Source organism: Macrosteles quadrilineatus, unplaced genomic scaffold, assembly GCF_028750875.1.
Source record: "Macrosteles quadrilineatus isolate MER2022 unplaced genomic scaffold, UCM_ALF_1.0 Scaffold_7__1_contigs__length_78375512, whole genome shotgun sequence".
Taxonomy (NCBI): Eukaryota; Metazoa; Arthropoda; class Insecta; order Hemiptera; family Cicadellidae; genus Macrosteles; species Macrosteles quadrilineatus.
In genome coordinates this window covers 12,558,182-12,630,270 of record NW_026542600.1, presented here as the reverse complement: position 1 = coordinate 12,630,270, position 72,089 = coordinate 12,558,182, and the positions used below count along the sequence as shown (strand labels likewise).

The window sequence follows — 72,089 nt, the reverse complement described above, 5'->3', positions numbered from 1 at the left end:
CACTGGCCTGTGGTTTATCATCAGGGGGACACGACCCCCTCCCCCACCAGTTGAACCAGCGATTGTCCAAGAGGGCGATATTGACCAACGTAAGTACTACGGTGTAAAAAGTATGTTTGGTAAACCTTATCTACAAGGTTTACTTATTTACTTTATTTAGATATTATCTAAATTTAAACCGTTGATGATTTATATAAAATGAGAGTTTAAAATTTTGCTCAAGTAGTAGTCAAGGGTACCTTAGTTACTTAACTTATATTTCAAATGGTTTTGATTAAAGATTAAGAAAGTTAGAAAAGTTTAGCAAGTCAACAAAGCTGATGGCAGATTGTTGTTGGTTGGTGGTCAACTAAACATTCTAAACATTCCCAATAATTGATCATCCTAAGTAAAGCAAGGAACATCCCTTAACGTAATGGTTTTCAATCCGAAACGTATCTTGGTCAAAATGCTTGACCCTTCATACTTCATGCATGTTGTGTAGTTATTAAGGTGATTTTAAAAGATTTTAATCTAATTTTTTAATAAAAGTATTAGACGGAATTGTGGTTTGTGTTACAGATGCAACAAACAACAAATTTACCTTATTGGTATGAAAGTGACTAATGTAACAAATTGAAGGATAGTTAAGAACAACGAACACTCAAATATATTGTTAATCCGAAAAAATTACACAAATTTATACACACGATTACTCAAGTTACAAACACAAAGAAATTAAAATTTTAAAATTATCGTAAATAAAGAATTGCATTTATTTAACTATTTCTTTTAACGATATATTTCTTTTTTTCAGAGGCAGAACTTCGATTTAGAATTCCCCCCATAAGAAGAATCGGCAATAATATTTGAACAAAAATTTCTCGTATTTGTGAGAAAATATTTTGATTATTTATGTTCTACAAACATTTGTGTTTAATAAAGGTTTCTTTAAAACATGCTCTTTAATTACAAATCACTATGAAAGAGTTTCACCAGTTGTTGATATTTTCTCTCTCTGCTTTGTCAAATCAAAGGTTTTGTTGTCTGATGTTTTTGCTTTAAAATACCCCCACCACAGCAAACCTGCAGACTAAGCAAATTTAATTTTTTTTGTTAATTCATAGTCTACACCCAGGGCTACAGATATACAAGGGCTGGCTCACTCCTTTGATGTTAGCGGTCGCCGCCTGATCCTACTTCCCCTCCCCCGCCCCTCCTCAGTGACGTAGCGGAGATACATCGGCGCGAGGCGCGACGGTAGCCTAGCACGGCAGTGCATATGTCGCCCGGCATCTACGCGCATATTAATAATTATTGTGTTTATAATAATGTAGTTTTATAGTGTGATTTTTAAAGCGGGTTTCGTTAACCCTCCAACTTGCAATGGGCGAACTCTGTAGTGGCAAGGCATTTTGACGACTTTGCAGTCATATTTTCGAAAATTCATATAAACTAAACCAACAGATCAATCCTATGAACCGTATTTATTATTTCCATCTTGAAGTGTTCGTAATAAAATGAAGAACTTGAAAATGGCAACAAAATAAATATTGAAAATACTATAGAAAATATTGTCAGTAGGTAGAAAAATTGCTGCATGAACCAAAAATGTTTCATAAGATATACAAATTGTTTGGAATTTATTTCCCTACATGGAAATTTAAAAAGATTCCAATTACCATTTATACAAAGTTATGGCCCAAAAACAATAAAATGACAAGTTTCACGATTTTGCACAACAAATTTCAAATAAAAACCAAATAAATGTATTATCAAGAGATAAAGTAAAAATAAACATTTTTAGGCAATAATATTGGAGATCAAATGAAGTAAGAATTGTTTATGTATACTGATAATTTCAATAGATGTTTATGACTTTTAATAAATGTTTATATTTGTCTAGAAAAACATTTTGTTATTCACACGTATATATTATTTTTATAACCCCACAAACCAACTACTGTATATAAAATGAAAGTAAACTTATTCCCCTACATGAATATACATAGTTATAAAGGCAAATATACAAAAATAAATATTTTATAGTTTTTTCTATAAAATGCTGCTGTGCCTTTTTCATTTGGCGATTAAATCGTTTGTTAATTATGACAAAATGTTTCAAAAACGGGCTAAATGTAATGTCCCAGACCTCAAATTAAGGAAGTATATCCACCACATAAAACAGTTTATAAACTAAATGAGTACAATTTTTACAACTAATAAACACGATTAAAGTGATAAAGTCAAACCCTCAATATTCGTTGTTGGTAAACAGTCAAAGAAGTTCACAAAACTGGCTAAAAAATAGTGTCTCAAGTTTCTAAAAGTAATGTCACATTACAGTCGAGGCACAATTAATAATATCGCAACGAAACATTTACAACTTATAATCACGATGTAAACTGATAAAGTAAAATCACACTAAAACTCGACTTGATAGTTATTGGTCAACAGAGATTGAGATTAGTTAGTCAGGCAACTTAATGTATTTTTGCAACTATATGTTATTTTAATGTATTGAAATATGTAGGGCCTATAATAAAATGTAATTGATTAATTGAAATTTTTTTCCTTCCTGTAAAAGTTTCAAAATACTAAGTATAGGTAATGTATTTTTATACAACCTCAATGTATTTTATATAACCTCAATGAATCCTAAAAAGGTATGAATAAGTAATAAATAAATACAATTAATAATCCATACATTAAGATACATTCGAGCAATACGAACACAGATATTACACAGTAACTTAATACATTGCATCAATAACTACAGTATTCTTAGCCATCGCTTTACATTCCACTCCCATCCTTAAATATCTACTAAAGTTAATTTTTTACTTATTAAAATTGATGTTATACGTAATCCTATTTGAAAATCAATTACTTTTATAAAATACATTAATACCTAATAAAAAATGTCCAACATAGAGCTTAATAAACGCAAAATGTGCGGTAATACCAGAGCTCACACAGGCAAAGATATACGGTGCCGGGAGCCCGAGGTATCGCTGTGACGTCACAGCGGCGGAGTGGTGGGGAGCCACCTGGCATCACTTTCTGAGCTCGCGTGGCCTAGCCCTTGTATATCTCTAGCCCTGGCAGAAACATACAACAATTCAAACATATAGTGGTCCATGTTTTCTTTGCGTTTAGTAAATAATGTTATGAAACTGAATTGTATGTCTTTTCAGTTATAGTATTTAAAATGCCTTTTCAAGTTCAGAATATAATTTACTTGTTTCATTACTGTAATGGTAATCTGTTTGCTCTATTGCTACCATCTTGTCTGAAAACAGTGTTAACACGTTCGCTACTGCAATAGTACAAAATTTTTCATTCACATGGACCAGAGACGCACATATGCAACTGCCGGTTTCTACCCAGAGACTGCCGTCGCATATAACGGTATAACCTCAAAGAACGTGAGCGTGCTTTTGTTTAGTGAATCTCCGTGATGTTTACTTTTAGTTGTCCAAGTGAGTTTCTTTGATAACAAAAACAAAAATGAACTGTCGCATATATGCGGCGTTTGGGCTATTTCAAGAAAATTATAAAAATTTTTACTATTGTCATCGCTACAGACCGGGAGTCGCAAATATGCAACATTGCAAAATCTTATAAAAAATACAAAAAAAAGAATAAATTATTTTCAAACACGATTGTAGCGTATTACAATGTAAATGATCACTGTTTTACAGGTTTTTGCCCGTGGTCTGTGTGTACTGTTAACCAAGTGACAGGCGGTCTATGTGTAAGATTCAAATGTATACCTCGGTCTGAGGAGCGAGCGTGTTTATCATATACTCTAATATGAGCAATGTTTGCTTGTATGTATGTATGTTTGCACAAAGATCTCAAAACGCCTTTGCCGATTTTCTTTAAATGTTGTAAGTAGTTTATTTCTGATCTTAAAACGAGTTTACTACAGTTAGAACTGCCAACAAAAATCTAATTACCTAGAAAAATGAAACTGAAAGTCATATTTTTTTAACATTAGTCTTATGGGTTGCTAAGTAACCATGTTGGTTGAATTAAATAACAAGGAAAAAGCAAACAAAAGACTTGTAAGTTGTCTCTTCAAAATAGTTTAAAAAGAAAATTAGGATACCTATTTTAAATTTTGAGGGTCAAAAATGGGAAAAAAACAATTTTTACCCAATAAATTAACCCTTTGTCCGATCATGCTTTTTTGCGAACTCATTCAAGTTTATTCTGCCCAACACCTTCAAGCCAAGTTTCATAAAAAAATGCACAAAAATTATTTAAGTTATTGCGTATATGGACATAATAATACATAATTATAACAATTTAAATGAATAGTATTTTTGGTCTCTGGAGAAATAAAATAAAAAAGTAAATCGGTCCTGGGTCCAGCTACTTCCCTTAAGAAAAATTAACAAAAACAATAAATTTACTGCTGACATATCTTGTTAACAAATAGAGAACTACACATGAACTCAGACAACAAGACAAAAATTAAAACAAGCATGGGACTTCATCGCAGGACAGCACCCTGAGCCCTCTTCTATCTCCATACTGTATATGAAACAGATATTGATAAGTACTAAGCAGATACTAAAACTCTTCAATATCCTGAGGACATTCTGATGAGAATAAGAATGATTTATTTCCTGAAAGTATACAAAATGAACAAGGAAAAGTCAATACAAAATACTTAACAGCCTAAGCCTGCAACACTCGCCATGCAGGGAAGAAAACAAAAATTAATAACCATCACACTGGGCCCACATTGACTAAAATAACTTACTTTACTTAGCCAGTTGAACATTCAAAAAACTCTTGGAATGATAAAATCCTAAAATCGGGTTAGTCAAAAATAAGGGGCTCAATCCCCTTTTTGAATTTAGATTCCGGCAGGTTCAGAGCTGTACAAGGAAGTTTGTTAAAAAACCTTATATCGCTGTATATAATAGCTAAGATTGGACCATCCTTATTCTTTATTTAACATAGGGAACATTATCAAGTTGCCCTTCCCCCTAGTATTGTGAGGGTGAATATCCACTTCAGATTTTGAGAGAGCCTGACTCTTATGCTCAGTATACAGAAGAGATTGAAAATATATAAACTGGCACTGACATAATGGATTCAGAAATAAAGATAGATTTGTAGTGGTCTAGAAAGTTGGCACCCGCCAAAGATTCATAAGTCAGATTGGACAGTCTTCTTTTGGAGTGACAAACCCTCTCTACTCCCAGAGCGCCACCCCAAAGTCTCAAACTATAATGAGTAATGCTCTGATAAAAGACAAGCTAGGCTGTTGTTAGCCATTCTGTGGCTACAGAGTTTTTCAAGTTCCTGCACAGGTGGATCACCCTGGAAAGTCTAGTATACATACAAAGTTATGTGACTATTCCAACCCAGCCTAGGATCCAACATTTATAACCTAATAATTTAACACTAGAGACATCTTGCTTAACCTGGCTAGGACTAAAAATTATGAACTGAGTCTTACTCTCATTCAGGAAGAAAAGGTTAGCTTTGCAATTACTCCAAGGCCCCTTGGACTTGGAGAGTCTGGTACCTGGTACATAGAGCACTGTAGGACATTTACGTTATCATTTACCCCAATATAAGTTTAGTGTCATCTGCATAGCAAACAACCCTATCTCCCAAATGCAAAGAAAGGTCATTAATCATTATGTTAAAAAGCAAGGGCCCAAGGACAGACCTTTGTAGGACGACATGAGTTAAAGATTGGTTTGACAAGATGAGAGGACTGACCATGCGAAGATTTGTCCAGCAAAATGTTGTGGTCCACACAGTGTCAAAATCCTTGCTGAGGTCACACTTTATGACCCCAGCAAAGCCTCCACTCTCAAACGATTTTGAAACAACCCCAGTCAAAACTTAAACTGCATCGATTGTGATTGTGGAATGGCCCAACCTGAAACCACTGGGCTGACACAAGCAGTACATTACTTTCAAAATAAGGTATCATTATTTGATCCTAAATTATACATTCAAAATTCTTACCAAACACTGGGCCGGAGAATAGATACAGGTCTAAAATTTTTCAGGTACATTATAATTCCCCTTTTTACGGACAGGGACTAATCTGGCTGTTTTAAGACGGATGGAAAACACCCTCCTGATGGATACAGGTGAGAGGAACAACAATATACAATATAAATTATACTAAAACATCCTTAAAATTTCATAGAGGTCAAAATTGTGATTATGATTCCACTTTTTATGGACAAGGACTACTCTTGCAGTTTATTAAGGAGTAAAAATTTAAAAACGTACGTTTTCAGGAAAAGCACTTTGCAAATTTTTTTTCCCTTTTTTCAAAACTTTTATTATTATTTTTATTTCATTAACATTTTAAGTTTCATAAAATGTCCATGGTAACGCAATAGCTTTGGTAGTTTTCTTTTTAAAGAGCATCTTTAGTAGAAAAACACAAAATCCTGTCACGACCATAACGGACGTTTAAATGAATATTAAAAATAGTTAATATTATTTTTATAACTATGTTTTGCTATAAACTAATTTACTTTTATGACCATTATACAATAAAAAGGTCACTGAGCTTTTGGTATATTTGGTCTTTCTAGAAACAAATTTAAAAAACTCAAAAAATAGAAAAAAGCCAATAAAATCTTTTTAAGTTTGTATAACTCCGAAAAAAACTTACCTGAGACCCGAAAAATCGTTATGTATGTATAGAGGTGTGCTTCTTTTGTGTATAAAACATTGAAATATGACGATATTTTAAATTTTGAAATTTTTATGATAGAAATCATAAACGTGATGGTCAGGGACAAGCGGTACGGTTGTGAATTGTCTGGAGAAATCTAAATCTTTCCAAACAATCCTTCAATTATACTGTTAGTTATAATAAAACTATGTGTTTCAATTGAACTAAACTGTTCAATTTACAATTATATTAAAGTTATTGTCACGGCCAAACACACTATAGAGTGAAAATTTAAAAACGTACGTTTTCATGTCCCTGGCCTTTTACTTCGTAGATACTGGATTTGTAGTTTATTATTATGTGTTTTAATATTTTTTGGGACGGGGGCAACATGTTACACACATTTATTTGGTTTTAAATAGGTTCTAGGTATTTTTTTCGTATTTTTAAAGTCTCGAAATTCACGACCATGACGTGTCCCTAGGGTACATTTTCCAACTTTCACGCTGTTTTTAGACTAATTATTCATGCCGAAATATATAAAGCCATATTTTTATGTCATCAATGGTTATTAAACTTACAAAAAAGGATCATATTATAATTTTATTGTCATTACAAACTGACTACCATGACAAAATAAGTCTGTCCCTCGATTTGGAGTCACGACCATTCGGGAAAAATTTTCAACTTTAGAGCACGACAGTCGCAAGCCTGGCGTCGATGGAGTCAGTTGGTTTTAGAGACTAGTTCGGGGTGTACGTCAGGATTGTAGTGCTGGTGGTTTCGAGTTGAAAGAAGGAATTACAAGATTAATAAAGGAAAGATTGTGTTTTTTGTAATTTTGGTGTGTCCCATGACCGTACGTAGTCATTCGATGAAGTAGACATGGTGTTAAATTTTTGTTTATAAGATATTTCAATCGCTAGATTAACCTAGAAGTCCACTTTGTATCCTCGAACATGAGGTGCAGGGCTACCGCCAGAACAGAGCCAAATAACTCGTAATTTCACGACCAAAGTTTCACGACCATACGCGGGTTTTTTTCACGACCAATCCAGCCTTATGGATTATAGTGTGTTTGGTCGTGACAATAACTTTAATATAATTGTAAATTGAACAGTTTAGTGCAATTGAAACACATATTTTTATTATAACTAACAGGATAATTGAAGGATTGTTTAGAAAGATTTAGATTTCTCCAGACAATTCACGACCGTACCGCTTGTCCCTGACCATCACGTTTATGATTTCTATCATAAAAATTTCAAAAATTAAAATATCGTCATATTTCATTGTTTTTATACACAAAAGAAGCACACCTCTATACAAACATAACGATTTTTTCGGGTCTCAGGTAAGTTTTTTCGGAGTTATACAAACTTAAAAAGATTTTATTGGCTTTTTTCAATTTTTTTGAGTTTTTTTATTTTTTTCTAGAAAGACCAAATATACCAAAAGCTCAGTGACCTTTTTATTGTATAATGGTCATAAAAGTAAATTAGTTTATAGCAAAGCATAGTTATAAAAATAATATTATCTATTTTTAATATGCATTTAAACGTCCGTTATGGTCGTGACAGGATTTTGTGTTTTTCCACTAAAGATGCTCTTTTTAAAAAGAAACTACCAAACATATTGCGTTACCATGGACATTTTATGAAACTTCAAATGTTAATGAAATAAAAAAAAAATAATAAAAGTTTTGAAAAAAGGGGAAAAAAATTGCAAAGTGCTTTTCCTGAAAACGTACGTTTTTAAATTTTCACTCTATAATCCATAAGGCTGGCTTGTATAATCCATTCGTGCTCCAAAGTTGAAAATTTTTCCCAAATGGTCGTGATGCCAAATCGAGGGACAGACCTATTTTGTCATGGTAGTCAGTCTGCAATGACAAATAAAAATTATAATATGCTCCTTTTTTGTAAGTTTAATAACCATTGATGACATAAAAATATGGCTTTATATATTTCGGCATGAATAATTAGTCTAAAAACAGCGTGAAAGTGGAAAATGTACCCTAGGGACACGTCATGGTCGTGAATTTCGAGACTTTTAAAAATACGAAAAAAATACCTAGAACCTATTTAAAACTAAATAAATGTGTGTAACATGTTGCCCCCGTCCCAAAAAAATATTAAAAACACATAATAATAAACTACAAATCCAGTATCTACGAAGTAAAAGGCCAGGGACATGAAAACGTACGTTTTTAAATTTTCACTCTAAGACAGATAGACAGATTGAAAACACCCTCCTTTTGATACAAACACGGGTGAGTGGGACTACAATATGATAAATAACATTCTTAAAATTGCAGAGGAATCGAAAATATCATTACTACTAGAGTCATATTCATCTTATGCACAACAGATGACACCCTCTCAAGATACAGGTTCAATAGTAAAAGAACATGTCGTCTAATGTTGGACCAGGAGACCCACAGCAGGAGTAGGTAGGTGGAGTATCAAGGGCATCCCGATTCTGTTGGGCAGAATTAATAAAAAATCATTCAGCTCCTTGGCAGAAAGTCTTGTAGTTGGATTTGCTTTTTGATGACAGACCAAAGCAACACAAGAATTTGAGCGGACTCAATGAAGTAATTGAAAGTTTACATTGTATTCTTGTTTTGACCTTATTTTACTTACTTGGTAATCCTTCTTTATCACTTTAATAACTTCTCTTGGCTTTAAGGGTTTTTTTCTTGCCTATAAATATCGTAAGGAAGAAGCAACCATCTTTTCAGTATTATTACAATAGTATCTGGATTTCCACTCTGGAGCCGGTGGATACTTGTTTTTTTTCGGTCTAAACACTTATTAAGAAAAGATCCGTAAAATAAAGGTTCTTAAAAAATTTTAAAAATAAAATTAGTACTAAACACAAGCAGGAATATTGCAATCAACTGAGCTGAGAGCCAATATAAAATTGCATGTTTTTATATATGGTTTAATCAAAAGTAATCGGTAGATAATACCTAGCAATATAAGAATCTTTGTTCTAGGACAGAGGAATACCGAGATTAAACTGATGCCATCATGGTCGCCTATGGTGTGTGACCACCTCTACTTTGAAATCTTCACAAGGAAGGTCTGTGGAAACATTGTCAAGACAAGAGTTATCACGAGTTGACTTCCAGACAGAATAATAAAGATTCAGTTATTTTAACAATATTATAAAATCGTCAGTCAAACGTGTTTGTTTCAACACATTTAATGTTCATGACAATTCGATAACCGTTATAAAGAACTATGGTACAAAGCTATATATACAACCGGTTGTACAAAAAAACCTTGGTTTTGCAATTACCGACTTAGTCTTTTTCAAAACAATTCTAATATGCAAATTAAGATTTGATCAATGATCAGATTTATAATACCACAAGGCTGTATCAAATGGAATCGGGAAACAATAGAGCACATCATATATAACAGAGTGCCCAGCCTAAAATAAGATAAGACAAAGCTTCTACGCTAAATTAAAGAAAGATAATTGTAAATCTCCAACAACAGTCCAAATCTTCCTCAAGGAAAAAAGCAAATTATTACCACTAATATTTAAACTTTTAAAATAAATAGAAATCTAATTATAAGATATGAAATTTTAACTTTAAAGCCCTGGCAAATTATTACTACATTCGTGATATATGTTGAAATAATGTGGCTGCATGGCAGGCAAGTCAGCATTTTTATAAAGAAACAAGAAAAAAATCACTCTTTCAGTTCCAATGTCCATAAGGACATTTTTTTGCAAACTTAACCTATAAAATTAAAGAAAATCACCTGCCGACCTGCATGCCGATTGCCGCCTAGGCGCCTGGGCGGCGGGCGCCTGCGCCTGCCCTGCCCTGCCGCCCTGCCCCTGCACGTGATGTACTTTGGTGGATGTGGTGATTAGGTAAGATTGATATTTATCAATGTATTTTTTGAACCGTAATTAAATTACAATAAAATGTAAACATTTTATTTTTCTGGTATACTTCATATTGGCCTACCAATTAAAACTCTTGAGTGTGGTGAAGTAGGCCTACTGAACGTAGGAAATCAAATGCTTTTAGGTTATGGTATCAAGAATAGTAAGTTAAGTATTTCGTATTAATGTTTGGGTGATACAACAGCTCTAGGCCTACAATAATCTCCCTGTCAGAATCAAACAACTTGAGGGTAACAAGTTTGCCTTGATTCTTAAGAGCCTCGTGAGAGAAGAGCCCCAGGCCTACAAGGCTAAAGCCTGGTTTACAGGGGTAGAGTTGTGGGTAGAGTAGAGTTTCTAGTAGGCCTAGAGTAACTCTACCCGTGTAAACACCCACTAGCGCCTAGTAGCTAGTATAGTAGATAGTAGGTGGTAGAGTAGGGTATAGTTACTAGCAATATGTGGCATAGTAGCTCTACTCTACTTCCCCCACTACTGCCCAAATTGTCACTCTCCTGCACACTATACTTGTGTAAATGTGATCCGCGGCAGTAGAGTAGAGTTTCTAGTAGAGTGACACTGGTTTAGAACACTCATTTTGGTAATGGTGACGGGGCACACAGTTCACAAACTATCATCAACACTGTACTATGTGTGAACAGTCGCTTGCTTAAAATTGGTAGAGTGGACAAGAAAGTAGCTCTACCATAAACTCTACACTACCAACAATTCTACTCAGGGGCGGACTGGGTACTCTATTAGGGCGTAAACCTTGACCAGCCCGAAGGCGCCAACCGGGGGGTCTGGGGGGTATGGAATTTAAGAAATTGGCCATTGTTTAAAAATTATACCTGTAAACTCGCATTTTTAGGCAATCTAGAGGCATTAACAGTGGAAAATCAGAAATCTGATAACTGACACTATTGGTTAATGTTTGGTTTACAAAATTTAGACTATTTACCCACACGACTTGGTGCTATTCTGACAGTAAATATCCTAACAAAAATAAAAATACAAATGATTTTCTTAGGTTCTTTCGTATTATATTTGTGTATTTTCTGTTTTCCCTTGCATGGCTTGGCTGCATGCATACAATATAAATCATTTGCTTCCTGTTTACAGCATGAACTTGCAACTGTTGTATTTTTTGGCACTGTAAATAACAGAAGTTATATATTTTAGATTTCTATGAAATTATTTTAACACAAACAATATGCTTTCACTGTGAACAAAACCAATTTATTGACTTAAACTTTTTAGCATTACATTAAGTCAAAACTGTAACCCTAAAGTAGGCCTACCTAACCTATTTCTACAAACGAAATAGCCTAGAGAGAACTAAGAAGGTATTTTAGGCTGGCTATCTGTAAGTAAAATAGGAAGGTTGACAAAATTAGTGCCATAGTGCATATTGAAATAGTTAATTAATAGGCTGTAGCCACATATTAAAATACTGTTTACTGTTTAACCTTTACTGTGTAATGGTTAAGTTAACAAATAAATACACTGTCACTAAATATATTTAAATTTTGTAAAAGTAGTGATTCTACAATACTGATTTCGACACAGAGACACAAATCAGACACCCACTAAAGAGAGACACATTTTAATTGGCACTGGCAGCTCACACTCTTTATTTATTTATTACATGCACGGCAAACGCCATTTTACAAGAGAGTTGAGTTGATATTGATAAAATTAAATGTGACTTAAAGTGAAATAGTTATAGTGTGAGCAATAATTAAATATTGTAACAAATATGAATAATATTAAATTATCTTCACTAGTTGTTTACCACAGACGACATCGTGACACCGACCGATGTCGGATGTAGTCGCAGTCACGAATACTAGAAAAATACCGATATGGATCACAAACATAAACAAATGACGTTGTTGGCCCGAATCCTATACTGAGCATTGAAGATTTGGCAGTTCCATTTAAGCGATGTTAAATAATGTTTATTTTCGGGCCAAAAACGTAATTTGTTTATGTTTATGATCCATACCGGCATTTTTCTAGTACTCGTGGTCGCAGTGCAGTTTTTTTCGGGATCGGCGTAAAATGACGCGGGAAGAGGACAGCTGTTTGCTCAGACCACAGAGTAAAGTAAGAGCCTTCCACTCGGAGTAGGCCTACACGTACGAGAGAGAAGAGCTGCTTTGCTCTCGCTTGTCGACAGTGTCTATTCCAAGTCTCACACCCGACTTTATGTTTTGCTATTCACTGCTGAAACTTTAACTCTAAGTTTTTCCTCTTGCTTTCAAAAAAATACATCTCGTCTCATTTAAAAAATTTTTTTTATGAATTTTTCCTTTAACGAGGGCGCAAATATTGGAATGTTGAGAAGGCGCATCGGCCCTCCGGCCGGTGGGCCGGCGGGCCAGTCCGCCCCTGATTCTACTCGTGTAAACCATCTCAACTGGGCTTTGCTAATATCGCTTGAAACCATGAAATTGAATATAGCCTAGATTGATCAATATTCTTAAATACCCTATAGGGTATCTCATAACTTAAGTTATGAAATAAAACTGTCATAAACCTAATCTAGCCTAACTAACCAAACTTGCTGATGATGAAAATATCGCCTGAAGGTTTTGCTAATTGAATTGATAGTTTCAATCGATATTAGCCTAGCCCAGTTAAGAAACTGTAGCCTGTCCGGCTAAATTTCGAAAGCACAAGATCATTGTCCTTGTCCGCGCCATATGTGAGATAGGTCTAACTTATTGTTAACTATCTTAGGAGTTAAGTGTAAATATGTATTCATAAATTATTTGATTGCAACTTATGCAGTAGCCTACAAACTGGTCTCAGGCAAAGTAGGATGTATTCAGGTAGGCCTACCTAACTTAATCAGTACCCAATTTAGAGACATTGGTACTTTGGTATTATCCGGAAGCTACTCTTATACAGGGCGCTGCGGCGGTTATTTTAAGTTGAATTATCATAAATATGTTTGTAGGACTTTACTCGTTTCATTATGAATCAAACGATACCAGATGAGTCATACTTTCGCAAGCCAAATCTCCTCTAAGTAGGCCAAGGTCAGTGGGGTGTTTGGCGGGCGAAAGTATGACTCTCTGGTATTGTTCGATTCATAACAAAACAAGGAAAGTCCTACAATTATATTTATGATAATATAACTTAACATAATTGCCGCAGCGCGCTGTATACGTACTTGGCGGAGTATAACTTAGCGGCGGCAACACTAGAATATAGTGGATAGCATTATACAAAGTGACTAGAGTGCATTCTAGTGGATATGGATACAACCAACCTGAAAATCAAGGCTGTTCCAATTATTAAATTACCTCGCCATTTTTAGCTAACATATCAAGTTTCTAATGTAGGCTAGCCTGTATTATTATTAAAAAACTATATTATGTATATTATACATTTAATTATATATCTTATTTATCTATTAGAACAAAATATTACTTAGGCCTACGTATTACTAGAAGGCTCGTGTTAAAGTACCTCCCAGATAGGGGAATAATGACAAAATAACGGCTCAGTGCCCTGACGACATTCATCTTGCCCATTAAGTGCTCATCAAGAACAACGCCAGATAGGTGACTGGGCCGCGAAATATGTGTAAAGTCTAATATTTATTTATTTATTTATTTATTCATTACATGTCATTACATCATTCGACAGGACATAAAGTCGTATACAGGATAATACTAAAACGAAGAAATAACAAAAAAAGTCTTACTAAATTATTAATCTAACTTAATGTCCCTATTTAAATAACATTCGATAGAAGAAAGGTTTTTTTTTTAACCTGGTCTTCAGGGTGGATCGGAACTGTGTATTACAATCAATATTTTTTATGCGGAGTGGTAACTTATTGTAAACTTGTGTGCCTATATATTGGGGAGATAAATGAAATTTCTCTAATCTATGGGTTTCAGGCTTAATATAACTCTTAAATCTAGTCTTTAAGTTAACAGCTTGTCTGATTGCCCGAAGAGAGAAAATACAGCGGTTTAATCGTTTGATCAAATTAACAACTTGTGATTTCCAGTTAAAATTTTCATTGACAGTTATACTTAAAAAATTCACATTTTGCTGCAGTGGCATTTTAGATTTTGATGTTGTAATTTGATCTGTTTTATATTGATTATTATTAGAACTAAACTGTATAAGCTGAGTTTTATCATCATTCATGACCAACCCATTCACCTGGAACCAGTCTCTGAGCGCTTGTTCCTCCCTGTCGAGTGTGTGCCGCAGGGAGTGTGAAAAATGTGGTTGGGAAATTTGTTCAATTGTAAAACGTTATTTTTCTGGTGCAACCGTGTGAGCATTCATCTGAAGAGACAGAGGCATACTAGCCTACGCGGTATTTATTGGATAGCCTAAGTGCCTTCAACACGTCAATTTTTTATCTTAATATTTTTAAGTATCGGTATCTAGGTTGTAAGTTTTATTTACCTCCTGAATCCTAGTAGCCTATACCATAATTTTTTACACAGATGAATATTCCTACTGATCAAATATTACATCTTTTACACTACATTATCTGTAACTCAGTGTGGCATCATTTCACTCACTGCTAACATTTGACTTAAAGGTGAAGTGAAGCAAGTCGAGAAATGATGGGAAGATTTAGGAATAACCTATCATTGATTATAGAAACACTTCTAAAGTGATTCATTAGTCAATAATGTTTCCTTTAAAGAACATTTCGTCTCATTACGGGGATATATTTAAATGGGCTGACTGACCACTTAAACCTAGTTCTTATAACACATATTTTCCGTGTTTTCCCAGTGTTTTAATTTGACAAAAAAATCAGGATAACATAAACTAACAACTTGGTTCATTGTAACCTAAATTTTACCTTACCGGTACCTTATCTATCCTACCTGCAAAGGACTTAATGAAGTCAGGAATTAACATAAAGAACAACCCTACCATCCTAGCATGCCTTTTCTGACTTAAAAGGGATTTTCTAATGGTTAGAAGTTTGATTAGGTTAGATTAAGTTTAAAAAAATTAGTACAGGTTTTTAGGGGAGTGCATTAGGCCTACCGGTACGCGTTTTAGGCCTTTTTAACCTTAACATAATTTCCCTCAGATAGTGTTTGCCCCCAACCAAAAACCCTGATTCCCATTGGTTCCCTAGATCGTAAGGGGTTAGGAGAGGTTAATTATGATTTCTCCCATCTATTTTTTAGCACTATGCATTTTAGGTCTTATTTTAAGTAGGCCTATTTTAGTTAAACTTACTTTAAAATCTCATTTGGCTGTAATCTAGAAATTTACCGCAAATTGATTTGCTTTAACAAACTCTCTTGTCAACAAAATTCCTTAAATGTTAATGCGATTTACCTTCTTTCCCAAAAGTTTTTAGTTTTAGTTCACATCTTTGACTCACTAGGCCCTCAATATAAAAATTTGCGTAACAAGGAGGGGACCCATAGATTGCATCGAACATTTTTACATAGGCCCTACTGGTAGATAAAATTTTAAAACCCATAATGCAATACCATCCCATTTTAGCCTTAAAATATTATGAACAGTTTTATATATTTGGAGGCCTTATCTAACTTACTGGTATTTTATGTTATCACTGTTAGCTACAAGTAACATTGCTTGTAACTTTTGCAATGTATGTATTGGCTATTTGCCATTGGGAATAAAAACTTAAATAGGCCTAGTATTCCTTGTTTCAATGATTTATTAGGCTACGTTCGTTAAACTTATGACTGCCAGGTTCTTGAAAAATGTAGATCATTGAATCCCGGTGTACATTTCGCCACATATGTAGGCCTAAAATCCTCAGTAGCGGAATCTGAGGGTGAGCGCGGTAGTAATGTAGATCCTGAGGAGCTACATAAGTATTATTGCGCTTCATATGTGACACATTTACTTCAATGTTTGTTTTTATTGACCTGGATGTAACCTCCAGGTGCGCCCTCTGAAAGGTTAAGTATATACTGTGGCATATTTATTGGCACTTATGTAATGACTTTGTTAACATGTTCCAGGCCAATGTACAATAACAAAAAATGCTGCTTATCAAAGTGTACTGAGAGACACCACATGTACAAAGAACAACAAACCAGGGTCCAACCTCTCAGCGCAGAGTCCAACCTCTCATGCTGGTATGTAAAATTTCTTTTCTATGTAACATCTAAACCCGTATGAACTCATTGACAGTACATTAAGGGAATATGTCACTCATACTCTCGATATAGTGTCACTCATATTCCCATATGGATCTGGGAAATAATTCCTTATGCTTTACTCTGCAGTAGAACATTGATTATCCGGGGTAACTGAGGGGAAAGATACCACGGATAACTTTAACCTCGGTGTACCTGAAATGGTATAAAAATATAGTTAGTAAGTTAGTAGTTTTGTTTATTGTTTGCGTAAAAATCTGTGTTTGCAGCTCATGGTTATACTGAAGAAATCCATTTTCTTTCTTAAATTCAGTATTAATTAAATGTAGCCTACTTTTGGAATTTTTTATAAAACATAAATCATATAATTCTTCAAATCATAGGAATTATTAGACAAGTATTGGACACTATTTAAGAAACAAAATTTATTAATAAAAGGGCAAGCAAAACCACAAGTTGTAAGGATACCAATACTAATGTCAAAAGATGTAATGTTCATGGCAGCCATCTTCTAGTCTCAAGTAAGGTATCAAATGCTTTGATTTTCCTTAACAGAATTAAGAAACATACAGTTTTTATGTTGAATAACACAATGTAGTTAAAAACAAATAAAAGATCAGTTCCAATTTGTTAATCTGAATGTTACTCACATCTTTTTGAAAAATTCCACAACTAAATTATATTTCTCTCAATTATTGAATTTTAAACAATGTTCTAAGACATTGACTTTGGTATCTGGACAAATATTTTAGAATTATATACATAACCTTTTAGTGGCTGTTTGAAATTAATCCAAGATGGCTGCTAGCCTCCAAGGAATCTTAAGAAAGGAAAAGACTTTTGAGAGTGAATCGTTGAGCTAGAAAAAAGTAGATAATAGCTGCATATTCTCGTTGTTAAATAACTCATTCAAGATTAAAAGTGGACGAGTAAAATCATTATCAGTGTAATCGGTATTGGAGATGGAATAAGTTGAGGGTATTTTGGACTTTGGGGCGGCGGAGGGTATTGGAGGTTGTGGTAATCGTAGGAGTTGTATATGGCTATTTATGGTCGTAAAAATACTTTGTTTAAAACTTGTTATTAAATTTTACTATATGTCTGCCTACTTTGAATAATTTGAATAGTTTGTCCCAATTACTTCCGAATTTCAATTATTGGACTAAGGCTTCATCTAGCATGGAAGATCTAACTCTTAAGTCAGCTTAGGATAACCTTAACTAACTACCAGGATAACATCAGATTGTTAATACCTGGATTTGATCCTGTAGGACAATATTTTTTCTTAAAATACTGTTAAAATTTATTGGCAAATGGCTGGTTTTGAACCTGAGAGAGATATTTTTGCTTAAACCTCTTACCCACTGCACAACATTTCAATAACATAACAATGTGTTTAGGTTTACATCAAGAACACAGTGGAGTTGGTTGAGGCAGCTATAAGTCTACGCTTCGGAGTCTGGAAGACCAAATTATTCTCTGTTCCGAATGGTTCACACAAGGTTCATCTCGGATCTCTCAAAGTCCCGGCCGGACTAAAAATGTGGCCAAGGAGCACAACAGACTATCTGTGTCTTCAGATGGAAGAGTCTGAGGCTCTATACATTGAAAAACTGGTACCGTACACAATATTTGACATAAGTTAAAGTTACTGTGTTTTTAACATATAACTTTCAGTATATGTGTTACAGTATATCACCATGTCTATTGCATGATTGTTGTTGTATGGAAATTATTTTTGTGTCTGCCATAGCGGCAAAATGTTGACCATCTTCTGCTGCAACAAAAACATCATCATCCTCTTCCGCAATTGCGGCAAGATTCTAATCATCTCCCGGGGTCCTGTGGACAGTGTCATCGTCTCTTGTGGTCAAGGCAAATCTAAGTTCCTTGGCTGTTAATGCGCCAGACTGCTTCTCCAAAGGGGATCGGCAATTATTAAAAAATCTTAAGCAGTTTGCTGTGGTTCTTTGAAGTCTTTGAAGAGTGGATAATTGTTTAGGATCTGATGTGCTGTTGTTTTTTGTTTGGCAAAGCAATGTTGAAGTAACTGGCTTGTTTGATTGGGGTTTACGCTGTTCTGGAAAGTCTTCAATAACCTTCTCTTGGTAGGTTGGTCATGTGTATTTTGGATGTTCTAACCATTTCTGTCCGTACCACCAAAGATCGTTGTTGATGATTTGCGATGGTAATACTCCTCTTAAGATTAGGTTAGCTGGATTTTTCTTGTCACCTCACATGTTTCCATGTACAGTTATTAGTCAATCTGTTGATTTCCTGTACACGGTTTGACACAAATACTTCCCACATTGAGGGTTCTGTTCTTATCCAAGTTAAAACTATGCTAGAATCACACCACAAAGTACAATCTGAAATGTTTATTTTTACTTTATTGACTTTGGCAACTTATTTGGACAAAAGAAGTGCTCCACTTTCTAATCTAGATATAGTTTGCTGTTTCAAAGGAGCGACTCTTGATTTTGAGCACAGAAGCGTGACATTTGCGTCACCATTGTCATTGACCTTTCTTATACAAACATGCTCCATATGCTGATTCTGATGCGTCACAAAACCCATGAAGTGTTATCTGACCTGAATGGCCGGGTGCAACATTTCTAGGAATTCTCAATTCTTTGAATTTCATGTAAGTCACTTCTGAATTGTTTCCATGATGCGTGTATGTTTTGTGGGACTGACTTGCCCCAATCTAATATTAGAGCCCATAATTTCAGTAAAAATATCTTAGCTGTCACAATGACTGGATCAAGAAGGCCTAATGGATCAAACAGACCAGCAACATCTGATAAAATTGCCCATTTGGTTATGGAGTTAATGGAATTGTCTTTCACAGTAAAATGGAAAATATCAAATTTAGAGTTCCATTGCATGCCGAGATCACCGATAACCGAGATAACCGAGTGGTCGTCATCTGTGATGGTATTCGATGAGTTCTCCATGTCGATGGTGGGGATGGTTTCAAGTAGCTTAGGGTGGCTAGCACTCCACTTTATAAGGTCAAAGCCCCCTGCTTTGAGTAGCCTAACAGTATTATTTCATGCTGGAGCTGCTTAGCCTCTTCAATACTACTCGCTCCTGTCATCAAGTCATCTACGTAGAAATCTTCCTTTAATACCTTCTAAGAAAGGAAGCGTTTTCCTAGTGGCTGGTTCAATGTTCACTAATGCACTAACATGTTTGTTAACAATGATTCACTTATTGTCAAATCTTTCTTTCAACTACCCCCATGCTGTGGCATAGTTTTGAGAGGAGGCCTGAAGTGATGATAAAATAGGTTTGACTTTTTCATCGAAAGAAGTTTGGAGGTAGTTAAACTTTTCGACATCTGACAGGGAGGTGTTGTTGTGGACGAGCGAATCTGTAGCAATATAATTGGTACTTATACTTTCTGGGGTTGGACTGGTAACGTTACTATTAGGACTATTGGGATTGAGAAGGCTGTCAGCCCTTGAAACCAAATCGTAATATTGGTTTTTGAAAGATTCCCGCTCAATCTCCTGTTCACTTGGATTGGTGCTAAGAGTATCGATTTGAGACTGAATGTCCTCAAAATTGTTTAGTGCTGTTTCAAAGTTTTTGAATCTATATTTTATTTGAGATGTGTTGGCTGTATGCAGAAGAGAACCCATATAGGTGCTGAAACAAGTCAACCGTTTAGTCGACAATGCCTTTAAAGTATCTTCGTCTGTCATTTTTATTCAATAAGCTCTACGGTAATAAACAAATGGTCGAAGCAGGGAGTTAAAAATGGATTGATTAGAGAATTAAGGCCCTGGATGAAGTCGTGACAAGTTGTATAACTGTTGGTACACATAAAAAGGGTTTGATGTAATAGTATGAATGGGTCTGAGGAGGCACCAACCTTGACTTCTCCAGAACTGATTGGAGTTTCTTTTCTATACATCTAGTGCCCAATTAATAGCATTGAATCAAAACCACCATTTTGATTCTATCAGTCTCCATTTGGGCCTCATACTTGGCCAGTGCAACTAGTAAAATTCAATTAGACTGTAGCATCTTTTATACTATTTGTATGGTTCTATTCGAGAAGCTTATTAATAATAGTTTACAATGGAAAAAGCATTAGTTGCTGATTTAGTGTTATTTTATGTTACAGAAGCTGCAGAAACAAGAATGGGGAGGGGACGGAGAAGGTGGTGAGACAAGTCCAAATCCACTATAACTGCCTGCATGGCTTGCTGCATGGACAGGAGGAGAAGCTGCTGCAGAGACAGGAGGAGGAGCAGCATCGACAGGAGGAGGAGCTGCTGCAAAGACAGGAGGAGGAGCTGCTGCAGAGACACGAGGAGGAGCTGCTGCATCGACAGGAGGAGGAGCTGCTCTACAAGATCTGTGGTGTGAGCGACCAAGAGTTGGACAACATTCAAGTAAGTACACCTGGACATTATATTCCTGTGTTCAAGTTGTTCAAGGTTATGGAAACAATCAATAATAGAAAGTTAAGTTTTGTCATTGATTTTTCTGTTAAAATTTGTATGAGCGCTTTCTATGTATATCTATTATTAGATAATCCTTTATCTCGGTGGTTTTGACCAAATGGCTTATGTTTATAAAAGTGTAAGTCTGTCAAGCAAAGAGCCCTTTACATGTGTTAGGTAGCTGCCTTTAACCCATTCACTTATGATTTTTTTTTTACCCGCCTAGGCCAAAACAAACGAATTTGTTGTGGCTAGTTTCATTCATTTCTGATTTAATTTTTTTTCAGGCAACATTTACTATTTATATGCAAGATATTATTATTTTCTTATTCAAAATTAAATGTAGATTCAAAATATATAAATATTTCCCAAAAAAATATAACTATAATTTTTTATTATACCATATAAAAATAAAATAAAAAAATAAAAAAATTAAAAAAAACTTTTTTATTGGTAATTTTTAGCTACATAGGGCTCATATATGTTTTGGAACTAGTCTATAATACTGTATGACACTTATAAAAACTCACCAAATGTCAAGCAAAGTTCATTTTGGTGTGGTATGCCTTGAAACACTCTGGCATGTGAAGTGCGACAAGGCAGAGCTCACACTCCCATCGGCTGTCACTGCGCTTTCCCTGGGCACTGCACACCTTACATCTTCTTGAAGGTGTTTGTTTGACTTCATTTGGAGGAATAGGCCTAGGAAAATGTCCCCAAGTTGCTGCCTGGAGCCTCAGAGGTGTTTCTGAGTTGGATGATCGTCCTCTTCGATTGTACGGTGGCAGTTGTCGCGACTCAAACATTTGCTTGACAAACCTCTCCTTGAACTCACTGAACCCCAATTTTTTTCTGGTTAATTTTTTGAACACTACATAAGAGTTAAAAAGGCCAATGTCCATTATGTAAAAGAAGATCTTCTTGTATCCCTTAGCATACCTCCTCATACTAGGAAACGACGCTAATTGCTGATCCTCGCGGTCAATTCCACCCATTGAACGATTATAGTAGATCACTGGTTCTGGCTTTGTTATAATTTCTTGGGTAACTCTGTCTTTCTTGCCAGTTGATCTTTTGTCAGCTTTTTGATGAAAGGTAGACAAAATGCAAACTTGCTTCTTGTCCTGCCACCTTACTGCTAACATATCGTGGCTATAGGCTGTCTCGTAGTCGCCCAACTTAAGTTTACCCTCTTTGAAGCTCTCTGGCATGTTTGATCTCCACCAGTTAGCTGTTCCAATTACATTGAAACCTATTTGCTTAAGTCTATAGAAGAGAAGAGGTGAGGAGTACCAATTATCAATTGTCAGAGTATGTCCTTTTCCTGCCAAATCTTTTGTCATTTCAACGACTATCGCCTCACTCGTTAACAGCTTTTCCTCCTGTGTAGAATCCCCACTTCCTTCTTCAACTGGTACATTTTCTTTGACTTCAGCTCCAGTATAGATCTTAAATTTAGAACAATAAGCACTTCCAGATTCACAACACTTGTAAAACTTTATGCCAAATCTGGCTCTCTTCTTGGGATTAAATTGGACATAGCCCAACCTCCCTCGGAACTTCATAAGACTCTCATCGACAGCTATGTTTTCATCAGGTATGTACAGATGGGAAAACTTCCTGTTCATGTACTCAATAACGTACCTTAACTTCCACAGTTTATCATTCACAGGTTTCCTATTATTGTCTGTAAGGTGGAAAAATGTGGACAGTAGCAAAAAACGGCGGAATGGCATCACTTTACGAAAAAAAGGGGTCTCAGTTACAGCATTAGGCGACCAGTATGATTGTATGGTTCTTTTTTTTACAAGCGACATAAGGACACACAGTGTATAAAAACAAGCCATCTCATCTGCAGTTGTGTCAAACCATTCTGAGTATATAGTTTTTCCTACCCCGCCTGCTTCGTTCTTTTTCTTAATTGTTTCTTTGGCATAATTATTAGTCTCTGTTGCAACATGTTGCCAAAAGTCATTATCAAGAAACGCATTGAAAACATCTAATTCAGAGGGAGCTGAGCCTAAACTTCTAGCCAAACTTGCTCTAACACCAGGACAACCAGTAAAAGGGATTTTATTTATTATATTACTTTCTATGGTACTGGTCCACTGCCAACCCTCCTTTTTCTTCTTTTTTGGTGGAGCTGTATCGTTACTAGTTTGAGTTTTGGACCTTTTAGTAGGCTTAGATGGTTGTGAAATAGCTTTTTTTCCTATAGGCCTACCTCTTCCTCTAGACCTGCCCCTAACAGGTTTACTTTTAGGCCTAGGGTCAGGAAAGCTAGGGTCGTCAGCTTCCTCACTCGGTGTAGGTGAGAGGGCAGGCACGATTGAAGATGCAAGCTGGTCAAATATTTCAGGCCTACTAGACAAATCTGAATTATATTGGACAGTAAGGGCATCTGGAGGGGTCATAGGCCTAGCATAGCTGCAAGAAGGCTGTTCAAGCAACAACTGGTCACTTTCTAATGGCCTAGGCCTAACACAATTAGTATTATGTTCTGGGGAAACTGTGGTCTCATAATCAATAGGCGTATTAGACTTATTACTCACTTGAATTCTGCTCCCTTCCAAATCATCATCATCACTCCAACCACTCTCCTCAAACAAGTCACAATCACTGTCACTGTCACAATCCCCTATAAGTTTTATGATGTCACTTTCATCTAACTCTTTTCCACATTCATCCACGAATACCAAGTTATTTTGAAGACTCATCGTATTATACAAAAGCTTTTCAATTGAATAATATAGTAAAACAAGATACTGTAGCTCAATCTTTATCACGACGAAGTGAAACACGACATGATAGGCCTAATAACTCAGTCATTATAACGACGAAAAAGTAAAATACTGATAAAAACTTACACTAAGTAAATTCTATAACTTATTTTATAAGATAACTACACTTTTCAATAAAATAATAAAGTAAAACAAGGCTCTAACACAATGTTTACATCGTCGAAGTAAACACAACAACGTATCAGCTGTGAAACCAGAGTAGACGTCGTCAGCTGCTAAGTTGCACCATTTCAACTTCAGTTTTTTTGCCGATTGGACTGGACTGAGATGACGAAAATATAACCAAAAGAAAGCCTGGAAATCATAGAACAAGAAGCATATGCGATCTATTGGATTTCTGGGGAACTAACTCGGCACAAACAGGTTTTAATAGCGGACGGCGATTCGCCGTCGCTTCACACAATGGCTAACGGGAGCGCGACGGCGGATCGCCGTCGTTGTAAGCGAAGGGGTTAAGCAGGTTTTTATGCTGTTTTTGGAATATTTATGACTCTCTGTAAGGTTTTTCAATGGGTGTAAATGCCAGAATGGAATACGTTTAAGTTCCTATAAAATTTTTTCGGCTTAATCCAATCCAGTTTGAAAGCAATTCTCACAATTTGCTATAGTTAACCCCAATCTATCTAACTGACAACGACGATCTTTCTTACTGACAAGAGTTAGTTTAAAATCAGAAAACTCACTTTTATTAACTTAACAAAAATTTATTGAATTTGTTTATCCGCTAAGAATGTCATCTTCAATATATCTCCAGCTCCATTCAATTGCGTATGTTTAAATGTGGTGTGTAGGTGTTTTCTAGGATATTAGCACGGTACAAAATTAGTCCAAGCTAAAATATTTGTTTATATTTCAAAGTATATGATTATCATGTTTCGAATAAACATTGTATTAATTATTCTTTTAGCAAACCCAACATAAAACTTGTGGCAAACAATTCTAGGGGGGGGGGATAAACTAATGTTCACCAAAGTCAGGCTAGGCCTACCCCTAGAACCAGCTACACTCAAATTTATTCCCCAGAGTGCTCAGAAGGAGCTGAGAAATAATCCAGGGGTTGATACGAAGTTGTCACAGCTTTGACTGACCAATTTATTAAAATTTAATCTAAGGCTCCTAGAGCTCTATTTCATCCTCACCTTGGTTAAAGTGTTTTGTAAATTTTGCCTAACTTTTATACTGACTTTGTAAGACCGACAAGTATTCTATCTTAACCAATTTGATAGAACTACTCGTGTGAACTTTGAAACAAATGGTTAAGTTCACACTACACCTTTTATATACTATAGTGTTTTGTGATCAGTTACTATTTGCATGTTGTATCATGACTTAACTGTAATACAAATGTATATTTTTTCACTGCTACCTTCTGTAGTGTATTCCAACTTAGGTTGGGCGTTTGTGTATTGTTAGTTGTAATGTGTTAGTTAAGTTTTTTCACCTGAAGACGGGGATAAGCGAACGGAACAAATGTAATTTCGTAGCTAATTGATAATTGATTTAAAACAAACTGAAAAATAGCCACCGGTAGTCACTGGCTGGCAGGAACTGGCGGGTATTACACAAGTCGGCGATATTTAAGTTATTAAAATTTAGACAATAATAATCCAACTTGAACGGATAAAATAAGTGTCAGACGAGTATGTGTAAGTTATAACAAAAAATAAATGAACATAGGAAAGTCTAAAAATAAAACGTAGCTAACCTGAATGGATAAAGTAGTATTATGGTGTGATCGTATATTCGTGTAAGAAGAGGCTTCTCGTGAGCGGGTCAACAGTCGAACAGTGAATGAAATTTTATCCGGCTCAAATCAAGATTTCCTCGGCCGAGGCTTAAGCGCTCTGGTGGTGAGTTCTAGAACCAGCCAACAGCTGATCGGAAATTCAGCTGTTGAGCCGGTCTAGTTTTCGTCTGTTGTCGGTCAACAAAGAAACACCAGTTTGCGGTTATGTCGTCGACGGCATTAAATACTTGTAAAATTGGTTGGTTTAACTGTATTTGGTGAAATGGAGGGCTATTATTAATAAATATGTCGAGTGAGTGTGTGTATGTACTTCACTGTGATTAAAAATAGGCTTACGTTCTTTGGCCCATAGCCTAAGCCAAAAACACATAGGCCTAGGAGGAGGCTATTGTGGATAAAAATCGGGTAAGTTCTGGTGTTAAGTTATTCGCAGTACGTTTTACCCCTCTTAAAATTTGGTACCTTACAATCTTTGTGCCGTAATATAAAATCTATCCTACCTGGTCAAAACTGGAACAGAATTTGGAGTAAGAGTTTATTATGGTACAAGAAAACTAAAAATCATTTTCTAAATTTCCAAATTGTTTAACATTACCTTTTATAAACACATAGACTCCCAATTCACATCAAAATTAAACACCAACCAATAATTATTCACATGTGAATTCGTAGTTCACCTTTTCATTGGGCGGTCATTAATTGTGCCGTGTTTTTTAGAACAAAGTCCTGATGTACAGTTCACATTTGAATGACCTGGCTGCAAGCAATTTGTACAAAGTTTGTGTTATTTGACTGTGGCGATTCTTTCCAATGGAGATTTTGACAGAAATTTAGGGCAAATAAATAGCTTATGATGAGCATTAGCACAGGGCTGGCATTGATTGTTAGTAGCTACATGACTAAAACTAAACCCTTGGCCTTTTGGTAGATTTACATTATGGTTAATCCTACCTTGTACCTAAAAACTGGAGAAAACTTTCCATGGAGAGGACTTTTTTAGTTGTGTTTTGGTTTTCCCAATGACGTAACGTGAAGGAGTCAAGTTTCTTTGTTAATAAATAAATTAAAATTGCGTCCCATTTGTTGACAGGCTGCTCTAAACTATTCAGACACCTGATATGTTTGTTGATAGTATCTAGGATGCTTCTAAGAAAGGAAGCGTTTTCCCTAGTGGCTGGTTCGATGTTCACTAATGCACTAATATGTTTGTTAACAATGATTTGCTTATTATCAAATCTTTCTTTCAACAACCCCCATGCTATGGCATAGTTTTGAGAGGAGGCCTGAAGTGATGATAAAATAGGTTTGACTTTTTCATCGAGAGAAGTTTGGAGGTAGTGAAACTTTTCGACATCTGACAGAGATGGGTTGTTGTGGACGAGCGAATTAAATAGGTCGTGGAACGGCATCCAATAATCATATTGTTCACCAAATTTAGGGAGGTTTATTGCAGGTAGCTTTACACTAGAGTGTGAGCTGTAGCAGTAGAATTGGTACTTACACTTTCTGGGGTTGGACTGGTAACGTTACTACTAGGACTATTGTGATTGAGACGGCTGTCAGCTCTTTAAACCAAATCATAATATTTGTTTTTGAAAGATTCCCGCTCAATCTCCTGTTCACTTGGATTGGTGCTAAGAATATCGATTTGGGACTGAATGTCCTCAAAATCGTTTGATGCTTTTTCGAAGTTTTTGAATCTATATTTTATTTGAGATGTGTCGGCTGTATGCCAAAGAGATTCCATATAGGTGCTGATACGAGTCAACCATTTAGTCGACAATGCCTTTAAAGTATCTTCGTCTGTCATTTTTATTCAATAAGCTCTACGGTAATAAACAAATGGTAGAAGCAGGGAGTTAAAAATGGATTGATTAGAGAATTAAGGCACTGGATGAAGTCGTGACAAGTTGTATAACTGTTGGTACACATTGAAAGGGTCTGATGTAATAGTATGAATGGGTCTGAGGAGGCACCAACCTTGACTTCTCCAGAACTGATTGGAGTTTCTTTTCTATACATCTAGTGCCCAATTAATAGCATTGAATCAAAACCGCCATTTTGATTCTATCAGTCTCCATTTGGGCCTCATACTTGGCCAGTGCAACTAGTAAAATTCAATTAGACTGTAGCATCTTTTATACTATTTGTATGGTTCTATTCGAGAAGCTTATTAATAATAGTTTACAATGGAAAAAGCATTAGTTGCTGATTTAGTGTTATGTTATGTTACAGAAGCTGCAGAAACAAGAATGGGGAGGGGACGGAGAAGGTGGTGAGACAAGTCCAAATCCACTATAACTGCCTGTATGGCTTGCTGCAGGAACAGGAGGAGGAGCTGCTGCAGAGACAGGAGGAGGAGCTGTTCAACAAGATCTGTGGTGTGAGCGACCAAGAGTTGATAACAACATTCAAGTAAGTACAACTGGACATTATATTCCTGTGTTCAAGTTGTTCAAGGTTATGGAAACAATCAATAATAGAAAGTTAAGTTTTGTCATTGATTTTTCTGTTAAAATTTGTATCAGCACATTCTATGTCTTGTTAAATTAAGTTCCTCCATTTTACTCTTTTTTGCTTGTTACAGTTTAGGTTTACAGTTTCTCCATACATTTTCAAAAATCTTTTGAATCCTTTATTTTTAACATTTTTTCATCAACAAAAATGGTACGACCCCTAATGTTGTAAAAATTAAGTTGTTGCAACTTATGTGATCTTACCCATGAAACACCATAGTTGATAAGTTGGTGTATCATAACGTAAGTATCATAAGTTGAAAGTTGGTATATTGTTAAAAAAATTTTAGAGGTGTGCGGATAGTGAAATTTCATTTCGGATCGGATTCGGATCGGATAGTTGAGGCTCGGTTCGGATCGGATCGGATATTGGGAGGTTCGGATTCGGATATTTTCGGATTCGGATAGTTCGGCGCGGTTAATAATAAGCTGCATATGCATTTTTTACATATAAAACACTGTAAAGCTGTGTAAATAAACATAAATGGCAATTTTGAATCATAAAATTTCAAATTAGCCACGTCCACAGTTTTTCTCTCTTGAAAATCACAATTCACAACATCTATTTTCAAAAGTTGGTTGCTTGAATTAAGTACACTAGCAGCCGAAATCTTCACACAACACTTAAGCTCAGCAGGACTGATGTCAAAACGTTTGGGTTTGTTTACTTGAGGTTATGTTTTATGTTGTTTCCTGGTTCTCACAAGACAAGGATTTCTATCTCAATTTTATTTTCACATTGTATTTCCTTACGTTTTTGGAACAGATTATTGGCCTTAAGTGGCATTCTTGGGGTTTGCCAAGTTTAGAAACCATCACTAATACACTAAACTGGGCTCTAGATTTGATGTTGTGGCAAGTTAATTAGAGCAATTAGGCTTTATAACTCTGTAAAAGGTGTGTATCCCTGAATTTATAAATTTCATTCTACACTTATTCACTGCCAAACATAATTCAGTAGAACCTTGATGAACCAAGAATTACACTAGCCTACATAACTTCATTACCCCAAGTAAAATACCAAGATAAGTTTTAAAAGTTAAAAAGTTATAAGTTTGTTAAAAATGGATTTTAAATTCAATAATTATTGCAGTCCATTATTGTTATGCAGTATGGTCCCAAGTTATTGTTTTTGATTTTGAAACATCACAGTTCATTTGAAAAAATTAAAGTTGAAGCAGCCCAAGGTCAACAAGTCACGCGCGTGTGCAACAATAGTTTTTTTACAAGCTTTCTCCAGACCACTGGGGAGGGTCGGGTCTGATAAGCCGTCTATTGTTCACTTCAACCCTCATTAGTGCCGCTCGGCTGCACTCAGTGGGGAACCCAATACCACAAATCAATCTTTTAAATGAATAAACATATTTGGTAATAATTGTTTTATTGATATTCACCTTGAAATTCCAATAAATTTGGTGTAAAATTTGACAAAAACCGGCCAATTTATTAATACATTACCAATCAAGTACATTGGTAATTAAATAATAGGTAAAAATTAACCGATTTTCGTCAAGTTTTACTCCCTGCTGTGCTATGTCACAAAAGCTGATAACGATATGGGCAACTAGGCAACTTGTTGAATGCGTGATGAAGGGAAACCCAAGAAATAGAAGAACAAAGAGAAAGTATAATGACGTTGTTATCTTTATACCCTTTTTACAATTAATTGCTGTTATTGTTATTATCTTTATGTAAGATTTTATGATTTTGTTTTATAGGTTTATAAAATAATTCTTTTTAACCACGGGAATATCAATTTATAATTTATCAACGTGTTTCTCCTGAAACAGCAATACCGGATGTATAATAAAGGTCAATGACCTAAAATATCTTGATTGTGCAATATTGTATTTGGATGTTGAAATTCAAATCATGACAAAAGTTTGTATATTTCCCCTGGTCCCTATCATTTAATCATTTAGGGGCGGTTCACGAGCTCGGGACTATCGTAGTCCGAGCCCAGAATCCGGAAATAACCGGTATTTGGGCCGCGACTTAAAAAATCGGGTTAACGAGCTCGAGACTATATAAGCCGCGGACCAAACTGATAGGCGGCACTCAATTAGTGCAGGGATAAAACCCGGTTTTAAAAGTTGGGTTCACGAGTCCAATTACAGATAGGCCCGGCTTCTGATCATTAGTCCCGGTGGGTTCACGAGTCAAGTCCGAGCCCAAATGAGATGGTTCGGGCCCTAAAGAACAATGGTGTTTGGTCTCCAACTCAGACCTGGTAGGAGGCAGGTTTAAGGTGACATCATGCCGGTTTTATCTAATTGGCTCCTTTATTTTCATTATTTTTTAAAAACTAATGTTTAAATATGGTTCCTCAATAAATTCCGAACAATTCCATTACCCACAAAACCATATTTAAAAAATATGTAAAAATGGGAAAAAGGCTCATAAAACATGAAAAAGACAACTCAAAAAACAACTTAAAACGACAGATAAGTTATGCACCGAACAAAGTAGTATCATAACAAAGATATTTTTACTGATAAGCCCCATGTTATTACAATTTTAACGACAAAATTATGCATAGAATATAAATATAACTAATCAGCCTCAGTTAAACCATCGTTATATAACATAATTATCATAAATAGTTTTTTTTGCCGTGGGAAACATCAAGCAAACCGTCAGTCGTTGAGTACGGTTCGCGGTGATATCACCGTCTTGTGTTGTACACACTGGTCGCCGTGTGTATTGAATATGACTATGAAATATCTATAGGCCTACTGTATTATGTTAACAATTATGTACCATCACTCCACTACCTCGCATAGGACCAGCTCGTTATCATGACTAAAACCTAAGGGAGTATGTTTTATCTATGCTAAACCCCTTTTATGACTTGATGAATTTAAAGATAGATTTAAATGTTTCCAAAGATGCCGTCAATGAGTCATTTGATGCGTTCACTCCAAGGCACGGATTTCCCGACAGTAAAATCCATTACAGTATTCTAAATTGAAAAAAATGTTAGTTGCACTAATATTTTTGGCTGATGGCACTTTTCATTGAGAAACTAGTGATTTATTGGATGTTGAAAAGCTTGGGATGGTAGCTATTTGTTTGGCAATGGAAGCAGAACAAATCAAATTTTCAGTTTGAAACTATGCCCAAAGAAAAAAAAAGGATTTCCTAAATATAAACGCATTGTAATACCAATGAAACAGATTTTAAAAATTGCAACAACACAAAAAATGTTAAATAAAAACCATAGCTGTTAACATAAATAATATTACGAGCTAACTGCAGAATATTTTTTTTAACATTTTCCAGTTAGATTGTTAAACAGTGTAAGAATAACGGAAAGAATATTCCTATATTACAACCACGATTAAAACCAGCACATACCTACGATTTTCATATCAATAATCAGTACCTGTAAATACATTTTAGCTTCAATAATTGTACCATTGAAATAAGTTTAGTTAAAATTATCCTATCCAAAATACCATCCTAAATTATCGGGCAATCATGCAAAATAGGCATTCATCTGGTTATAAATACCCAGTTACTTTATGTCATGCATCTTAATTGAATTATAAGAATGCACACAGAAAATATATTTCACTACAGACTTCCATTATCTGATTTCATACAAACGTGGTTTGTTTTGTTTATAAATCAATAAAATTAGATAGATTATTATAGGTGAGCATTGGGACAATGAAATACGCGAAAAATAATCGTTTTGGACGTTTTGGTTCAGCCTTTTTCACGATCATCCTATTGTATGGAAGTGCGTATGTCAGCAGCAGCGGCTTCACATGTGTTTCCAGACTGTTGTTGGTTGTTACCAACGTCTCAACAGAAATTCCCTGCGAATCCCTGTCATTAGGCTCCGCTATGGATTTGGTCTCGACCTACACTGGGCCCGGCTTTCACATCATTAGGCTCTGACTCGTGAACCCATTTTTTGGTCGTCGCTTATATAGTCCGGGACCAACGTCTGGTCGCGGACTATGAAGTCCCGAGCTCGTGAACCGCCCCTTAATATACACAATCAATACTAAATAATCGTGGTTAGTTCTAATTTTATTTTTGATTATTCAAAGTTTCTACACAATAAGACAATCCAAAGTCAAACCGGGCAATGAATACTCGAAAAACAACGTATCTTGTCCTGTGATTGGAATCCAACTCGCCAGTCCTTTAGATTTAGGGAAGTAGTGCAAGTCTATATATAGCTTCAAGGTCGTTGGAAACGTATTGCTGTAATTTTGTCCAGGGAAACTAATGATGGTTATGAAGATTTAGTTTTCTGTCCAAAACGTCAAAATATGTTGTCTATCCGAAAAAGTCGGATATATAACGGATAGTATCGGATATCAAATTTAGGCTCGGTTCGGATACGGATATCCGAACCGAACCGAATCCTACCCGATTTTTCGGATAACTGCACACCTCTAAAAATTTTAAATGTCATATGTTTATCTAGTTCCTCCTAGAAGATTGAAAAATTACACTAAGTATTTGTTTATTTTAAAAAAACTACAGTTTTTTTGGTACTTACGTATTAAACGGAGGCCACATTTTGTCAGCGCGCTGCGGCGGTTATGTTAGGTTGGGTTATCGTAAATATTATGTGTGTAGGACTTTCCTTGCTTCGTTATGAATCGATACCAGACAAGTTATACTTTCTATTATGATAACCCAACCTAACATAACCGCCGCAGCGCGCTGACAAAATGTGGCCTCCGTTTAATATGCAAGTACCGTTTTTTTTTTTAATAGAAAATTAGTACAAAATATTTGTTATAAAGACTCATGTGTTGAGTAATCAAAATCCTTCTGGGAGGAACTAGTATGTCAGTATAAAATATGTGGTAAAAAATTTTTTACTTCTGAGCACAATTTTTAGGGACAAATTTCTCTGGAATCGTCGCTGCACGCTACGATTTCACGAAATTTAAAACCTTCATTGGCATACCTAACCCTAATTAAAAATCATTTAATTAAATCATCAACTTTTTGTATACGTACTGAAATTCCCAAGCAATAAAAATCAAAGCTAATAACAAACACCATCCTCAAATTTGACCCTTAACGAATCATCTCATTAAACTTATAGGAATCGATATTGTACGCTTTCCAACACGCTTTGATAGTATTTGACATAGATTTCCGCTGATAGTCAAACTCTAAATTATTTAAGCTTGTTTAGAATCTTGTAGGCTAAATATAGTTAGACACCTCTTTATCACTTTAAAGCTTGTATACTCGTTTAAAGTTAAGTCCCAATTAGGTACATAAATAGTACATGATCATTAAACTCTCCTGCCATTGTCCTTATTTATTTCAATCGGTGTGTGTGTAATAACTTGTAAATGTTAAATAGTGAAATATAAGCTAGAGGTTTCGTCATAGCACTTCTGTATGAGCCGAGTTAAGCTTGTTGACATTTATCAATGAAATATTGGTGAGCGCCGATGTTTTTCAAAGTTCTATTTAAGATGTACCTTTCTATTTTAAATAATCTCTGAAGCAAAGAGATGTGTTAAAGAAATCTCTCCATGTAAAGCCATATGATAATTTCTTTTGTTTGGAACTTAAAAACAATATATATGTTGCATGACATTATATATTTACAAATTTATTGGCACTAAGATTTTATATAGTATTCTATTTTAAACTCGTAAAACAGCTAAGACTAAATTATGACAACAATTATTTGGTGCCGCGTGCCGTGTGTAACTGACGTCGAGTGGGGGTGCTACCCTCACTCTGGCATCTCATAAAACATCCCTCCACTACTCACGGAATTTGGGGACACTCGTCAGAGAGGACAAAGCTAACACCGATTGTTCACCTTCCTGTGCGATGCATATTGTTGATATTATAGCTTTTGTACATAAGACAAAGCTAACAACCATTTATCATTGTTTCAAGAGATGCAGATATTATAGCCTCTATATCACATTCGTTGATAAGACAAAGCGAATGTTGATGGTTCATGATCCCTTAATGCAGATGTTTTTGATAGTATAGCTTTAACATCATATAAGACAAGTCTTTCTTTTTGATCATAACTTTGAAATCCCATTCATTGATAACAATATGATGTAATCGATTGCTTAATCTCTATTGAGATGCAAATGCTGTTGTCGCCATTGTCAGTTCTATACAACTTTTTTAGATGAGACAAAAATCACACCAATTGTCCAGTACCGCTTGTTAAGTAGATTGTTCTTGCGATATTAGCCTCGATTTCTGTTTCATGAATAAAACCGTAGTAAGATCGATTGTTCAGTCTCCCCTGATATGCAGCCTGTTGTTATTAAAGCTAAAAAACAACAAAAAATCATCTTGGATAAGTAAACACATACCAAATTTCGTCAAAATCAACCACCTGTGTAGATTATAGCTTTGTACACATCAAAGTCAAAGTCAAATCATCTTTATTCACAAAATGCACACATGAGGATAGTGTCAAATCAGAAAAAATGGCGATTCCGCGCCAAAACGAAATAATTAATTTCAATAAGCACTTGTACTACAAAATGTTCAGAGTTTATGTACAATCAAATTAGTGTTTACCACACAGAAAATTGTGAGAGAGAGTTTGAGACTTGAGTTCAGTGAAATAATAACGAAAAATAAACATGTGGCTTTTCAAAGGACGCCGAGTCAAAGTTTAAAGTTGCAAAGTGGCAAGTTTCCAAAGCGTGATTCAAAGCACATCCGGCTCGAAGGACCAAAATGTTCAATATGAGAGTTAATAGAGATTAGAAAAACAGTGTCATATACCTTTTAATGTGAAAATCCAACTCTGGAAGGTTGCAGGAGGAATGGGGATTGGGTGAGCTCACCACGCTGAGGGACACACAAGAAGATCTGGAAGTTCAGATGCACTACACACTTCGAAATGGGGAATTTAGTACTAGTAGTTTTTGGTAGATATTGAACAATGACATTATTACTTGATACGTCCGTTGTAAATTCCTTTTCAATTTGTATTTCTGAGACATTGTCATTTTCAATAAACAAGCAATACTTTGTAATGGACCTAAAATATTCGTCAGCTTTCCGGAATTTCTCGATTAGTTTTGCACAATTTTTAAGATCAATTGTACATTGTTGGCACACTCTGTGGGGTAGACCATCACAAATTGATACCTTTTTTAGTAGAACTATATCACTAATTTTTCTGATTTCCTTTGCATCAGCAGTGTTAGAGAAAAGTTCAACATAGGAATGAGGTGCCTCATTCATACAGAATCTGCATAAAATTAGCAGATCATGTTGTCCGCTGTATGGATTTTCTGATATTTTCAATGTTAGACTCCTCAACTCTTTAGGTTCCAAAAGTGGCTTGGTGTAATACGTTAGAGGAAACTGCGGCTTCTCAACAGAAAATTCTCCAAAGTCAAAAATACACTTATCCATAACGTCTCCTTCAAGCAATTCAATGCTTAGGAAATCATCAGGAGTAGAGGTACAGTGGTCTTTATACTGTGATAACTGTGATTCAGACCTCGATGGGACCAAACTGCAAATATTATTGACTAGCGATTCAGACCTTGATGGAACCAAACTGCAAATATTATTGACTAAAACAGTTGGTATAGGGTTGAGTCTTCTTTTCAAAACTTGTTTAGTGCCATCAGTAAACCACTTATCCTCAAAGTGGTCTTCACAGAGTCTCCAATATCTATTTTTGCTAACTTGTTTGGTTTGTAAATCAGTTCTTCCGGTATTCTCCAACCATACTTTACATAAAGATGTGTCAGTGGGAAAACCAAAGAAACTTTTATTTGGGTGTGTCACTAATGAACTATAGCAGTTTTTAGCAGCACAAATAATTGTATTGCTCTTACTCATTGTCCAAAAAAGATTATCTCCTCTCCAAGTAAGTTTGCCGCTTCTTTCAATAAGAAAATCCAACATTGGAAGGTAACAGAGGGAATGGGGATTGGGTGAGCTCACCACGCTGAGGGACACACAAGAAGTTCTTGAGGTTCTGATGCACTGCACACACTCGAATGGGAGAATTTAGTGTTATTAATCACTGATTTAAGAGAAAGATGTTTTAAGTGGGGACACTTCCACCACGAGGTGGTCAAAAGACCGAGATTGCCATAAAAACGGCGCAGCACGGCACATACGTCCGATCGAGGAAGGTTTTAGACGCTAACTGAATAAAATCATGGTGGGGAAATTTGAATTTTCCATGAGAGGGAAAGAGACAGAGATAGATCACGCCATATGACATAGGCATCGTATGATTTTAAGGAGAATGTGGGGGAGGGGAATTGCCGTGGTGTGTGTGTGTGTGTGTGTGAGTAGAGTAGAGTACATTTTACAGACTTAAAATAAGTAACTAATATACAAATAAATATTAAACCCTATGCACACTGTTAATTAAATGTTAATAAAATTAATGATTGATGATGAGACTACTAATTACGCTATTTACAGAACTGTACTGAACAATTGGTTTAGGGAAGAAAAGAGGAAAACATTAAGTTTTTCAAGCGTTTTATATTTTTTCTACCTTGTGGAAATACATGCAAGGATATAATGTGTTTCAGTGAGAGGTTATGTTCAACCATAAATTAATGGGTAGAACTACTCCTTTAATCTATGGTTCAACCAACAACTCTATTTGTATTTATTTTTATTAGTTTTACACTGCCTCTGCAAACAATAAAAACAAATGATCCACAAACAAGTAAAAACAAAGACAACAAAATTTAATGCACTTAGCAATCCAAATAGAATATTGTTGATTAAAAAGCAATTTCTTCAATTATATTTAGAGTTTTGTAATTTCCTTCCAAATGCTCCGTTTCAAAATAAGTGCCTGCAAAAAACTCTCCTTAGAACCAATAGATTCAGATAATTTTTGTACATAAAAAAGGAAAAGAAAACTGTATAAATTGTTGTAACTTTTGTGTATCAATTGGACCTCACCAACAAGTTTTGTAAACTTAGCGAGGCCAAGCAGTTGTAATATTTTGAATAAATATATTTGAATTTTTAATTTGATAATTTGTGTATTTCAGGTTTAACTTCAGGGCTGATTTGTACAAGGGTGACATGACTGAACAATACAAACTTAGTCCCAACACAGCTGGGCTGAAATATACAGGTGAGTGTATAAAAGTGTATACAATTGAAAACACGGTATTTAGATGTTATAAGGTTACTTTATTGATATATACATCTTATATGTTTGATACTTTTGGGGGGCACGGCTGGATAATTGTTTAGAGTGTGGGATTTCTGCCCTGAGGGTGTGGGTTCAAATCCCACCAATCGTCAATGGCTTTTATCTTCCCTTATCTCGGTGGTTTTGGATAAACATAGTGTTAATTATTCTTTAAGCAAACCCAACATAAAACTTTGTGCCGTAATATAAAATCCACCCTACCTGGTCAAAACTGGAACAGAATTTGGAGTAAGAGTTTATTACAAGAAAACTAAAAATTATTTTCTAAATTTCTAAACTGTTTAACATTACATTTTAAACACATACTGTAGACTCCCAATTAACATCAAAATAAAACACCAACCAATAATTATTCACATATGAATTCGTAGTTCACCTTTTCATTGGGCGGTCATTAATTGTCCCGTGTTTTTTAGAACAAAGTCCTGATGTACAGTTCGCATTTGAATGACCTGGCTGCAAGCAATTTTTACAAAGTTTGTGTTGTTTGACAGTGGCGATTCTTTCCAATGGAAATTTTGACAGAAATTTAGGGCAAATAAATAGCTTATGATGAGCATTAGCACAGAGCTGGCATTGATTGTTAGTAGCTACATGACTAAAACTAAACCCTTGGCCTTTTGGTAGATTTACATAATGGTTAATCCTACCTTATACCTTTAAAGGAACAGCAACAGGCTTGTTGTCAGATTTGTTGTCATCTAGAGCTTCTAATACCTGGCATCTAATCTGTAAAAACTGAAAAAAACTTTCCATGGAGGGGACTTCTTTAGATGTTTTTTGGTTTTCCCAATGACGTAACGTGAAGGAGTCAAGTTTCTTTGTTAATAAATAGATTAAAATTGTGTCCCATTTGTCGACAGGCTGCTCTAAACTATTCAGACACCTGATATGTTTGTTGATAGTATCTAGGATGCTTCTAAGAAAGGAAGCGTTTTCCCTAGTGGCTGGTTCAATGTTCACTAATGCACTATTATGTTTGTTAACAATGATTTGCTTATTGCCAAATATTTCTTTCAACAACCCCCCTACTGTGGCATAGTTTTGAGAGGGAGGCCTGAAGTGATGATAAAATAGGTTTGACTTTTTCATCCAGAGAAGTTTGGAGGTAGTGAAAATTTTCAACATCTGACAGAGATGGGTTGTTGTGGATGAGCGAATTAAATAGGTCGTGGAACGGCATCCAATCATCATATTGTTCACCAAATTTAGGGAGGTTTATTGCAGGTAGCTTAACACTTGGGGTGGGAGCTGTAGCAGTAGAATTGGTACTTATACTTTCTGGGGTTGGACTGGTAACGTTACTACTAGGACTATTGGGATTGAGAAGGCTGTCAGCCCTTGAAACCAAATCGTAATATTTGTTTGAAAGATTCCCGCTCAATCTCCTGTTCACTTGGATTGGTGCTAAGAATATCGATTTGGGACTGAATGTCCTCAAAATCGTTTGATACTGTTTCGAAGTTTTTGAATCTATATTTTATTTGAGATTTGTCAGCTGTATGCCGAAGAGATTCCATATAGGTGCTGAAACGAGTCAACCGTTTAGTCGACAATGCCTTTAAAGTATCTTCGTCTGTCATTTTTATTCAATAATAAGCTCTCAGTAATAAACAAATGGTAGAAGCAGGGAGTTAAAAATGGATTGATTAGAGAATTAAGGCACTGGATGAAGTCATGACAAGTTGTATAATTGTTGGTACACATTGAAAGGGTCTGATGTAATAGTATGAATGGGTCTGAGGAGGCACCAACCTTGACTTCTCCAGAACTGATCGGAGTTTATTTGCTAAACATCTAGTGCCCAATTAATAGCATTTAATCAAAACCGCCATTTTGATTCTACCAGTCTCCATTTGGGCCTCATACTTGGCCAGTGCAACTAGTAAAATTCAATTACACTGTAGCATCTTTTATGCTATTTGTATAATTCTATTCGAGGAGCTTATTAATAATAGTTTACAATGGAAAAAGCATTAGTTTCTGATTTAGTGTTATGTTATGTTACAGAAGCTGCAGAAGCAAGAACGTGGAGGAGACGGAGAGGGTGGTTAGACAAGTCCAAGTCCACTATAACTACCTGCACGGCTTGCTGCATGGACAGGAGGAGGAGCTGCTGCATCGACAGGAGGAGGAGCTGCTGCTACGACAGGAGGAGGAGCTGCTGCATCGACAGGAGGAGGAGCTGCTGCAAAGACAGGAGGAGGAGCTGCTGCATGGACAGGAGGAGGAGCTGCTGCATCGACAGGAGGAGGAGCTGCTGCATCGACAGGAAGAGGAGCTGCATCGACAGGAAGAGGAGCTGCTGCAGAGACAGGAGGAGGAGCTTCTACAGAGACTGGAGGAGGAGCTGCTGCAGAGACAGGAGGAGGAGCTGCTGCAGAGACAGGAGGAGGAGCTGCTCTACAAGATCGGTGGTGTGAGCGACCAAGAGTTGGACAACAACGTTCAGGTTAGTACAACTGGACATTATATTCCTGTGTTCAAGTTGTTCAAGGTTATAGAAGACAATTAATAATAGAAAGTAAAGTTTTGTCATTGATTTGTCTGCTTAAAATTTGTATGAGCGCTTTCTACGTATATCTAATTAATTTAAGTTCCTCCATTTTATTCTTTGTTCCTTATTACATTTTCTCCGTACAATATGTTCAAAACTCTTTTGAATCCTTTATTTTCAACCTTTTTTTCATCATCAAAAAACCCGCATCTTTTCACTTAACTGCTTTAACAATTTTGATTGATAAAATTTAGTATGCCGTGGTTCTATTAACTCCAAACACAATGGTACGACCCTTAATGTTTTATAAACTAAGGCTCAAAAGTTATTGCAACTTATGTGATTTTCCCCATTAAACACCACAGTTGATAAGTTGTTGTGGTTAGAGTATCATAAGTTGAATGTTGGTATGATTTTTTTATATTTTAAATGTCATATGTTTATATAGTTCCTCCTAGAAGATTGAACAAAAATTACTCGTAGTATTTTTTTTTCCAAAAAACTAAAATTTTTTTTAGAAAATTGTACAAAATATTTTTTATAAAGACTGGTGGGTTGAATAAATCAAAATCCTTTTGGGAGGAACTAGTATGCTATGTCTAAAATATGTGGTAAACATTTGGTTACTCTAGTCCTACAGATAGCTGAGAAAAGTGACATCAAAGTTATAAAAAGCGAACTTACAGGAATCACAGAAAACGTAGGCCCATGTGCAAGAGTCTGAGCAGTTAGTAGTTGCATTGAGTCATAGTCATAGTCAAACTCATCTTTATTGTAACACAAAGTGTTTTTAAATGCTCTGGCACAGCCAGACAAAACAGATGACATTGTCAAACTATACTAAAATAAACTAGCTTATTGGTAAAAATAAATACATAGTAACAAAACAAACAATTTACATTTATTTGTCTTCGAGAAACTGATCTGTACTATAATAATTCTTTTCCAACAAAATTCTAAAAAATTTTCTTTAAAAGATACAAATTAATCCTACTATTGATTTGTAGTACCCAGGCAAATTGTTAAAAATCTTTTACCCATATAAGAAGGTGTCCTTTCCACAAGATTTAATCTGTGTAGGATTACTGTGGAGTTTTTTAAAATTTTATTTCACATACAATAAACATTTAAGAATATACAAATTAGGGACGGTTAGAATCATTATTTCTTTAAAAAGATGTTTGCAAGAATGTTTTACGGGTTTAAAAGTCAAAATTCTAAGTATTCTTTTTTTATGTTTAAAAAGTTTATACGAATCAGAGGTGACGCCACAAAACTATTCCATACTGTAAAATTGATAAAAATAAAGCGTGATAAATCATTAGTCTAGTGTTTAAATCAACAACATTTCTTAAGACCATCATTTGAAAACATACTGAATTTAACTTTTTAGAGGGGTTATGAACGTGATTCTTCCAATTCAATCCAACAATTGGGACCTGGTAGGTAATTTTTTTTAATAATTTTCTTTTACTAACTTCCAGTCAAGCTGGAGAAAAAAATAATTATACTGTAATCAGAAGATTTTAATTAATAATAAAAGACCAAAAAAGGAAAATTTGAATTTTTGGTAATTTTTATGGTCACAGTCCCCTTAAGCTAAGTGTCGAAAATTCAATTTCGTACCTTATTATAGGTAATACCCCTTACAGGGAAATATGAGGTAATTTCCTATATAACAAGGATTAGCTTGGTGGCCCAGTGGTTATAGTGCTTGCCTGGTAATCATGAGGTCACCACTTCAATCCTGAGAAAAATGTGGAGCTTTTTGATGGTTTGAAACTGGACCCATCTGTCTTTGATCGTTGGGCTTTTAATAAATGGGCCTGACTAATAAAACAGCTGGTCTAGGTCAGTAACAAAGCCACATAAGGCGTATCACCCCATTCTACACTCATATTTGGTTTTCCGCACCTATGTGATGTCCCCATCCCAATTGATAATGAATGATAATGATAATAAACTTTTATCATAAGTCTCATAGGAAGACCTAGATCCAGGACTGATTTATTTTTTTTGTTTCGATGTCTTCTGAGCCCAAAACTTTCAAATTTATATAAATGTGTGTGTCCGTTAGCGTGATGACTTGAGTAAATATAATCCAATTTTCATTAAATTTTGTACAAACGTCAAAACGTACGTAGGGATGTAGCATGATCGTACCATGGAAACAGGGTTCTATTGGATCCATGGTGATGGTTTTCGGCGTCAACCGCGTCCTCAGTTATGTTTCACAACCAGACGTTTCACCCTTACTATGAAGTGGCATCCTCAGTGGCTAGGCTGAAAACCATCACCATGGATTTCAATGACAACGGCCGCGAAAGCCTACGCATGAAGGGTTCTATGGGAGGTTATATGGAGTAAAAATGTATTTTTCCATTTTTGACCCCCAATCTAATCAAATCTCTTTATTGTCGAATGACATCTTATCATTAAAGCATTAAACATAGTCATGGAATAAATAACAGGAACCTTGATCTTAAATTATTTAAAAACTTATATCTAAAACCTCCAAGAACAAGAACTTATCTACAGGGTAAAAACTTGTTAATTTTAACAATGAATCAAGGATTTTTTTGAAATTTTTTATAGGAATTGTTACTGCAGAAGGAGGCAATTTATGAAAAAAATTGTATACCAAGATATTTGTAGCTATTGTGTGTAAGTGTAAGTCTTGTTGAGATGATGGCTATTTCTTGTGTAATGTGCATGTATTTCAGATCGGATGCTATACTGGTATGTAAATGTTAACCTAATCAGACACCTAATTTCTTTGTTAATAACATTATTCTTTTAACTTAATATGAGTAATATTTCAAATAAACATATTGAGCAATTTACTAGTATAAAGGTATCACTGTGGGTGTTACAAGAGGGGGCGTGCGGAGTTTTGTTCCGCAATAATGCAATCATACCTATACATTGAAACAAAATACTACTTGCTAATAATTATAAATGAAACAATACAGTACATTTAATCATGTTTATATTTTCGTATGTATAAAATATACACACAGTTTGACAAGAGGCATGAGAAATAAAATCTACGCTACGCGATAGGGCGCACGCGGGGAAAACCTCCCCAAACTGACACCGTGGCACTGAATTGCAACTGACAACAAAATAAGGAGAAATTTGGGGGTAAACATAGCTTAGGGGCATTCCCGGGATAAGGCGCATGAAGTATGGAGCCAGACACGACTGCCGACACCCATTGTGCATAATTTATATTAACAAAAACTACAAGTGCGGAGGAAAACTCCGCAAGCGCCCGCTCGAGGGTTAAAAAAATACCTTCTCTGTACAATCAAACCTAAGTAGCCTACTCATTACAATTGATGATATTTACATCTATAGTTAATATGCCAACACGAAAATTTGTCCGTTGAACTCCTCCCTCATTTCATAACCGATTTTGACCATTCAAGTCTCTCATTGGAAAGAGAGTGTCGTGTTGCATAAATTTGGAAATTTACCTTATATTTTTTAGGCTCTGCCCCAGTGGCTTTTTAAGTTCCCATGTTATCCTTATCAAAAAAGTATTTCTTTACTTAGTCCTTATGATCAGCTGGATAATTTAATTGCTGTTAATATTTAAGTAGCAATTCAAGGAAACAAGTGCTACAAACATTAAATTTTTCTGATTTTGTTGAAAGTAATTAAAAATACCCCCCCCTGCAGCAAACCTGCTTACTAAGCGAATTTTCATTTGTCTGATTCGATATTCACTTTAATATATTTTAAATAACATTAGGTTTAACAAGTACCTAGGTTTACTGCTACAGGGAGAGTATTAAAGTGTGTGTTTTTAATAAAATATTAATAGCTTAGTATAAAATGAATAAATTTGCCATGTTTTATCAATATATATATATATATATATATATATATATATATATATATATATATATATATATATATAAACAAGCAAGTTATAATAATATCCAGTATTCTCCATAAGAATAAGATAAAAATTCTAAATTTACAATTTTTTAAATCTTGTTTGTAAGCAATAATTGTTAAAAATCACTTATAATATACCAATTTTTAAAGTTTTTTTAAGCTCTTCAAAATGGTTTTGAGAGAAATTCGAAAATTGTATCTTAAAATAAGAAATAAAATAATAATATCCAAACGACTGCAAGAGATGTTCATGATTTTGCCTTGACCACGAGAGACAATGATACTGTCCACAGGTCCCCGGGAGATGATTTGAATCTTGCCACGATTGCGGAAGAGGATGATGATGTTTCTGTTACAGCAGGAGATATTCAAGATTTTGCCGCTATCGCAGAAGAAAAAAATAATTTCCAACAACTATCATGCAATATACATGGTCAATATAGTGTAACAAATATACTATATATGTTAAAAACTTCAACTTATGTCAAATATTGTGTTCCAGTTCTTCAATGCACAAGGCTTCAGACTCTTCCCTCTGAAGACGTGCTGCTTGGCCACATTTTTAGTCCAGCCGGGACTTTGAGGGATCCTAGATGAACCTTGTGTGAACCATGCGGAACAGAGAATAACTTTAGGTTTGAAACCATCCATTTAACAATACATTTTAACTGTAGATTAATATGGTTTAAGAAAAAATATTGTCCTACAGGATCAAATCCAGTCATTAACAATCTGATAATGTTATCCTGGTAGTTAAGGGGTTATCCTAAGCTGACTTAAGAGTTAGGTCTTCCAGGCTAGATGAAGCTTTAGTCCAATAATTGAAATTCCGAAGTAATTGGGACCAAACTATTCAAATTGTTCAGTAGGCAGACATATAGTAAAATTTAATAACAAGTTTAAAGCAAAGTATTTTTACGACTGTAAATGGCCATATACTACTCCTACGATCACGACAACACTGAGTTAACCACCGAAATTTGTAACCATTTTTAACCTGTTTAAAAAAAAGGGGGATTCTTCAGTTTTGGACAATTATCGGCCTATCTCCATCCTCCCTACTTTCGCTAAAGTATTTGAGAAGGTAGCTTTAAACCGATTATCTTATTTTTTTGAGAGCAATCACATATTTTGTGAAAACCAGTTTGGTTTCAGGAAGGGTAGAAATACAACTAAGGCAATTTATGAGTTTGTTTCGGGCATTTCGGAGGCTGTTGACAGATCGCAGTACACAGTCGGAGTGTTCTGTGATCTGTCAAAGGCCTTCGACTGTGTTGACCATGACTTGCTCATGAAAAAATTGAATCACTATGGGGTGAGTGGTAATGCACTTCTCTGGGTTCAGTCCTATCTTGATAATAGGAAACAATCAGTCAAAATAAATAATATTGTTCAAAGTAATTATTCCATTGTTAAAGCTGGTGTCCCTCAAGGATCAATTCTGGGGCCATTCCTTTACTTAGTCTTTGCTAATGATCTACCAAATGCAGTTCATAACTCGAAATTAATAACATATGCAGATAATACTACTCTTTTATGTAAACACCCCATCTGGGTTAATTTATTTAAAATGCTAGAAAATGACTTATCTGCTATGAATTCTTGGTTTAAAGCTAATGGCCTTCTTTTAAATAAAAATAATACTTTGCTATTAATTTTCATTCCAACTACTCCAATACAAAATACTCTGATGCCTCTTATGTCAATGTCAAACCCTTATTGCAGACAGCAGATAGTTATAAATTCTTAGGGTTACACGTTGATCCTTCCTTGAAGTGGAATGAGCATGTAAATATTTTATCAAAAATTCTCCATAAAGGTCATTTTCTAATTCTAAACTTATAAAAAATCCTGGAGATAAACATTTTGAAAATGGTTTACTATGCATATGTCTATTCAAACTTAACATATGGAGTGATATTTTGGGGCAACTCACAGTCTTCTTCGGCAATATTTAAGATTCAGAAAAGCATTGTCCGTTCTATGACAAATTCCCCCCATACTGCATCAGCCAAACCAATTTTCAGGAAATTAGATATTCTGCCTGTACCTTGCATTTTCATTCTACATCCCCTTCTATTTGTTAAAGAAAATTTTCACAAATTCACTCTTTTAAAATCTACACATAACTATCCTACACGTAATTGTAATCTTTCTTTGCCGATACATCGAACAGCAGCTTTTGAAAAGACACCATTCTATACAGGCAGCCGATTATTTAATAAACTACCTTCTCATATTCGCAATGAATCTTCTGCCAAAGCATTAAAAAGAAAACTTGTTAACTATCCAAAGAGCCATATGTTTTATTCAGTAGAGGATTTTATTTTATATAGTAATAGTGGTTTGTAAAATGGTTCATGTGGAGAGTTTGTTTTCTCATTATGTTTAAGTTACATTTTAATTTAGTTTTTAACATTTTTGTATCATATTTTTGACATGTCATCTACCATTGAGGAAACTCCTCTGTATATGGTGTAATTTGTGAAAATTTACATGAATAAATGAATGAATGAATAAATGAATAAATTTCCCTGCAGACTAAGCGAATTTCCTAGGTTTACTGCTACAGGGAGAGTATTAAAGTGTGTTTTTAATAAAATTGCAACGCTCTCTTTCTCGCACTGGAAAAATATTACAAGTAAGTGCAGTCGCAAACGTTTGCCGGGGATAGCTCAGCCTACAATGGCTGGGTAAAGTTCTAGGGTCTGCGATAAGGTCAGGGAAACCACTAGGCCAATAGCTGGGTCTAACCGGTATAGGACTGGCTCATACACGGGCACTGTGAACAAGTCAAAACAAGTCACCAAAACAAACGTGCAATAATCACTACCAGGCCTACGCTGATTCCCCACACTCCTAGGGGGTCGTTGCTGACTACGCAACTCGGGCTTCATCCTAACTATCCAATAGTTAAGCCCAAAGTGCCTAAAACACAGTGAGTTACACGACGACTTGCCAATAAAAACCACAACGCGAGTTATCACCAGGCGGGGTCTACTAGGCCACTAAACTACAATACACAACCATACCATATAATAGTACAAGTGTATACTATAGGCAGAGTGACACTAAACCTCTAGTAGCTGGTCTCAATAAATACCAAGCTAAACAAGCAAAACTAGATGTCAATTGCACTACTATTAAATTAGCAACTTAGTTGCAGATAAATAAATATTAAATACGTTCCAAACACTAGATAAATATGTTATCTGATAGCCGGTACTCCGCTATCCAAGTTACCAAGGTAACATGTTGGATTACTAAACAAGCTGTTCAGGTCAAATTGAAATAATCAAATGATTAATCAATAACAACCCTACTGCTACTAGTACTACTGCTACTATATCAACGTTATATTACTTAGCTGGGCTTCTGTTAATAGGCTAATAAAATTAGCTACTAGCCTACTGGCCGCGTGCTTCCAACTACGCACGCCAAATCGTGCAGCCTAGGTTTGTCGGGCCTCAGAGTTATTAGTAATGTAACGAACTCTTGGTACAACGCAAAATAATATCTACCACAGTCAATAAATTATATTATTTGCGCTCTAGCGCCTGCCCAGAACCGTCAGGAAAATACTTTAATATTATTCCTGACACCTGTAAATACTAACTACCATCAGGCTTTGACCAGCACGGTTAGAACTCTAACTCTCGCAATCAAATCAGAGATGAATGTTTTTAATGTCAACTATCAACTCATAAACCAAAATATAGTAAAACGTCGTCCACTCACCACAAGTGGGTCACTACCCAACTTGAACGCCGACACTCACTGTCACACCGCACAACACCAACGTACTCCAGTACACCAAACGTCGTCTCAGCCAGACACCAACACTACCTTCCTCACTGTACGGGATCCACCACTAGAATGTCCGTCCTAGGCTATCCTGAGAAACTCGGATATCCCAGGCTTATCGGTACTGATAAGCTGGGTCAAAGGGCGCTCGCTAGCTTCGCCGTCGCCGCTTGCTTACTTCAACAATCGGTGCGGGGCCAAATAACAAATATTTACCCCCCTAGGAAAAAGGCTCGTTATAAAATATTAATAGCTTAGTATAAAATGAATAAATTTGCCAAGTTTTATGAAAATATATATGTATAAACAAGCAAGTTATAATAATATCCAGTAATCTCCATAAGAATAACATAAAAATTTTAAATTTACAATTTTTTAAATTTTGTTTGTAAGCAATAATTGTTAAAAATCATTTCAATATATACCAATTTTTAAAGTTTTTTAAAGCTCTTCAAAATGGCTTTGAGAGAAATTAGAAAATTGTATCTTAAAATAAGAAAAAAAAAATAATATCCAAACGACTGCAAGAGATGTTCATGATTTTGCCTTGACCACGAGAGACAATGATACTGTCCACAGGACCCCGGGAGATGATTAGAATCTTGCCGCGATTGTGGAAGAGGATGATGATGTTTCTGTTACAGCAGGAGATATTCAAGATTTTGCCGCTATCGCAGAAGACAAAAATAATTTCCAACAACCATCATGCAATATACATGTCAATATAGTGTAACAAATATACTATATATGATAAAAACTTCAACTTATGTCAAATATTGTGTTCCAGTTCTTCAATGCACAAGGCTTCAGACTCTTCCCTCTGAAGACGTGCTGCTTGGCCACATTTTTAGTCCAGCCGGGACTTTGAGGGATCCTAGATGAACCTTGTGTGAACCATTCGGAACAGAGAATAACTTTAGGTTTGAAACCATCCATTTAACAATACATTTTAACTGTAGATTAATATGGTTTAAGAAATAATATTGTCCTACAGGATCAAATCCAGTCATTAACAATCTGATAATGTTATCCTGGTAGTTAAGGGGTTATCCTAAGCTGACTTAAGAGTTAGGTCTTCCAGGCTAGATGAAGCCTTAGTCCAATAATTGAAATTCCGAAGTAATTGGGACCAAACTATTCAAATTATTCAGTAGGCAGACATATAGTAAAATTTAATAACAAGTTTAAAACAAAGTATTTTTACTATAAATGGCCATATACTACTCCTACGATCACGACAACACTGAGTTAACCACCAAAATTTGTAACCATTTCCCGCAGTTGCATCTTCTTACTTTAAGATAACCTTCAAATAGTTTAATTTCAACTGTAAATTGTATTGTTCAAAGGGTGTAAATATTATTAGTATTTTGGAAGCAATATGAAATTATATTGTAGATTTTAACCCCCGATAGTAAAAATACTTTCTTGGCTTAAATATCTAGGTACACTAGTTAAGCTTCATGTAATAATGCACAATAGCCAATTGATTGTCACTTGGTGGAGAAAAAGAAACACTTGAATACTGTGTGTTGAGCTGATATCAACTGAAGTTCAGTATCTCATAATCATCTCAGAGATTGGACGTGTAACGATGTGTTGTAATTCAAATTGATCTTTCAACTAATTAAAGTAGTTTTGACTACAAAAGATAATTAATTTTGTAAATTTAAGAAATATCAAATAAATTTTAATATTTACCTAAATGGAGTCATAACCCTAAGTAGGCCTGATTATTATAATTATACAAAATTCTTTTCACTTCTGCTCATCACCTAAGAGCTCTCAACAACACCACAGAAAATTGTTTATATGTATTAGGATCTGCAAAACATTAGCAATTCGCTACTGCTCAGTGTTGTCAAATGTTAGGTAATTCTAGGCTTACAACTTGTTTGAGAAAAGTTTAGAAATCCGGCATTACTGCAGGCAGCTAACAAGTTAATCTCAAAAATTATATTTTATGCTTAGATTGGACATACAGTATGACATTGAATGGATTTTACAAGAGGGTAGGGTGTCACTTGGGCTTGCAAGGTTGGTGTAACTTACTACTATAGTCTTAGCAATTTGGGAATGTCCCTGGACACCAGGTCAGTTCCCCTCACACACACGCACACTCACCCTCACGAGCAGAGAGGATTAGGACCGACCCTAGACTGGCCGTACTTTCGCTTCATTAGTTCTTTTAGATACCACTTGTAATCAAAATGTGGCTTTTTATTTAATGTTGTAATTTCAAATGGAAACGGTTAATACATTTAAATTCCCCTGAAAATTACAATTAAAACGATACGAAACAACCCATGATTTACTTAAATATTCCTTCACATAACATAACTGCAATATATTCCAGGTTTTATAAAAGCTACATTGTGTTTGGTATCAATTTTCTCGTGTTGAGGAGCAGAATCGATCACTGCTAACTATTTTAAGTTATTTAAGTTAACAAGTTTTACATTTGATAAATGAAATGCCACTTGTGACTAATTAACGGAGCGCAGGACAGAATGTGGCCGGTCCTAATCCCCTGTCCTTGTGTGTGTGTGTGTGTGCGCGTGAGCCTACGTGGCCTTCAGGGACACTCACACAGGTATACAGAATTACTATTGTTTTGTTACTGTGTAGTTTTACATTTGACCTTGCAATGAGAAGTGAAAACATATACATCTCCCTATTTATTCAAAATAAAGTAGTCACCCTATAATATCAAAATTTGAAGAGAAGAACTATTTCTAACTCCCCGCATTTGATTAAGATGTAAAAAAGGACCATAGAAGTTAAGTAATTAATTTTTGGATCTGAGAATTTGTGTGTTTTTATGATAAGAGCAGGGTGTCTAGTTGTCGGGAAAAACGGGAAAGTCGGAAATTAGTGTTGAATTTCAGAATGGTCTTGAAAAGTCGGAATTAAGTCTTTATTTTGATATCAAATTTGGGATTTTTCATGATTTTGCCGCAATCGCGGATGACGGCGATGGCGTTTCTGTGACAACGAGACACGACGAATGATGTCCACACAGCCACAAAATATGTTCACGATTTTGCAGCGCGGACCACGACGATGACGTTTCTGTGACCGCGGCATGTAATGATGATGTCTACATGGCCGCAGGAAATGTTCATAATATTTTAGCGATCATAATAGACGACGATGATGTTTCCGTGACCGAGGGAGACGACGATGATGTCTATGTGGCCACGGGAGATGTTATGATTTTGCAACGATTGCGGACAACAACGTTGACGTTTCCGTGTCTGTGGCAATCAATGATGATGTGTAAACGGTCACAGAAGATTGTCATTATCGAATAAAACCCAATTTTGCTAGTTAGAGTTTTTCATTGTTGTATTTTTTTCTTTACTGAAAAAACACTCCATTATCTTAATAATACAGGGTGCGGCAAAAAAACCGATCCATTTTCTGCAGTGCACTGTTCAGTGACAGGTCGTCTGAGGGTGTTGGGAGTAGACTCGTTGGAAAGCCCATACAATGCAATTTTTTGTAGTCATAGAGCAGTGGTCGTATGAGCTATGTACGGTTGTTATCGAGTTGTTTTTAAAAAGAAATGATTTAGTCATTGCAACTCAGCGGCAGTTCCGTGCGACGTAGAGAGGTTCTGTCGTGATTATCTGTATGGATGGTTACCAAATTATACAGATCATTATTCCAATCCATAGGGATGAAAATTAACCTCAACATTTGTGAAACTGAGCGGTCAGACATGTCCAAGGCAGCCGCTTGTTTTTGGGCCTACGAGGACTGTTTTCCACAGCAGCACGAACTCTATCGAATGTTTGTTGTCTGGCGTCCGATCTGACTTTGGAAGGCCTGTCAGCTTCTTTTTCAACGCAGAAGCCGTTGTCCTAAAGTAAGTAAACCACCGCATTATTGAGCTACGCAACGGGACTTCTCCATGTCGCCTTAATTGAAAAAATGTATGAAACTGCCGCTGTGTAGCAATGAATGAATTCACTATTTTATAAAAACGACTCCATAACAACTGCACTAGCTCAGGTGACCACTGCTCTATGACTACAAAATATGTCATTGTGTAGGATTTCCAACGAGCCTACTGCCACCCCTCGCGGACAACCTGTCGCTGAACAGAGCTCTGCAGAAAATAGATCGGTTTTTTTGCCGCACCCTGTACTTTATGGTATAAAGACAGGGTTTGGTGTAGTATAACCAAATTATTTAGAACATTTGGTTAAACTATAAAATATGGTATCAGTATCAAGAATTGAGAATTTATATATTTTGGTATCAACACATCACTAATTGTTGAAAAACTAGTCGTGAAAATCTGGAATTAGTCTTGAATTTTAAATTGGACATAAACTAGACACCCAATAAAATAGAACCAAAAAATTGAATAACTATTTATACAGTTTACTTTTTTTCATTTGGTTCGTGATATAGGTTTCTACAAAACAAAGTCAAGTCCCCTAAGCTTCTAGAAAACTTAAGCAATGACCTTGTTGATATCAACATGTATATCTCTGTGAACGTGAATCAATAAAAGTCCTTTCAATCTCTCCTTCCGTCATGCGAGTATGATGCCAGGTCTTGCCACGCTTGACAAAAAACTGTGTTCTGCTGATCATTAGCACGCGTATAGTGGCTAGTATTATATAAAGGTCGATTGTCGATTCACACATTACCATTACGGCACGTCTCAGTTCAGTCATATCAGTCACGGCACAGTCAACCACAATATTCTTTAATGGATTTTCTATTTCCTTATCTACACTCATCCGGCGCAGGTCCGTCAGTCAATTTCAGATTTCTTTACAGTTTACAACGATATTCTTAGATTGTTCAGACGCCTGACGGACATGTTTCAGGTTAGAAAATAGTGCTTTTTTTATTTGATTGATTGTGTTTATATTTTGAGCAATGTTTGTAACAATCAACAAGATTGATATACCATCTTAGTATTGTAGTACGATAATTTGATAGAATTTTGGGTTTTAATTTTAAAATTTTTACTAACATCATAGTAAATTAGAGACTGATTGAAACCAACTGACGGAAAGTTGGCCGAGGAATTGTGGATGCACCTGAGACTGAACTGTGGCTGAACTGTGACAGAACTGATATGAAGATATTATATGATATGAAGATCATATAAAGATGTAATAGAAAATTACATACTGTGAAAGTGATGCATATTTTTAGTGTTCCAGACATGCATGAAGACTCTGAGACTGTGGTTGATATTTGAGACGAGGCAACAGAAGCAGTGTGTGTCGCAGTGTCATGAGAGGGCCACATAGTCAGGGATTGAGGAGCTCAACAGCAGATAGGAGCCGCTCACCACAAACAAACACCAACAACCTAACAATGTACATGTTCTCTTTGGATTTGAGAAAGCAAAGTGGCAAATATTGCTCTTAAATTGTATATATTTTTTACTTTCTAAGCTTATAGTATGTATTTTTATGTAGTCATGTAGTTAGTATTAAGCCTAGTGTAGTTTATGTATATATGTTTTGACTTTGATAGTGTGTATTTGTATATAGTTATTTAGTATGTATATAGTGTGTTTTATGTATATATGGTTTGTTTGTTTCACTGAATAAGTGTGTACCAAATATTTAAGCTCTATCTGTATTATTTTTTTAAATATTTCCAATATTAAAAGTATATTATGTAACAGATAATTTCATTGTCTGATTTCCTGTCTACCTTCAGCGCACAAGGTTTACTATAGTTTGTATCAAGGAACCTGTCCTCTGGCTTCCTGGGGACGATTCAATGGTTTAAAACCTAGGTCTGGTCAACCTGTCTTCTGACTCTCTGTCTACCTGGGGACAAGTCAAAGGTTTAAAACCTAGGTCAGCTCTTGGTAGACAGAACGTTAGGCGTCAGGTTCCTTATGACAGATTATAGGTAATTTTGCGATCAGAAACATGGATTGGTTTTGATTTTGTCATTTTCTTTCATTATCAGTTTGTATGAAGATCTATCACTATTACATAAAAATATTAATTTGTTCAAATATCCAAAAAATCTTAAACTTAACTTTTTTGTTCAAAATGTTCACAAATTGTAAAATAAAAAAAAACATCTAGTTTACAAATAAATAGAAATGAAGTGTTTAATATTTGTACTTAATACTTTATACTGAATATTTGTTAACTTTAGGAACTATGGAAATATGGGAGATGTAACCAAATTTTGAAAATGTTTTTCCATATTTTATGTGAACATTATTTAAACATTCCTCTTTGCGACATTATTTAAATTTAGAAGATAGAACAAACAAAATATATTGCATACACTGATGTATTTTTCAGTACCGGTAAGGAAAAAGTACAAATAACAAACACAGCAGGTATTTGAAAATAATTTGCCAACATTGGCAACATTTTATGAAAGTACACAATATCAGAAGTGTTAAGCTGTGCCTAGCTATGATACCAACCAGGTCACCCGCACTGCTAGCGAGCGACATCTATCTGAGGTACCATATGTGATTAAGTATCATGTTAAAACTGTAGTACTGTTTGATTTAACCTCCTGCCTAGTATTGTTCCCAGTTTTATGTGGTTATCACTCTAAATAACTGTTATTAACAAATACAAAATTTTACGTTACATTTGCAAATTGTGTGTAAAATCTCAAGGAATGTGACTGTTTGCCCAATGGTTTCCTGGATGTCAAGTGAAATTGCGAGGATTTTTAGTTCTTTGAAGGATTCCCGGCTGTTTTCATGTTAATGTAGTCCTGTTAGGCATCTGATTGCTCTTTTTTGTAGGGTAGGATCTTTCCCATGTTGGATGCTGATGTTCCTACCCATGACACTATTCCGAATCTTAAGTGGGTTTCAAAAATAGCAGAGTAGGCAACTTTAGCTACCCCCAGGCCACATATTTGTTTGATTCTACGAATTACATGGGTACTTGACGAGAGTTTCTTGCCAAGTTGGTTGATGTGTGGCTTCCATGACAATGTTGAGTCAATTGTGATACCTAGGTATTTGGTTGTGTTACTTACTTCCAGGTCAGGGAAAGGTGCTCAAGTTTGTCGTTCAATTTTTGTGTTAAAAACTATTTGTACTGTTTTATTTTCATTTAAGACTAGGTCATTGTTTATACAGTAGTGTTGAGGCATGCGATCATATTTGTTTAAAGCATTTTTTAGTAGTTTTAATAGAGATGGTAAGCACGGTATGGTCTGCGTACAGTATAGTAGAGCAGGCATCATCCATGCAGTTTGGCATATCATTTGTGAGGAGGAGGAAGAGCACTGGCCACAGTACAGATCAGTCACCCCTCTTTTTACATCAGTTGTTGGAGATTGAATTTTATAGTTTGTGTAATTTTTGATTGATTTATTTCTACCAGTTGCTTTCTTCTCTTGAGGTAGCATTTAAACCATTCTGCTTCTTTACCTCCTACTCCTAGAGCTCTTAGTTTCTGTTGTAGTAGCTGGTCGTGATTGAGCCAATCAAACAAAGGTTTTGCTAAAGTCAAGAAACAGGCTGGTCACTGAACATCCTTCCTCTAATTGGTCTATGATTTTATCTGCCAGCTGTATCAGGGCTGTTGTTATCGACCTAACCCTGAGGGAACCGTGCTGTTTATTTCAGAGTAGGTTATGCTGTTTGTGAGGGTTTAGGAGTCTAGCAAAGTACAATTTTCTCGATTATTTTTTAAAATGTTGGGATAAGGGATATTGGTCTATAGCTGCCAGGATCACTTTGTGCCTTGTGGTCTTTTTTTATATTTCGGGTATATTATTTTGGCGGTCTTGGGAAAATTCCTTGCTGTAGGGATTTATTTATTATAATAGTGGGTGGTATTGTCAGTTCTTTACATCTTTTTTAACCAGATTTGCAGATAATTCATCGATGCCGGAAGAGGTTTTTGGTTAAGGAGTCTATATAGTTTTTTTTACTTCTTCAAAAGTTGCTAAATGGAATTGATACTGCTCATTTGTGGCTGGCGCTAGGTCAGGGTATGTGAGATTAGTGTTGCTAATGTTTGTTTGGTGTGTGTTTTCTGCTATTGTTGCAAAATATACGTTAAGGGAGTTTGCTATTTCATGTGGGTCCAAGGTACTTATTCCATTTAGCTGAAGGCTGAGCTGGTAATTTGTATTGCATTTCTTTCATTATGTATTGCCTGCCATATTGCTTTTGATTTATTTTCTGCTTCATTAATGTATGCTGAGTTTTGTTCTCGCCTCAGTTGTTTCAATCTCAGGTCGTATTCTCTCTCTCTTTCCGGTGTTTGTGCTTTGTGTCTTGTCAGGCCAGTACGTTGTTCTATTTCTAGAGCACTGATGTACACATTTTGCAGTCGGTTGCATTCATCATCCCAGACCTGTTTTTTTTTATTTTGTCTTCCTTTGAGTAGTTTCAGAGGGCAGGTTTCGGTCAGTATAAGCTGTAGTATACTGTGGAAGGAGTTGTAGGCAAGGTTGATGTCCTCTTCCGTCAGGATCTGATCCCATTTTTGTGTTTTAAGGTTTTCCTTAAATAGTGTTAATTCTCTATTGGTAAATAGTCTTTTTCTTTCCTTATAGTGTTGGGGATTGGTCAGATAAGCCTGTCAGGATGATAGAAGTTTGTATGTTAGTACAGATCCAGTTTGTCGATTTTTCTGTGTCACTTGTGATTCGTGTAGGAGGGAGGTTCATTTCCTCAAATACTCGATAGTACTAATTTGTGTAGACACCAATGCTCAGATGTTGATCAGCTAATTGGTAATGAAGAATTGGAAACAGGGATTCCAGCTTAGGAGCTTTTTGTCTGTTTGGATTGCATTACAAAAATACCCTAAATAACTTCTTGATCAGCATTGTACGTGTTATTAAATTTACGGAAAGTAAATCAAACAAACGTCTCATAACACTTATACTGTTACACACAAGACGGTAAATATACAAAAAAGGTGGTAAGTGGTTAACTTACCACCTTTTTTGTATATTTACCGTCTTGTGAGTAACAGTATAAGCGTAAATATATGTTTTAAGTGTTATGAGACGTTTCTTTTATTTACTTTCCGTAAAAATACCCTGTACTAAATAATGTTTTATACATGAAGTGGATATATCAATAAAATACGGATTACTACTATATCAGATTAACGTTAGTTTTACTACTTCTGCACTTTCTTGTAATATTCGTATCTGAGGATATACAGGTACTGTGAGATAAGTATAAACTATTTCAACGCCCACTTATAGCCAGAAAAACTTTAAATAACCTATGTCAGAGCCTATACTGTAAATGCTACCATTTGGGACCTGTAGGTAAATCGACCAATGGCAGGCTACAAAAGCGATAAATAGATTTAATTTATCATAGCAGCTTTCTATGTAGGTCTATTGCTGAAACATAGCTTAACACAATGTGTACCAATGATATTGATATTTGTTGTTACTTGTATCTAATTTCGTTCTGAGTATATTTGATTTTGATTCATATTTTACAAGATAAGAGAACTGGTGCCTTTGAACTGTGCTTTGAGAAATTCTCGCCTGGTCCAGATTGAATCAGGCAGCTTTGGTCTCAACCACTGTATGCAAAAGAGACCTCTTAGACAACCCTGAAACAGTTGACAAGAAAAGATCGCAGTAACAATGAAAACAGTGCTGCTTACAAAGTAGAGTAAGTTTTCAAAATAATTTCTCCATCAGTATGATACTTGTGTTATCCATACAGATTGCAAATGAAAAATTTAATAACTTCTTTCTAGGTTATATATTTACACTGAAGCATTTGTTTAAAAGAAATAGAGTAAAGACCCAGAGAAGATACAGAAGAAACATTCAATGATACGTACACTTAAGTGGTTTGTAGCACGAGTCGCTGGTGTTTAGAGCAAATTCTATTCTTCATCCCATTCTGCTCTCCTTTCCTCCCTCGCTATCATGTACTAAAGCGCTCACGCGGTAGGAAGATCCCGTTGCTACTACAACAGCTAAACAAATATCCTATGTGGCCATCACCGTTTGGGCTCTTCCTACCTCGATAATAGTAAATTTCCACACCAACATACCATGGTTACAGGCGCACAGTTATCCCATGAACATGTATCCTCTGTGTCTTACATCTCTGTGAGCTAGCTTGCCTTAGAAAATTAAGAGTCCAGGGCTAACAGAATTGCAAAAAATAACACAGATATCATATTTTGTCCTGATGTAGGTTTTTTTCAGAAAGTAGATTGAAGAGAAATTATTTCTCCTTAACCTGAACGTGTATTTCTTTTTGTTTTCAACTTACTTTCTGAAAAAGTCCTACATCAGTACGAAATACCAGTGTTATGTTTTTTGTTCATTTATTGTGTTTCTATTAGCCCCTGGACTCTAAATTTTCTACTCTAAGCAAGCATTGAAGAGTGAGAGTGAAGTTATTCCCCAGAAGTGTAGTGTTGACCGCGCTGCCAGTGTGTCATTTGCTCCCGTGGATCCAAATAGGCCTAAGAATAATGTTTAGCTTTAATAAGACTGCCAAGCAAGAACCACAAAAAGAACCATCAATTTTAAATGTAAATCCTTCACTCTTGTTTCTAAATATCCAAGGCTTAAAAAATAAAACATCGATTTTAGAGTCATTTGTACTTAGGAATAATATCTCCGCTATTGGTCTAACTGAACATTGGTTAAAAACAGAAGAGGTTGCTTTAGCTTATCCTGATGGTTTTTGTTGTGGTAGTGCTTACTGCAGAACTGATCATATAAGGGGGGGCTCTTTAGTTTTCACTAAAAATTCTTTGCAGGTTAAAATGTGTGATTTGGATCAGTTTTGTTTTGAAATGAGTTTAGAAGCAGCAGCGGTCTTTATCGAGGATTTTAAATTAATTTTCGTCTCTGTCTACCACTCACCTTCGGGCAACCCTGTGGTTTTTCTTGAAAATTTTGATAAATTATTAACTCATCTCTCTCGTTGGACTAATTATGTTTCAATCATCGGAGGAGACTTTAATAAAAGTTTTGACTTGACTCAGAACAACTACCTCTCTAAACAATTTCTTAATATACTACGCCAGCACAATTTTCACTTCTTAAATCACTCCCCCACTCGAGGCAACAATTGCCTGGACAATGTATTAACAAATTGTAGTAAAAACGCAAATATAAGCTGTAAAGTATTTGATTTCCCCTTCTCTGACCATAATGGTCTTCTAATTAATTTGACTTTGAATTTGGATAAGGATTGTGTTAATCAATATGCTGCTTTAAACTCTTTTTCTAAAGTAATTTTGCCAAAAGATTCGGTTGGTTTATTAGTAGAAAAGCTTGGCACTTATGATTGGATACAAGTGTTTAATTGTATAAATTCAACAGCAGAAGATACGTTCAGAGTTTTTTTCAAAGTTTTAAAAGATAACATTTCTTATTTTTCTAAAGTAATAAAAATTCAAACTGAAAATTCAAAAAAAAATAATTGTAATGCTTGGTATAATAGTGAGTTAAGAGTTATGAAAGAAAGATTAATTTTTCTAGATAAAATAGTAAAAAATAGTCAAAGCGTTTCAAATGAAACAAAACAAGCATATAATGGGTTAAAAAATCAATATAAGCATTCAATTAAGAAGGCCAAAATAGAATATAACACAAATCTCATAGAAAAAAGTAATAACAAATGTAAAACTGCCTGGCAAATCATTAAAACCAGTAGCAATTCTTTAATCAATACAAAAAAACCCAAAATATCTCCTGATGTTTTCAATACATTTTTCATTGAATCAATTGAAAACATAAAAATGAAAATTGTTAGTAATGCTTACAGTTCAAAAGATTTAGTTAATAATTCTTCCGTTACTCCTGTACCTTTTTTCTGGAATTTTATCACACCTAATGATCTAATAAAAGCCACAAAAAAACTAAAAAACTCTAGCAGTAATGATGTTTATCTCATGTCTAATAGTTTGCTTAAACAGATTATTGGTAATCTAGCTGAACCTCTATCTTACTGCTTTAATCTCTGTCTCCTTGAGGGTGTCTTTCCAGATGAATTAAAGGTCACCAGAGTCTGTCCCATTTTTAAAAAAGGTAAAAAAGATATTCCAGAAAGTTATCGCCCAATATCAATCATTCCTGTAGTATCAAAATTGTTTGAAATCATGGTTTTTGACCAGCTGAATTCTTTTTTTGAAAGAAACAACTTTTTAAGTGTATCACAATTTGGATTTAGAAAGGGCAAGTGTACATCAGATGCAATAGATAAATTGATTAATGAGGTACTAATGGTCTTTGAGAGGAAGTCACTTGCTCAGGCCACTTTTTGCGACCTGAGTAGGGCTTTCGATTGTGTTGACCATGATGACCTAATAATGAAATTAAGTTTTTATGGTATCAACGGATCTCCACTTTCTTTTTTCAAATCATACTTAAACAATAGAATACAAAAAGTCAATATTGATGGAGAATGGTCCCAAGAATTAAAAATGAAATATGGCGTGCCTCAGGGATCTGTTCTAGGTCCTCTATTATTTTTAATTTGTATTAACGACCTCCCAGAATGTATAACCAGTAAAACTTATTTGTATGCAGATGATACAACATTTTTAAATATTAATCCCGATCTTAAACAACTTCAAGAGTTAGCTCAAAACTCAATCAATGAAGCTTCTATTTGGTTTGAATCAAACGGCTTCCTCTTAAACAAAGATAAAACTCAAAAAATTGTTTTTAGCCTTAGACCCTGTGAATCAAATATGTTGGATGGTTATGTAGACAATGTTAAATTTCTCGGTATTTATCTGGATAAGACCCTTTCTTGGGGAGATCATATAGATTACATAAGTTCTAAGCTTTCAAGGGTAATTTGTCTTATAACTAAACTAAAACATTGTATAGATCAAAATTATATTAAAACAGCCTACTTTGCTTATTTCCAATCCATTTTCAGATACAATATTATCTTTTACGGAAATTGCAGTAGGATAGAGGAAATTTTAGTCTTACAAAAGAAGTTAGTTAGAATCATATCTTGTGAACCCCAACAGGAACACTGTAAACCCCTGTTCATTCAGCTACAAATTCCAACAGTAATTAACATTTATATATTTGACTCTGTATCATATATTCTAAAAAATCCCAACCTTATCAAACAAAATTCTCATGTTCATAATACAAGGAATAAAAACGTTGCTACCATAGATTTTTTTAGACTGTCTAAAACTCTTAAAAGTCATATTGTAATCTCACTAAAAATATACAACAAGCTAATACATTTAATAACAAAATATCCTAATAAAACTTTTAAATCTAAATTCTACAAATGGCTGTTGAACAACCCTTTTTATTCTCTAAAAGATTTTTTTGAAATGCCTTTTATTAATTTTTAAGTAGGAGCTAGCAAATTTATCAAATTACTGTTGGATTTAGTTGGTTATGGGGTTTAATAACTTTCATTATTCTAAATGCCTTGCATTTTTCTGAACAATAAGATTATTTGGTTGTAATATTAAAGTATGTATTGTAACATGTCTCCTTGTGTGTAGTACTCTTGTAAATATTGTATATTGTATTCATGCTAGTTTATAGTTTAGTTAGTATATTGACTATGCTAGTTTTAGCAGTTTTTCGGACATTGTCAATAATTTGTATAAATTCACAAGACAATAAACACATTTCATTTCATTTCATTACTCGATTCATTTCCATAAAAATGCTTAGCCAATTGGTTTTCCTTTAAAATAAATTTACACTGAGGTGTGTTCACAAGTTTGATGTAATTATATGAGTGATAAAAACCTAATGTGATGGTTTGGAACCCACCTTAAGTTTTACGTATGTCTATCATCTTCATCTTAAAATAATATTATAAAATCTGTTTTTGTTACGAATCTTCTGGGGATTTTGGTTATGAACTAAAAAGGTATAAACAGTTTCATTACTAATGCTTGCCAAATAAAAATTGTATTGATATTTTTTACCAGTCACTCATACAAAGAATTTTATATCACAGTTATATGAAATAAAACAATAAACAACGTTAGAATGTATTCAAATTCTGTTTTCAGTTTAGTACACCTACTAAGCTTAAAGATAGCGTTCGTAACCTTAACCAAATATAACAATGTGGTAAGAAAGCTTAAGTTTGATTTACAGTTGCTTTGAATGTATTACTAATTTAATTGAGTCAAGATTTTTTACTCATACTAAATATTTTTAAATTAACAAAAGGACAAAAGGCAAAAGGAGAGGAGTACAGTAATTTTTTATTTTAAAGTATTAAGAATCTGAAAAATGTTATGGACTTCATAGCTAAATTGTTTCAGAATGCAATAATGTAAACTCTAGTAATTAAAATTGATGTATTTACAGTAATCAAGTTTACTAAGTTATGTATACAACCATGACGAGCAGTGGTTAAAGTTGTAACAATGTCATAATTTTAAATACTGTACAAACCACTGTATAATGTAAAACTACTATAAAAAAATATAACTATTACAGAAACTATATATCCTGGAAAACATTCTTAAGCATTACTAACACATTACATGTAAATTAACGGTAAAATACACGTTATATAATTAAAAATGTAAGAATTTATGATGAATAAAATATTTTATTAGTTTGAAAAACTAGATAAAAACCTCAATTTGCAAATAAAGAAAACATTGGTATTTTAAGATTAACTGTGTAGCCAGTTTGGATTGTATGTTTATTTTCAAATAAAATTGCTGAAATTTCTTTGAAAAAAAAAACACAGTTTGCATGTTATACTTTCTAATTTAAGCGTATGTTGGTTTGTTCTAGAAATTTTCATCCAAAAGTTCACTTCGAGGGATCAAATTTAGTCCCAAAGCTGATCTGGGCCGGAACCTATGTATTGGAGTTGTGGGAAGGTAAGGATATTCTTCTTGAAAGCCAGATGGTATATTTCCGAGACTTACAGATGACTTAAGGTCCATTTTATCAATTCGGTTTGATGAATTAGCCCTGATATCATCCACTGATCTTAGTGATGCAAGCACTGCAGCTCGGTTAGGAATACCTCTAAAAAGCCCTCCTGTATCTGAAACATCACGAAATAAATCTTGCACTTGGAATCTTTCTGAAACCTTCCTGATTTTTACACTTCCTCCAAAACTATCTGCACTTTCTTGACGATTTACTCTTTTAGAAGTTTCAGTGTCAGAGGTAGGAGCTGACTGGATTTTAGATGGATCTTTCTCTTTCTTTCTTCTCCTTCTCTTTCCTCTCAAATGTTCTCCTTTGATCTTCGTCTTCACCTCGGGACCAGAATCTGAATCTACTGAGGGTTTTCTGATCTTATCGTTAAATCCTAACCGGGGCATTGACCTGTAGTCTCTTCCTTTGATATCACCAGGTCCTGATTGTTCTAGATGCTTAAAAAACTGTTTTGCCCTTTCAAACCGCATTTTAAATTCATTCTGCTGCTTAACACCCTCTTCACTTTGAAACACATTTGATTTGTTCTCTGGACAAATGTTTTCCAATCCTGAAGGTTTATTTGATGGTGTGAGGAAATCCTTATCAATATTTCCAGTACTGTAAGAGCGATGACAGGTTGTAAGTGGCACTGATAGTATTTCATTGGAATTATAATTGTTAACAGAAATTTCATGAAAAAATGAACCTTTTGAAGTTGCACATGAATTGGATTGGCATACTGATGTTGGAAATTCTTCATCTAATTTCTCAGAAAAGTTATAAATTTTTGTTTCTTTAAAAGTTGAAGAAAATGTGTTGTCTTTATCATCACTATTATTGCAAGTGTTACTAGAAGAACCCTCATCATGAAGTTCTGATGTGTCACCTGATTCATCATCCTCAGAAATTTGAATTGATGGAATTTTATGCACAATTTGTGACTGGATTTTGCTGTTTTCTGCTTGTTCACTTATCATATCATCCCAGTAGGTTTTCCAATGAGAGACTAGCTTCATAGAAGCAGTGGTTTGAATGGTAGTATCATTTTCAACACATTCTTTGTTATGTGACACATTGTTTTTGGGTTCTTCTTTATTAACAGAAGTTACTTCTTTTATTTTTTGATCTGATACTGTTTTGTTATTACTTACGTAACTAAATTTATTAGGGTAGTTAAATCCTGAAATTTGTTGAATCGGTGAACCTGGATCTTGGTCATTTGTTTGAACAAAACATGATACTAATTTGGACACAGTACCTGATTTAATTCTTGACAAACTTTTAGGGCCAGAACTGCTAGTAGTTTGTGTTTCTATATCTTTTATTTTCTGAAGCTTAGTATCCCAGTAAAGTTTCCTTTCTGAAACACTGAAGTCATTAATTATTTCCTCAGTAACAGATTCAATGTTGTATTCTATTAAGTATTTGATTTCTTCTCTAATTTTCTTTTCTTTTGGGTAGTTTATACCAGGCTCTTTTGATGACACATCTTGGTCTATTGCATTTATAATGTTATTTATAGAAACAAAATTGTAACTTTCTGGTAAACTCTTAATAGAGAGTGATCTTGTAGAGTCTTTATCCTTAAGGTTGTCTAATTCTATTACATTCGTTTCTGCAGCAGAAGATTGTTCATGTGTGTCATAGTTTTGGTATTCTTTATTGATTTTAGTCAAGTCATTCCTGTAAATTAAGTCCTGGTTCATGGCGGATTCATCTGCTTGTTCAATGACATATTGCTTATCATTCTGTGTTGGTGGGGAATAGTTTTCGACACCTGTATTATCCATGCTGATTGAATTAAGTTTGTTTAATATTTCAGTGTGTTCAATTTTCGTTTTGTCATTCTTGTCAGCTGATATTATGTTTTCTATGGGCTTTGAGTTTTCCAAAGGTACTTTATCATCTGATCTAATTTCATCAGCTGCAAATGTTTCTTTCGAATCAAGAATGACATCTACTTTAATTAAGTCAACTGAAGAATTTTCTTCAAAACTGTCATTAGCTTTAGGATTAGTATTATTATTGTTTAAGGAATTCTTGGTGACTAATTGATCTGAAACATTTTTTATTTCACTTAATATCTGATCAGTGCTGTTAGTTGCTATATTTGTCTTTTGTAATGGAGAAGTGGGTTCAGATTTACGTGAATCCTCCTCCTCATCTATGATAGACATTTGCGCAGTGTTGCTAAAAATCACTCTTGGATACTGGTACGGAGAAATGATCCAATCTTGAGACTGTTCATCTTGATTTCCTGGTTCACAATCATCTGCTTCAATAGAACCTTCAACATAAGTGCATGCTGGCAGATTTTCACATGGTGTTGCCCATATATCACCACTGCTTACATTTTCTTCAATTTCTTTTGAAATATAGTCTTGTGAATTCAAAGTATTACCTGTAATTATTCCTCCAGAAACTTCGCTGTAAAATTCTTCAGTATCAAAAAATGGAACTCCATCTTTGAAACATTTTTCAAGCGATTGTAGTGATGGGGAAGGGGTTCTTGTTGACAGCCACTGAAAACTTTCTCCTTTGTCTTGAATGTGTCTTTCGAGCTTTTTTAAGGCTTCGTCTAAATTAGGAGCAGAAATTATGGAATCAAAATCCATGCCTTCTTGAACAGTTGAAACATCACCGGGTTCTCCAAATTCAACATTTGAAGACCACATGTGGAAATCAGAACTGTCTGATTCAGTGGACAAACTCAACTGTACGTCTTTTAAGTCTTGACAACTTTCAGAAAAAGATTCCCCTGCTCCTGTAGTTTCTAACTGTAAGCTACTTAGCATTTGCTCTGGTAAAGATGGGTTGTTTTCATAGTGATCATCTTTATAATAATCAATTCTAAAATTTGTTTTAATACTTGATACTGAGGGATTGAAAAACTCATAGTTATTCATATCATGTTGTGATAACCTTTTATCCTTTGTTGAACTATTTGTGTCAATCATATCTTCCCCAGCTCCATATTCACCTCCATCAATGCTGTCTTCTGAGATTAAATCATCATTATTATAATATTCTGATATGTTCTTGTATGTGCCCAGAATTGGATTCAATTGTTCATTTTCACTATTTGTAAATGTATCGATCACATCAGGAGAATAAGGTGAAACACACCTTTCTAACTTGTTGTAGCTTGAGAAAAACCCAATGGCAGATTGTGATGTTTCTATTTTATCATCCGTTAAAACAATTTTATTAGGACCATTCCCGGAATCTTCAACTTCGTCTAGAACACGTTGCATTTCCTCATCTAATAATTCTTCTTCAATGTTTTCACTAGTTCCTAAGTCTACTGGAGGAAAAAGAGTTCTCTTACATGTGTTATTTGCTGATTGCATCAAACCATTGTTTACAGTTTCATTGAAAGTGACTAAATCGACTTTTGATATTTCAGTTAAAATTTCCTCATCTAATTGTTCATCTTCTAAACTAGATATTTCATCATTCATAGGATCAAATCTTAGCAAGGAAGGGTCGACGTGAACAATTTTTTTCTCGTTAGTTGTATTACAATAAGCAAATTCTGGTGATACCGAAAATGACATTTCGTCTATTTCACTGATCTGTTGTTGAATTGTTGCATCCAGTTTTTCATTCTCAATTCCTTGGGATTCCTCTAAACTTCCAACATTGCTCCCCGCATATGTCTCTTGGAAAGTGTATGTATGATCATATTTTGCATCAGGAGTTTCCATAGCTTCAATGTCATAAATTTCTTTTACCAAGCTTCTATCCAGTTCCTCGTCTTCTATGCTCAATACATCACTTAGCTCTTGTTCCACAGTCAATAAATTACTATTTAACGTCTCTGAATCTAGACTTAACATTTGCTTGACTCCTTCTCCATGAATACTTTCAAGCAAATCTTCATGCATGATATTTTCATTTCCTCTTGATTGCCATAAATATTCATCATTAAGTTGAAGAGAAGCACAAAGTATTTTGTTTTCCTGATTAGGAATCACTCCAATTCTGTTTCCTGTTGATACATTTTCACTGGGTCCTTCACAATTAGAAAACGGGTTCTCAAATTTTAGTTTCAACTGATCCACGATTGATGTTTCTTTTCTTGTCAAGCTACCACGATTATTTAAAACTGTAGAATATAAAATTCCTGGTTCTGGAGATATAGACATATTTTGAACTTCTTTCAGTTCTTCAGAACAACTAAATGATACGAGGGTCAAATCCTTTTCATAATTTTCCTTTGACATTGATGTATCAGCCGATTTTACATCATACTCATCAGTCTCCGGGAAAATAAAGCTTTTTATTTTTGAAGCTATATTTCTTTCATGATCCAAACATTTTTTTAAATATACATCATCTTTTTCTGAGTTCAAGCAAATCCCTCTTTTATATTCAACATCTTCAAGGTTATCCTTTTCACTCCTCAAAGTATTTTCAAGGGTTTCAGACTTTATAATATCATGCTCGAAATCCCCCTCAGTTAAATAGTTGTTTTCCACATCAACTCTTGATTCATGATCAGTTGGCGTTGGGACATCGTTATTACCAATCAATTTCAGATATAAATCTCTAGCTGGAAATCTGTGTTCCTCCTCAGCTCCAATGGTTAAGTACTTATCTGCATTTTCACAATCAGTTGAATTTATTCCCATGCCATGCATTGCTAAAGCATCTTTAATTTCTAAAAACTCGTTATTTCCTTTTTCTGGGATTAAATTTTCTGAAGAAAATTTGATACTAATTTCCATTGGTTCAAGGGCCTCAGAAGTACAGTTTAACTTTTCAAACTCAGATTCACTGAGTATTTCATTTGTGGCAGTTATTGTAGTATCAGCTACATTCCTTACCGCCCAATTATTAATTTCTACACTCGCATTACTAACTTCATTATGCCCAGATCGGTTATTGACATCAGAAGAATTCCCGCAACTACCCTTTATATCTATATGATAAGACAAATTTTGTTTTTCATCAACAGATGTTTCACCAATCATGACTTTTGTTTCTAAATTGTCTGTTGAGTCATTTTGTTCTAGAACATTTTTCGCTCTGTTAATGTGTTCACATACCTGTTCAATTCCATCAAAAGATGGTTCACAAATATCTTTTGTTTCAAAATTGATTATTGCATTTTCTTGTTCAAGAATGTCTAATGAAGCATTCATCTCTGAAACAATATTTATTTGGTTAGTGTCATTATGTGATTCAACAATAACTGGTTCAAAAATTATATCCCTTGTTCCTAGGTCATTTATTGTATCTTCTCGTTCGGTAATCTGTGAAGCAATATTGACTAAGTATACAACATTATGTGGTTCATCATTAGCTGGCTCACATACTATATCCCTCGTTACTATGTCATTTAATATATCTTCTGGTTCAACAATCTCTGAAGCAACGTTAACTTGGTCTGCCACATGAAATGATTCATCAATAGCTGGCTCACATATTATATCTCTCTTTCCTATGTCACCTACTGTATTTTCTGGTTTAACAATCTCTGAAGCAACATTAACCTGGTCTGCCACATGAAATGATTCATCAATAGCTGGCTCACATATTATATCCCTCGTTCTAATGTCACCTACTCTATCTTCTGGTACGACAATCTCTGAAGCAGCGTTATATTGGTCTGCCACATTAGGTGGTTCATCAATAGTTGGCTCACATATTATATCCCTCGTTCCTATGTCACCTTCTGTATCTTCTGGTTCAACAATCTCTGAAGCAACGTTAACCTGGTCTGCCACATTAAGTGATTCACTAATAGTTGGCTCACATATTATATCCCTCCTTCCTATGTCACCTACTATATCGTATGTTTCAACAATCACTAGAGAAACGTTAACATGCTCTGCCACATTAAGTGATTCTTTAATAACTGGCTCACATATTATATTTCCTGTTTCTATGTCACCTACTGTATCTTGTGGTTCAACAATCTCTGAAGCAACGTTAACTTGGTCTGCCACATTAAGTGATTCATCAATAGCTGGCTCACATATTATATCCCTCGTTCCTATGCCACCACCTACTGCATCTTCTGGATTGACAATTTCTGAGGCAATGTTAACCTGTTCTGCCACATTAAGTGATTCATCCATTGCTTGCTCATATACTATATCCCCCGTACCTATGCCACCTATTTTATCATCTGGCTCAACAATCTCTGAAGAAATGATGACTTGGTCTGCCACATTAGGTGATTCATCAATAGCTGGCTCACATATTATATCCCTTGTACCTATGTCATTAACTGTATGTTCTTGTTCGACAATCTCTGAAGCAATGTTAAATTGGTCTGCCACATTAAGTGATTCATCAATAGTTGGTTCACATATTATATCCCTCGTAATTATGCCACGTATTATATCATCTGGTTTGACAATCTCTGAAGAAATGTTGACTTGGTCTGCCACATAAGATGATTCATCAATAGCTGGCTCACATATTATATCCCTCGTTCCTATGCCACCTTCTGTATCTTCTGGTTCAACAATCTCTGAAGCAACGTTAACCTGGTCTGCCACATTAAGCGATTCATTAATTGTTGGCTCACATATTATATCCCTCGTTCCTATGTCACCTACTGCCTCTTCTGGATTGACAATTTCTGTGGCAATGTTAACCTGTTCTGCCACATTAAGTGATTCATCCATTGCTTGCTCACATATTATATCACTCGTACCTATGCCACCTATTTTATCATCTGGCTCGACAATCTCTGAAGAAATGATGACTTGGTCTGCCACATTAGGTGATTCATCCATTGCTGGTTCACCTATTATATCCCTCGTACCTATGCCACCTATTGTATCATCTGGCTCGACAATCTCTGAAGAAATGTTGACTTGGTCTGCTACATAAGGTGATTCATCAATAGCTGGCTCACATACTATATCCCTCGTTTCCAAGTCACCTGTTGTATCTTCTGGTTGTACAATCTCTGAAGCTGTGTTAACTTGGTTTGCTACATTAGGTGATTCATCAATAGCTGGCCCACATATTATATCCCTCGTTTCTATGTCACCTATTTTATCATCTGGCTCGACAATCTCTGAAGAAATGTTAACCTGTTCTGCCACATTAAGTGATTTATCAATGGCCGGTTCACATATTATATCCCTCGTTTCTATGTCAATTAATGTATCTTCTGGTTCGACAATTTCTGAAGCATCCTTAACCTGGTCTGCCTCATTAGTTGATTCATCAATAGATGGCTCACATATTATATCCCTCGTACCTTTGTCACCTATTGTATATTCTGGTTCAATAATCTCTGAAGCAACGTTAACCTGGTCTGCCACATTAAGTGATTTGTCAATGGTTGGTTCACATATTATATCCCTTGTTCCTATATCACCTATTGTATATTCTGGTTCAACAATCTCTGAAGAAAAGTCAACCATGTCTGCCATATTAAGTGATTCATCAATAGCTGGTTCACATATTATATCCCTCGTACCTATGCCACCCATTTTATCATCTGGTGCGACAATCTCTGAAGAAATGTTGACTTGGTCTGCCACATAAGTTGATTCATCAATAGCTGGCTCACATATTATATCCCTTGTACCTATGTCATTTACTGTATGTTCTTGGTCGACAATCTCTGAAGAAATATTGACTTGGTCTGCCACATAAGTTGATTCATCAAAAGCTGGCTCACATATTATATCCCTGGTTCCTCTGTCATTTACTGTATGTTCTTGTTCGACAACCTCTGAAGAAATGTTGACTTGCTCTGCCACATTAAGTGATTTGTCAATAGCTGGTCCACATATTTTATCCCTTGTTCCTATATCACCTATTGTATATTCTGGTTCAACAATCTCTGAAGAAAAGTCAACCATGTCTGCCATATTAAGTGATTCATCAATAGCTGGTTCACATATTATATCCCTCGTACCTATGCCACCCATTTTATCATCTGGTTCGACAATCTCTGAAGAAATGTTGACTTGGTCTGCCACATAAGTTGATTCATCAATAGCTGGTTCACATATTATATCCCTCGTACCTATGCCACCCATTTTATCATCTGGTTCGACAATCTCTGAAGAAATGTTGACTTGGTCTGCCACATAAGGTGATTCATCAATAGCTGGCTCACATATTATATCCCTGGTTCCTATGTCACCTATTGTATATTCTGGTTCAATAATCTCTGAAGCAACGTTAACCTGGTCTGCCACATTAAGTGATTTGTCAATAGCTGGTCCACATATTATATCCCTTGTTCCTATGTCACCTATTGTATATTCTGGTTCAATAATCTCTGAAGCAACGTTATCCTGGTCTGCAACATTAAGTGATTCATCAATAGTTGGCTCACATACTATATCTCTCGTTTCCATGTCACCTGTTGTATCTTCTGGTTTGTCAATCTCTGAAGCAGCGTTAATTTGGTCTGCCATATTAGGTGGTTCATCAATAGCTGGTTCACATATTATATCCCTCGTACCTATGCCACCCATTTTATCATCTGGTTCGACAATCTCTGAAGAAATGTTGACTTGGTCTGCCACGTAAGGTGATTCATCAATAGCTGGCTCACATATTATATCCCTCGTTCCTATGTCACCTACTGTATCTTCTGTTTCAACAATCCCTGAAGAAAAGTTAACATGGTCTGCTACATTAAGTGATTCTTTAATAGCTCGCTCACATATTATATCTCTGGTTCCTATGTCACCTATTTTATATTCTGGTTCAACAATCTCTGAAGCAAAGTCAACCTTGTCTGCCACATTAAGTGATTCATCAATAGCTGGCACATATATTATATCCTTCGTTCCTATATCATTTACTGTAAGTTCTTGTTCGACAATCTCTGAAGAATTCTTGACGTGGTCTGCCAAATTTTGTGTTTCATCAACAGATGATCCGGGGATTACATCAATTGTTGCCGCTTTCACTCTTATATTTTCCTCAACTAGATTAGTCACAGCATTCTCTTGGTCTGGCTCATTTTGTGTTTCGTTTACACCTGATTCATAGATTATATCATTTGTTAATTTGTCATATGTTATGTTAGCTTGACCTAGATGACCAGTAAAAGCAGTATCTTGGTTGGACAAATTGTGTGTTTCATCCACAGGTGGTTCAGATATCACATCTTTTGTATCTGTTGTGTCAGTTATATGGTCTTGATCATGATGATAAGTCACATCAATATCTTGGTCTAACACATTTTGTGTTTCATCTAAAGGTGTTTCAGAAGTTTTATCCTCCGATGATGTGTCATCTGCTAAGTTAACATTACCTAATATTTCAGTCCCAGAAGTCTCTTGGCATAACATATTAAGTGTTTCATTTACAGGTGGTTCAGGGACTTCATCTGTTGTTGCTGTTGTGTCAGTTATATCGTCTTGTTTATTAAGATCAGTCATAATAATTTCTTGGTCTAACACATTTTTTTTTGTTTCATCTATAGGTGGTTCAGGGATTACATCTTTTCTTTCTGTTGTGTCAGTTATATTGTCATGATCATGATGATCATTCATAGCAATCTCTTGGTCTAAGAAATTTTGTGTTTCATCATTTGGTGGTCCAGGGACTACATCTTTTGTTGCAGTGGCTTCAGTTATATTGTCTTGATAATTTAGATTAGTCACAGCAATATCTTGATCTAACACATTTTG

General features: G+C 35.1%; 2 protein-coding genes across 2 annotated transcripts; one reads left to right on the top strand and one right to left on the bottom strand.

Annotated features, from left to right (window-relative positions):
* Positions 1–21,685: 21,685 nt before the first annotated feature.
* LOC128998801 (piggyBac transposable element-derived protein 4-like) lies at positions 21,686–23,866 on the bottom strand. The gene has a single exon (XM_054425157.1). The coding sequence runs from the start codon at positions 23,864–23,866 to the stop codon at positions 21,686–21,688; it is 2,181 nt and encodes a 726-aa protein (XP_054281132.1).
* Positions 23,867–27,413: 3,547 nt separating this feature from the next.
* Positions 27,414–53,249, top strand: LOC128998800 (luc7-like protein 3). Its single transcript, XM_054425156.1, has 7 exons — positions 27,414–27,448; positions 27,933–28,112; positions 37,225–37,310; positions 39,402–39,843; positions 44,297–44,429; positions 48,386–48,518; positions 52,780–53,249. The coding sequence occupies exons 1-4, from the start codon at positions 27,414–27,416 to the stop codon at positions 39,812–39,814; spliced, it is 714 nt and encodes a 237-aa protein (XP_054281131.1). The 3' UTR covers positions 39,815–39,843; positions 44,297–44,429; positions 48,386–48,518; positions 52,780–53,249.
* The last annotated feature ends 18,840 nt before the right edge of the window (positions 53,250–72,089 follow it).

Bases quoted from the DNA above. Each gene is read 5' to 3' on its own strand.
- LOC128998801 (XM_054425157.1), bottom strand. From the start codon at position 23,866: ATGAGTCTTCAAAATAACTTGGTATTCGTGGATGAATGTGGAAAAGAG.
- LOC128998800 (XM_054425156.1), top strand. From the start codon at position 27,414: ATGTGTCGGCTGTATGCCAAAGAGATTCCATATAG. The intron at 27,449-27,932 runs GTGCTGATACGA...GTTATGTTACAG, and splicing joins GCCAAAGAGATTCCATATAG to AAGCTGCAGAAACAAGAATG. The intron at 28,113-37,224 runs GTAAGTACAACT...TGTGTATTTCAG, and splicing joins GAGTTGATAACAACATTCAA to GTTTAACTTCAGGGCTGATT.